General features: G+C 44.2%; 2 protein-coding genes and 1 non-coding gene across 3 annotated transcripts; 1 reads left to right on the top strand and 2 right to left on the bottom strand.

Moving 5' to 3' along the window:
• Window positions 1-34,731: 34,731 nt before the first annotated feature.
• CSKMT (citrate synthase lysine methyltransferase) lies at window positions 34,732-50,057 on the bottom strand. The gene is made up of 4 exons (XM_073605294.1): window positions 50,036-50,057; window positions 46,469-46,618; window positions 40,721-40,830; window positions 34,732-35,411 (listed from the first exon to the last, which is right to left on the bottom strand). The coding sequence occupies exons 3-4, from the start codon at window positions 40,806-40,808 to the stop codon at window positions 34,759-34,761; spliced, it is 741 nt and encodes a 246-aa protein (XP_073461395.1). The 5' UTR covers window positions 40,809-40,830; window positions 46,469-46,618; window positions 50,036-50,057; the 3' UTR covers window positions 34,732-34,758.
• Window positions 49,872-50,005, bottom strand: LOC141113101 (small nucleolar RNA SNORA57). The gene has a single exon (XR_012236728.1). It is a non-coding gene; the product is annotated as a small nucleolar RNA SNORA57 (small nucleolar RNA).
• Window positions 50,058-50,079: 22 nt separating the features above from the next.
• LG11H11orf98 (linkage group 11 C11orf98 homolog) lies at window positions 50,080-66,344 on the top strand. Its single transcript, XM_073605296.1, has 4 exons — window positions 50,080-50,220; window positions 55,146-55,270; window positions 59,997-60,094; window positions 65,162-66,344. Exons 1-4 carry the CDS (start codon window positions 50,185-50,187, stop codon window positions 65,308-65,310), a joined length of 408 nt encoding a protein of 135 aa, XP_073461397.1. The 5' UTR covers window positions 50,080-50,184; the 3' UTR covers window positions 65,311-66,344.
• The last annotated feature ends 5,745 nt before the right edge of the window (window positions 66,345-72,089 follow it).

Here is a 72,089-nt window from a genome sequence, read left to right as displayed (position 1 = left end):
GGACAGGAGCCACTGTCTTCTGTCCATTCACCTTCAATGCTAAGAAAGGGACTGGGGAATCTGTGTCCTCAGCTTCTTTCTCTGTCTTAAAGAGGAGATGTCAGGGTTCTATTTAGACCCCTGATATCTTACCAAAGCCCCCCCCCCCCCCCCCAAACAGGATTGATTAAAAATATATATATATCAAAAAATGAAACTGTAAACAAAAATTATAAAAAATGTAATTAGAAAAAAAATGATAAAATAAAAAACTACTGACACCACCCCCCTGCCTTACCAACACTGTCCACTGCCCCAACCCCCTCCCCCTAAAAAGCATTTTAAAAAAATTTAATTGTAAAAAAAAAAATGTAAAAATAAAAACTACTGCCACCATCCACTGCCCTACTGACACCATCACCGCCACATACTCTCCACCCTTTCCCCAGAAGCACTGTGAAAAAAACATTTAAAAAAAATGATTTAAAGAAAATAATAAAAAATTTTAAAAAATTAATTAAATAAAAATTAATAATAAAAAAAAACAAAAAAAAAACAAACAAAATTGTAAAAAATAATAGACAAAATAATAACAACAAAAACTAGTGACACACTGCTCTACTGACACTGTCTACTACCCCCACCCCCAATCATTGTGAAAAACAAAAAACAAAAAAATGAATTGTAATAATTACAAAAATATAATTGTAAAAAAATAATGATAAAAATAAAGAACTACTGACACCGCCCCCTGCACATACTACTCACCGCTGTACACTCCACACTCCTCACATGCACATTATATCCACCTACATATACTCCGCACTCCTCTCCTGCACATACTATCCACTGCCATACACCCCGCACTGTACATTCCCCATTTAACATTACTACATTCCGCCCTATGTAAGTCATCTCAGACTATAAAACCACACCCCATTTAAGCTACGCGCAATATGTAACACGGTTTAGGCCACGCCCACCTCCCTGAAATGAGTTTTTGCAGGTTGGGATGTCTGTAGACGTTATCTCTACTCTCACTGGAATCGAAAAGACTCCACGAGGAGAGATGACATCACTTCCTCCTGTCTGTGTTTACACAGACAGGGAAAGGACTCCATTCATTAGGACCGATCAGCAGGTTCAGGCCAGAAAACATTGGCCGGGACCTGAGGACTGATCGGTCCCCTAACGGATGTGACCGCTGCGGGCACGGGGGAGGGAGGGACGTACAGGTATGCCCAACCGTGCCATTCTGCCGACGTAAATCGGCGTGCATTGGTCATCAACTGGTTAAGGTTGTTCCCAGTGCTGTGCAGTCTTTTTTTTTTTCTCCCCGTGATGTGGGTTATCTTTAGGTCTCCCCCCTAATCCTCACGTTCTTGGATGGCTATAAGGTTCTTTAATTCCCCTTCTATCCATCCACCCCCTTCCCTACTTTTTTATATATATATATATATATATAATGTGCAAAGTGATTTATATATGTATTTATGTTTTACACAAACACAGATGCCGAGTGAGTTAAGGAAAAAGCAAGCCCTGAAGAAGCGGATATAAATCGCAAAACATGTTAGCTATCCTATTGTAACATCATTGTTTGATATGTTGTATATACATTCTTGTTTTTACTTATAGGGGGCGGATACATCACCCCCCCATCTCCCGGTACTGACCCTAGAGAATACAGAACCAACTAACACTTCCTAATGCTAAGTTATTTGTGTGTATCCATAGGTGTGCGCAGGGGGTGTGCCAGGTGTGCCTGGGTACACCCTAATCACTGTGTGGTGCTGATCCCCCCTATTGCCTGGGCTTCCCCTGTGTTGCTCCCTCTTGCAGTGCTGCTGGCTTCCCTCCTCTCTTTTCCCCTGAGCTCCTGCGAGGGATGTTTCAGAATGGAGTGCTAGTAAATTTGTAAGTTACTATCCCCTTCCTTTTCTAAATGAACACACTAACGGCATTCGTTTATAACTGTAGCATAGTAAACTGTGTTTACTATGCTTCAGTGTGTGAATGAACACAACAAACTAAATGTCATGTTTTGGGGGTTTGTAATAATCATAAGGCCTAAAATGTGCATTTTAACATGAGCAGCGGGATAGTCATCCAGCTGTTGAAATGAGCACAGGACCCCTTCTGTACTCTTATAGCCCCTGGGACTTAACGAGCACAGAGATCCCAGCCTACCTTCTGTGCATACATACAGCACCATCCAACCATCAGACTGGACAAACGGACTTGCACACAATATTATCCTCCTTTTCTCTCTCTCTCTCTCACCCCCCCCCCCATCTTTCTCACCTCCCTCTCTATCCCCTCCATTTTTGATTTTTCTCTCACCCCCCTATCCCTCTCTCTCTCTTATACCCTTATGTTTATCTCTCACCCCACTCTCCCTCCCCTCCCCCCTTTTTTTTTTTTTATATTTTTTTCTTACTTGCAATATTTTTTTCTTACTTGCAAAGTAAAGGCATAATGTGCTAGCATGCGTCATATACTAGCACATTATGTGAAACTTACCTGCAAACAAAGCCCTTGTTGTCCCCGCTCAAGGCCGTATCCATCTTTGCCTGTCTCTCATCACCCCCCACCCCACTCTTTCTTTTTCACCCCCCATCTCGCTTATCCCTCTCTATATATCTCACTCCCCTCTCTCTCACCCCTAAGTCTCTCTCACACACCCTCTCTCTTTCACCCCCTTCTATATACTTCTATATATCTCACTCCCTCTCTTTAAACCCCCCCCCCGTGTCTCACACACCCTCTCCCTTTCACTCCCTTCTATATATCTCACTCCCTCTCTTTAACCCCCCCCCCCCGTCTCTCACACACCCTCTCTCTTTCCCCCCCTCTATATATCTCACTCCCTCTACCCCCCCTGTCTCTCACACCCCCTCTCTCTTTCACCCCCCCTCTATATATCTCACTCCCTCTCTCTCATCCCCCCGTTTCTCTCACACCCCCTCTCTCTTCCCCCCCTCTATATATCTCACTCCCTCTCTCACCCCCCCGTCTCTCTCACACACCCTCTCTCTTTCACCCCCTCTATATATCTCACTTCCTCTCCCCCCCTCGTCTCTCACCCCCTCTCTCTTTTTTTCACCCCCCTCTATATATCTCACTCCCTCTCCCCCCCCCCCTGTCTCTTACACCCCCTCTCTCTCTTTCACCCCCCTCTATATATCTCACTTCCTCCCCCCCGTCTCTCACACCCCCTCTCTTTCTTTCACCCCCCTCTATATATCTCACTCCCTCTCCCCCACCTGTCTCTCACACCCCCTCTCTCTCTCTTTCACCCCCCTCTATATATCTCACTCCCCCCCACCTGTCTCTCACACCCCCTCTCTCTCTCTTTCACCCCCCTCTATATATCCCCCCCCCCATCTCTCACACCCCCTCTCTCTTTCACCCCCCTCTATATATCTCACTCCCCCCCCCCCCCCTGTCTCTCACACCCCCGCTCAAGGCCGCATCCATCTTCGCCTGTCTCTCATCACCCCCCACTCTTTCCTTTTCACCCCCCCATCTCGCTTATCCCTCTCTATATATCTCACTCCCCTCTCTCTCACCCCTAAGTCTCTCTCACACACCCTCTCTCTTTCACCCCCTTCTATATACTTCTATATATCTCACTCCCTCTCTTTAACCCCCCCCCCCGTCTCTCACACATCTCTCTCTTTCACTCCCTTCTATATATCTCACTCCCTCTCCCCCCCCCCGTTTCTCTCACACCCCCTCTCTCCCCCCCTCTATATATCTTCCTCCCTCTCTCACCCCCCGTCTCTCTCACACACCCTCTCTCTTTCACCTCCTCTATATATCTCACTCCCTCTCTCACCCCCCCGTCTCTCTCACACATCCCCTCTATATATCTCACTTACTCTCCCCCCCTGTCTCTCACACCCCCTCTCTCTCTCTTTAACCCCCCTCTATATATCTCACTCCCTCTCCCCCCGTCTCTCGCACCCCCTCTCTCTCTCTCTTTCACCCCCCTCTATATATCTCACTCCCCCCCCCCCCGTCTCTCACACCCCCTCTCTCTTTCACCCCCTATATATATCTCTTCCCCCCCCCCGGTCTCTCACACCCCCTCTCTCTCTCTTTCATCCCCCTCTATATATCTCACTCCCCCCCCCCCCTGTCTCTCACACCCCCTCTCCCTTTCACCCTACTCTCTCACCCTGTTGTTTTCGGTTCCTTACTCCTCACCCCAGTGTTGCTATCCCCTGCTCCTCACCCTCATCCGAAGCTGCTGTCTTCAGCTCCTCACCTCCCCTCACATCTAACACTGCTTAAAGAGGAAGTAAACTCTTCTTTTTTTTTTTTTTTTTAATCTTTTTTTTCTTACCTGCAAAGTTAAGGCATAATGTGCTAGTATGCATCATATACTAGCACATTATGTGAAACTTGCCTGCAAACAAAGCCCTCGTCTTCCCCGCTCAAGGCCGCATCCATCTTCGCCTGTCTCTCATCACCCCCCACTCTTTCCTTTTCACCCCCCCATCTCGCTTATCCCTCTCTATATATCTCACTCCCCTCTCTCTCACCCCTAAGTCTCTCTCACACACCCTCTCTCTTTCACCCCCTTCTATATTCTTCTATATATCTCACTCCCTCTCTTTAACCCCCCCACCCCCCGTCTCTCACACACCCTCTCTCTTCCCCCCTCTATATATCTCACTCCCTCTCCCCCCCCCCCCCTCGTCTCTCACCCCCTCTCTCTTTTTTTCACCCCCCTCTATATATCTCCCTCCCTCTCCCCCGCCTGTCTCTCACACCCCCTCTCTCTCTTTCACCCCCCTCTATATATCTCACTCCCCCCCCCCCCCCCTGTCTCTCACACCCCCTCTCTCTCTCTTTCACCCCCCTGTCTCTCACACCCCCTCTCTCTCTCTCTTTCACCCCATCTATATATCTCCCCCCCCCCCGTCTCTCACACCCCCTCTCTCACTTTCTTTCACCCCCTCTATATATCTCACTTCCTCCCCCCCCGTCTCTCCCCCTCTCTCCCTTTCTTTCACCCCCCCTCTATATATCTCACTTCCTACCCCCTCTCTCTTTCTTTCACCCCCCTCTATATATCTCACTCCCTCCCCCCTCCCCATCTCTCACACCCCCCCTCTCTCTCTCTCTCTCTTTTACCCCCTCTATATATCTCACTTCCCCCCCCCGTCTCTCACACCCCCTCTCTCTTTCACCCCCTCTATATATCTCACTCCCTCTCCCCCCCCCCCCCCCCGTTTCTCACACCCCCTCTCTCTTTCACCCTACTCTCTCACCCTGTTGTTTTCGGTTCCTTACTCCTCACCCCAGTGCTGCTATCCCCTGCTCCTCACCCTCATCCGAAGCTGCTGTCTTCGGCTCCTCACCTCCTCAAAGAGGAAGTAAACTCTTCTTTTTTTTTTTTTTTTTTAATCTTTTTTTTCTTACCTGCAAAGTTAAGGCATAATGTGCTAGTATGCATCATATACTAGCACATTATGTGAAACTTGCCTGCAAACAAAGCCCTCGTCTTCCCCGCTCAAGGCCGCATCCATCTTCGCCTGTCTCTCATCACCCCCCACCCCACTCTTTCTTCTTCACCCCCCCATCTCGCTTATCCCTCTCTATATATCTCACTCCTCTCTCTCTCACCCCTAAGTCTCTCTCACACACCCTCTCTCTTTCCCCCCCTCTATATATCTCACTCCCTCTCCCCCCCCTGTCTCTCACCCCCCCCTCTCTTTCACCCCTCCTCTATATATCTCACTCACTCCCTCTCTCTCATCCCCACCGTTTCTCTCACACCCCCTCTATATATCTCACTCCCTCTCTCACCCCCCCGTCTCTCTCACACACCCCCTCTATATATCTCACTTACTCTCCCCCCCGTCTCTCACACCCCCTCTCTCTTTCTTTCACCCCCTCTATATATCTCACTCCCCCCCCCCCCGTCTCTCACACCCCCTCTCTCTTTCTTTCACCCCCCTCTATATATCTCGCTCCCTCTCTCCCCCCCCCGTCTCTCACACCCCCTCTCTCTCTCTTTCACCCCCCTCTATATCTCTCACACCCCCTCTCTTTCTTTCACCCCCCTCTATATATCTCACTCCCCCCCGTCTCTCACACCCCCTCTCTCTCTTTCACCCCCCTCTATATAACTCCCCCCCCCCCGTCTCTCACACCCCCTCTCTTTCTTTCACCCCCCTCTATATATCTCACTCCCTCTCTCCCCCCCCCGTCTCTCACACCCCCTCTCTCTTTCACCCTACTCTCTCACCCTGTTGTTTTCGGTTCCTTACTCCTCACCCCAGTGCTGATATCCCCTGCTCCTCACCCTCATCCGAAGCTGCTGTCTTCGGCTCCTGACATCTAACGCTGCTTAAAGAGGAAGTAAACTCTTCTTTTTTTTTTTAATCTTTTTTTTTCTTACCAGCAAAGTTAAGGCATAATGTGCTAGTATGCATCATATACTAGCACATTATGTGAAACTTGCCTGCAAACAAAGCCCTCGTCGTCCCCGCTCGAGGCCGCATCCATCTTCACCCACCTTCCTTCCGGGTCCGCGGACTCCGGCTGTGTGACTGGCCGGAGCCACGTGACGTCACTCCTGCGCATGCGTGCGAGAGCCGTCATTCACAGAGCCCTGAAGAAACGGCACGGGCGACCATTCCTTCAGAGCGCATGCGCCGATGACATCATCAGCGCAATATACAGTAAATATCGCCTCAACTATGCAAGTTTAGAAGATATTTACAGCATCTATAGGTAAGCGTTATTATAGGCTTACCTATAGGTACAAAGTTTACATCCTCTTTAAGGATTTTGGGTTGCATTGGTGGAATGTACATAGTAAAGGTCAGCCCATTCGGGGCAGACAAAGCCAATGGCCTCAAATTCTAATTGTTCTTCACTTGAAAGAGGAGTCTTCTTTTCTTCATGACGAGATAGCTTTACCTTTTCTTTCAAATCTGCATCAATGAAGGGTCTATGTTTTACAGGGGAACACACTCTGCCAGCTTTCAGTTTTTGCCAATTAATATTGCAAAAAAATGCGTCTCTCCTTATCCCATTGGTAAACCTTGCTCTATCCTTTGGTTTTTTTACCAACAGTTTCCTCACAAAGGTGCTTCCTTTTATATTAAGAACATAAAACGCTGGATCCCTGTGAACAATCATCCCATGTATTTCTGCTATTGTCCTTCCATTGAAGGGGAGTTCTCTGGCCATCATCTCGAAGACAGTTACTCCGAGTGAAAACCAATCAGCACTCACATTGTAGGGCTTGTCTAGTATAACTTCGGGGGCTGTATATTGTGGTGTCCCAGCAGTTCCATATTTTTTATTTTTCCAACCAGGATTTTTTAAGGCAAGGCCAAAATCTGTGAGTTTTACATGTCCATCGCTTGTGAATAAGACATTGTCAGGCTTTATGTCTCTATGGATAATGTATTTGCGATGTAAAAACTGAATGGCACACACTAGTTCTGCAGTGATAAATCTCACCACTGTAAATCTCAGTTTTCTTCTGTGCTGATATATCAGGTCATGAAGGGTCCCTCCTTTTGCCAGTTCCATAACATAAAATACATAGTTATCATTGTGGAATGCCGCATACCCAGCAATTAAAAATTGGCATTTGTGTGTTAGTTGCAAGACTTTGTGCTCCCCAATGAAACCTTTGCAACGTAGCAGTCTCCTCTTTTTCAATCTTTTTACAGCTACATGTTTTCCTTTCTCATTATCGGTAGCCAGCAAGACACGCCCAAAGTGTCCTGCCCCAAGTAGCTTGTGGAAGGTGAATTTTGCAGCCGAGAAGGCGACAAGGCCTGTCTGGAGGCTGGTGCAGGACTGCCCTGGTTTTTCATCTTTTCCAGCAATCAAGGGTACAGGTTCGGGGTCTATAGCTGCTGGTTTATCTGAAGTGCCTTCCACAGACAAGGGTACAGGTTCGGGGTCTATAGCTGCTGGTTTATCTGAAGTGCCTTCCACAGACAAGGGTACAGGTTCGGGGTCTATAGCTGCTGGTTTTTCTGAAGTGTCTTGTTCTTGGTTACTTGATGCTTGTCCTGAAACTAAGCCTCCCTCTGACTTAGAATTCATCTTTCCCCCCATCTCCTCACCTGATTCACAAGAGTAGTATGTATCACTGCTTGTGTGCTCATCGGATGCTGAGCTACTTCTTTGCTCTGAGCCAGTGATGACATCTGGTGTTTCCTGATGTTGGAATTCTTCTTGCTGTGATTCCTTTGGAAAATGCTCTGTGGAGCTCCTTCTCTCATTCTCTGGAGAACCTTGAGGCTTTTCCAGGGTCTCAAGAACTGCTGGCTTTTCTGTAATCTCAAGAACTGCTGGCTTTTCTGTAATCTCAAGAACTGCTGGCTTTTCTGTAATCTCAAGAACTGCTGCCTTTTCTGGGGTCTCAAGAACTGCTGGCTTTTCTGTAATCTCAAGAACTGCTGGCTTTTCTGTAATCTCAAGAAATGCTGGCTTTTCTGGGGTCTCAAGAACTACTGCCTTTTCTGGGGTCTCCAGAACTGCTGCCTTTTCTGGGGTCTCCAGAACTGCTGCCTTTTCTGGGGTCTCCAGAACTGCTGCCTTTTCTGGGGTCTCCAGAACTGCTGCCTTTTCTGGGGTCCCCAGAACTGCTGCCTTTTCTGGGGTCTCCAGAACTGCTGCCTTTTCTGGGGTCTCCAGAACTGCTGCCTTTTCTGTAGGGCTCTTTTTAGGCTTTAGGAAAGCTCGAACTCTCTCTCTAAAGCCTCGTTTGGCCTTCTTTGTTGGAGTCTTTTTCTCATCTTTCTCTTTAGGACTCTCATCCTTTGTCAGTCTAAGCGAAGCAAATAGTCTTACCCAGAATTTTTTCTGGGTCACCTTTTCATCATGCTTCCTTTGGTCTGGCTTTTCTGTTGGTGCCTGGGTGTTCTGTCCAACATACTTACCTTGTTTTGTTTCCTCTTCTGGTGACTGGGGGTCCTTCCTTCTCAGAAAATCGAAAATGTTATTTTTAAATATCCTGCATTTCTTTGCAGGGACTTTTGTCTTTGTGAAATACATTAATAGATGTTGTTAAACTGAATACAATTTAAAAAAAAATCAAGATAATTCGCAATAGCAATCGCTGAAAGTCACAAATTCACAGGAGTAATGCAAGCTGCTTCCTCTCAGTTTGAAGGTTGAGATGAACATTTGATTTTTTTCAACCTAACCTGTCTGTATTCTGTTGTTACAATATGACTTCTGTGTTTGGCTTATGTGGTGCTTGCTGTAAAGAGGAGTTTGTGGATTATTTTGTATTTAACTTTTAATGGAGATTTTTTTCTTTACCGTATCCATTGGTATAATGTGATTTCTATGTACATGATTACTTGTAAAGCTGTAACAATTGGAAATATAAGTAGGTGACATCTGTATACAGGGCTTACTACGGTATATACATAAGCGGAGTTTCACCCAAAAGGGGAAGCTCCGCTTATTTGTCCCCCCCCTACGGTGCCACACATGTCACATTTCAGGGGGGAGGAGGGGGGCGGGTACCTGTTTCTTTGACCAGTTAGAGAAGAAATTTGATGGTTGCAGTATGATGGTGGCAATTTGATGGGGCAATTTTGATGGGGCAGTTTTGATGGTGGCAGTATGATTGGGGCAGTATGATGGAGGCAATTTGATAGAGCAGTTTTGATGGGGACGATTTTGATAGGGCAATTTTTAGGGGGCAATTTGGATGGTGGCAGTATGATGGGGCAATTTTATGTGGCAGTTTTGATGTGGCAGTTTTGATGGGGGCAGTTTTGATGGTGGCAGTATGATTGGGGCAATTTGATGGGGACGATTTTAATGGGGCAGTATGATGGGGGCAGTTTTGATGGGGGCAGTATGATTGGGGCAGTTTTGATGGTGGCAGTATGATGGGGCAGTTTTGATGGTGGCAGTATGATGGGGCAGTTTTGATGGTGGCAGTATGATGGGGCAGTTTTGATGGTGGCAGTATGGTGGGGCAATTGTGATGGGGCAGTATGATGGGGCAATTGTGATGGCAGTTTTGATGGGGCTATTTTGATGGTGGCAGTATGATGGGGCAGTTTTGATGGTGACAGTGTGATTGGGGCAATATGATGGGGACAGTTTTGATGAGGCAGTATGATGGGGCAATTTGATTGGACAATTTTCATGGTGGCAGTATGATGGGGCAGTATGATGGGGCAGTTATGATGGTGGCAGTTTTTGATGGTGGCAATTTTGATGGTGGCAGTATGAAGGGGCAATTTTAATGGTGGCAGTATGATGGGGGTAGTTTTGATGGGGGTAGTTTTGATGGGGGCACTTTTGATGGGGGCACTTTTGATGGGGGCAGTTTTGATGTGGGCAGTTATGATGGGGAAATTTTGATGGGGGCATTTTTGATGGTTTAGAAATGATAGAAGGGTTTGGCGCTGTTCCTATTTAGTTTCCTACCTCCATATAGGTTACTAGATTAAAATAAATTCTTAGGTGCACCGTGCATATATCAAATATTAAATACAAATTAACAATATGGATTCCCAAGTATACCGTGCATGAGTCAATTAAATATTCTGCTGCAATATTGTGCAATCATAGGTGATACATAGACATAACTTAAATGCTTACATATGTAATATTGCTAAGGAGGGAAGAAAGGCGGGGGGGGGGAGGGAGAAGGGAGTGAGATAGGGAGGTGGGGAGGGGGTGTAGGAAGTCTGTTCCTAAGGAAAATTACAATAACAAGATAAAGTGCAAATGTGCTGGTGCAATCCAAAAGGCAACAGTGACAAGATAAAGTGCAAACGTGCTTCAAAATTCTTTAGTAAGTCTCTTGTGCCATATTCTTGTGCTGTGGTGATAATCCTTCACTTATAATATCTTTTGCTCTGAAAGTGCAGCCCCTCACCAGATCACTTCACCCCTGCGGGGGTAGTAGGCAGTTACAGTTTTATCGCCACTGTACAGCGATCGCTGGCGGGCTCAGGATCGTGGTATATCATATATAAAGAGAGAGGGAGTGCCCATAGCGTAAAATTGCTTTAAAAAAGTTTTATTACACAAAATGAAAGGGTACTCACACTTTTACAGTAAAAATCAAGCGAAATGGTAAAAACGTCAGAACCGTCATAAATATCCTTCAGCGCTGGTACAGGAGGTGATGTTTGGGAAGCACAGATTAGGCCAGTATGGTGGCAGTATGATGGGGCAGTTTTGATGGGGGCATTATGATGGGGCAATTTTGATGGGGGCAGATTTGATGGGGCAATTTTGATGGTGGCAGTAGGATGGGGCAATTTTGATGGTGGCAGTAGGATGGGGGTAGTCTTGATGGGGCAATTTTGATGGTGGCAGTATGATTGTGGAAATTTGATGGGGCAATTTTGATGGTGGCAATATGATTAGGCAATTTCATGGGGGCAATTTTGATGGGGCGGTATGATGGGGGCAGTTTGATGGGGGAGCTTTTTATATTTCTAGATTTATAATCTTTGTAAATGTAGATACATTTCCTGGTTCCTGGGGGGGGGGGGGAGGTTTCCATAGCTAAGGGGCGGCAACTTCCTCTGACACTGCTGTTGCTATAGAACCTGACCTACAACCTATTACACTGCTCGTGCTGCTCTGAGCATGTGCGACATCTGGAGGTGCATGCTGGGTAACCAGCATGCATGGAATACAGGAAGAGATACAGTCTGGCTTCAGATGCCCACACATGAGATGGCCGCGGCCTGCTGGGATTTACAAAAGTAAGAAATGCATAGTTGCCAACAGTCCCGATTTTCCTGGGACAATCCCGATTTTGGGACCCTCGTCCCGATAGGAGGCCGTCCCGAAACAGGATTTTGAGTTTTGTCCATGGAAAACCAGGAACGTTTGGCTCTGGAGCAGTTTTCTGGCTCCAACAAAATGGCCGACGGCGCCCCTGTGAGAGCTTTGCTCTTGTGTTTCAGCTACATCACCTCTTGTTCCTCATGTTTGGTGGAGAGGGGAGGGGCCGATCCGTGCAGCCAATGAATCGGCTTCTCTCTTCACAATTCTCCAGCCTGTGTTAGCTGCACGGATCGGCCCCTCCTCTCTGCACTGAACAGGAGGAACAAAATATCTCCCTGGATGGATTTAACTTCATCCCCTTATAGGAAAGCAATGGTAAAGAAGTTGGTGAACTGAGACTGATTTTAGATACAAGAAGGATGGATTCATGATTTTAAAATGATGTGAAATGACTAACATTCCTATGTGATTATTTATATTATTCAGCTCACTAAAATGTCTAAACATAATAATATACTGTATAATATTCATGCTGTGCACATGGGGGGGATAGGAACATATTGTCTTAGCCTTGCAGTTGCATTATGGCTCCTCTGATTTCTGTCACATGTGGAGATGTTGGATAAGGAGGTTTTTGCAGAGCTTGAATTTTCACTTGTGTGCAGAACTGCAGAGCTTTCCCTTCATGCACTGTGACACATGACAGACTGCGGAATTATGCAGAGCTCAGCATTCAATACACCTTCAGATAACATGCTAGTGTCCTAAATGGGAATTCAGCACCAACAACAAGTATTCTATGTGCTGAGGTATCTGTGGGAACAGAGCAGCAAACCATAACCTTCCAACATGTCATGTGTGACAGGCATGACAAATAACTTCAACCGCATATCTGTAAATACTGCTAGTGCTATGAGCAATATCAGTTTTTCTTCCTTCTCCCTCTCTGATTGGTTGTTTTAGTAGTGAGTGAGCAGTAGTGGCCATATCTATACCCGAGAGGCCCTAAATTCCAGCAATACTATGAAAAGTGATTTAATGCCAGCTCTTCTTCCCACCCCCCTCCACAAACTTCTATTCAAAATGTTGTTTTCTGAGACCAGGAAGGACTGCAAGGCCCCTTTCACCCCGGAGGTGGTTTGCAGGCGCTATTGCGCTAATAATAGCGCCTGCAAACCGACCCGAAACAGCCGCTGCTTTGTCGGGCTTTCACACTGGAGCGGTGCGCTAGCAGGACAGGATAGCAGCATCTTCGGAGCGGTGCTAGCAGGATCTCTGCAGAGGAGCTTTGTGGTGGTTTTTAACTTTCTCGGCCGCTAGAGGGGGGGGGGTAAAACTGTCCTGCTAGCGGCCAAATACCACCACTAAAACGACGGTAAAGCCCTGCTAATAATAGCAGCGCTTTACCGCCGACGCACCTCCCGCCCCAGTGTGAAAGGGGCCTAATGTAAGCAAATAACTGCTAAAATGTAGGGACTCCTCATTGCTTCATTCTGCTTGGTTGTTTATGGATGAGCAGTAGAGGCCACATCTATTCCTGAGAGGCTTCAGGTTCCAGCAAGACAGTGCAAAATGATTTGATGCCGGCCCCTCCTCCCTTTCTCCACAAACCCTACTCAAATGCTGTTATCTGAAGCCAAGGACTGCAATGTCAGTAGGGAACTGCTGTAATTTAGGGTCTCTGGGTTGTTTTAGTGGTGAGTTAACAGTAGTGGCCATACAAAATAATGTAATGCCAGCCACTTTTTGTGTCTCTCCACAGCTCCGCTGCTGGGGGACACCAGATGTAAAGGAGGTCTCCGCTGCTGGGGGACACCAGATGTAAAGGAGGTCTCCGCTGGGGGACACCAGATGTAAAGGAGGTCTCCGCTGCTGGGGACACCAGATGTAAAGGAGGTCTCCGCTGCCGGGGACACCAGATGTAAAGGAGGTCTCCGCTGCCGGGGACACCAGATGTAAAGGAGGGCTCCACTGCTCCACTGGGAGCTCCTGATGGCATCTGGTGGCAGGCGACGTGGCAGGTGACATGCTCAGGGGTCCCACTGATTCTGGATTATGGCGAGTTGAATGATTACATTCTATATTACGAGGTAATAATAGTAATAATGCGCTTCAATCACCCTGACACCATAACAACCATGGTGCCGGGATGATTGAAGCGCTAACACCAGGTGTTTGGAGTGTCTTTATCTGCTGATTTGTTAAACTCTGAAATACACATTTCTCCATCCCTCTTTCCTTTCCTTGTTCTTTCCTTCTTTCTCTCTCCCTCCCTCTTTTCCCCTTTCTTTCTCCATCTCTTATTCATCTCAGACTCTAACCACACCCCCATTCGAACCACGCCCATGTAAGCCACACCCACTAATGTAAACCACGCCCATTTTTTGGTGCTGCGCCCCACATTTTTACTTTTCCCATGGAACGCCTACAAACGCATGCCCCGCCCCCTAATTATAATAAGACTCCACCTACAGCCAAAAAAGTGTCCCTAAAAACTTTTTTACGATGTTGGCAATTATGCAAATGAATGGTGCAGAAATACAAAACGGACCTTAGTTTACAGCATACCTTTACTAGAATACATTAAGCATGAGGATTATAGGGGATTTTTATCTAAAAAGTAAAATTTCAGCCGGAACACCGCTTTAAATCCTTTGGGATAAATATTCATTTATATTGACAGTGGCTGACAGCACTTGTTTTATGTAGCAGGGCAGAGGACAGGGCAAGCTGTATTTTGAATTCTACCCCACCTTGTCGGCTCAGCATGGTATACGATAGCTGTCACATCCCGCCTATCTCCTTCCATTGAGGCAGTCATCTTTCTCTCCCTATCACTGTGCCCTCTGCTGGACCACATTGGTAATGCTACATATTCTGTTTTGTATGATATGTTGGATATTTTCACTCAAAACTCTGTTCTGCGTGAGTATAATAAATCAGACTAATTTGGCTTTTTACCCTTGTTTTGTAATCTTTGTAATAATGGTTTTGTTTATCGAAATCATTGTTTCTATATTATGGGGCGCAAGATGCTTCCTACTCATCTGGAAGTATAAATCCTAATTAGATATTTGTTAGTTTCAATTAAAGATGTGTTAATAATTTGCTACATTGTGTAATAATAATAGTATGCATGTATATGTGTAAATTGGAAAAAAGTATTTGTTACCGGCCAGCGGGTTCAGAGATTCAAATTGATTCCTGTGTAGCGCTACCCCTGCAGGAGCCACTGAATTGATGCCCAGGGTTCTTTTAATTTATTTTATTTATTACAGATGCTTTATTTAGCACCCTCAATTTACGCAGCACTTTACATATATATTGTACATTCACATCAATCCTTGCTCACAATCTAGGTCCCTAATGCATACACATAGTACGGCCAATTTAGACAGGATCCAATTAACCTACCAGCATGTCTTTAGAGTGTGGGAGGAAACCAGAGTACCCGAAGGAAACCCACACAGGCACAGGGAGAACATGCAAACTCCAGGCAGGTAGGGTCGTGATTGGGATCCGAACCGGCGACCCTAGTGCTTCCAGTAATTGCCCCACAGCCAGGCACACAGATCCAGTCACTCTTCAGACTCATTAACCAGTCTAGGGAGTATGCTTTTTGATGCTTTAATGAAAACTCGAACTTGGATAAGTAGAGGGTAATTGTAGGATACTCCAGTAACATCTAGCAGCAAACATGAAGAATGTGAGATGAGTCCTTGTTTACAGCAAATATTGGACTGAACTTTTGAGAAACACTGGAATGGTGCGTTCCCTTTAGGTAGAACTCACTCTATTACACGAGATTTAACAGCAGCAGTATTGTGAGCAAATGTCCTTGTTCAAGTAGTTACTGGACTGAACTCTTCAGGACACCACAGACAATGTCTCCTTTGAAAAACGCTGACTCTAGCATAACAGGAATGTCAGCAGCACACAGTCTCAAGAATCTCTCACTCCAGCCTGTACTCACTACTGTCCTTGGATAATTGGTTGCCTCCTTCCAATATCTTCCAGACACTTTGCATGGGTACCAGACCAAATGTGATCTCCTCCACAGGGATATGACACTTCTGCTCTAAGTCTCAGAGTATTTATACATACTCCCAGCCACCATCTGGGCACCTCTCCCCAGGAATTGGCTAAGGCTGCATAAATATTCAGCTGCTAATTAAACTCTCCCAGCCCACTATCTTCCAGAACATTTCCAGGCAGGGGGAAGCAGTCAACCCTGCAGCCAGTGAAATACAGAACAGACCAAAACAATCACATGCAGCTACACTGATTACAGTGAGCCACAACTAAATCTACCCAACCTAGCACCTATCTTGGAGGGTGCTACACTTGTAAGCAATCAACACGTTTATTTCTTAACCTGTTGGTGCTGAGCACATGCAAATATGCAGCCTCTCGGCGGCTGGGCCTTGGCACCGAGCAGCCGCATATTAGCATGCAATAACGTGCGCTCTTGGCAAAGTTAGCAGCGGCTAACAGAAACCTCCTGATCCCACTGATCATGTGACTGCCGTGACAGTCAGTCACAGCGGTAACATGGCCATAAACCCAGCCCCGCCTTTAAAGCCCTTAAAGGGCCGGCGGGAGCCACCGCCGAGGGGTTAACATCCATAATTTTTCCAAAACAATGAAACCAATGAGGACTACTGAAGCATTTCAACCTGACTTCAAATGCAAGCTGAATGAACCTGATGCATTATGCCATCTATACATTCTCTATTTTTTGTGATATTTGAAGAATTCCACGTATGGATATTTTATACATAGTTACAGAGGTCCAACTGGGACCATTGTAACTATGTATATACCGTACTGGGCTGATGCTGCTGAAAGCTGGAACCCCTACTCTAATGATCTCCATTTGCTTCCAGGTCCCGTGCAGATCAGCTGGCCAGCTACATTCTGAACACAGGAGATCGGCCACTGGGCAGGGGCACCATTCAGAGAATGCTTTGCATTTTTTTGAAAGAATGCAAAGCTTTCTATGATTGGATGAAGTGAAGATCACTGCCCCACCTCTCTATCTCATCCAGGGGCGGATCCAAGGGGGGGCAACAGGGCAATTGCCACCCCCGAAAAATCTGTTGCGGGTCGGGCGGGTGAGCTCCGCAGGCGGCTCTGAGAGTGGGTGGATAAGAGAGCGGGCGGCTCCGTTTGAGGGCGGGCAGGTGGGTAAAAGAGTGGATTGGCCGGGCTGCTGGGTGGCTCCGCGTGTGGATGGGCGGATGAGACGTGAGACTGAGCAGACTAGGTGTGTGTGGGCGGCTGGCCAATCAGCGAGCCGACGGGCAGGGGATAAGAGAGATGACATCATTTCTCACCACCCCCGCATCTCTGCAGTAACTTCCACCCTGTGCAGGTAGCATGGGCAGCAGGGAGATTACATTATCTCTCTGCTGCCTAACTCTGGGACAAAGAAGCAAGAGACAAGCAAAACACCACCTTACCTGGCACGTGACAATCCTCATCTGGTGGCAGGTGACATGGCAAGGGACAATCCGCAATGTGTGGCAGATGACGTGGCAAGTGACAATCCATATCTAGTGGCAGATGATGTGGCAAGTGACAATCTGCATCTAGTGGCAGATGACGTGACAAGTGACAATCCGCATCTAGTGGCAGATGACGTGACAAGTGACAATCCGCATCTAGTGGCAGATGATGTGGCACGTGACAATCAGCATCTAGTGTCAGATGACGTGGCACATGACAATCAGCATCTAGTGTCAGATGACGTGGCACGTGACAATCAGCATCTAGTGTCAGATGACGTGGCACGTGACAATCCACATCTAGTGGCAGGTGACGTGGCAAGTGTCAATCCGCATCTAGTGGCAGGTGACGTGGCAAGTGACAATCCGCATCTAGTGACAGGTGACGTGGCAAGTGACAATCCACAAAGTGTGGCAGGTTACGTGGCAAGTGACAATCCGCATCTAGTGGCAGGTGACGTGGCAAGTGACAATCCGCAATGTGTGGCAGATGACGTGGCAAGTGACAATCCGCATCTAGTGACAGGTGACGTGGCAAGTGACAATCCACAAAGTGTGGCAGGTTACGTGGCAAGTGACAATCTGCATCTAGTGGCAGCTGACGTGGCAAGTGACAATCCGCAACCAATGGCGTCCCTAGGGGGGGCCAGAGGGGGCCCTGACCCCCCAACATTATGCTGTGCCCCACCATGTGCCCCCCCCCCCCCCCCCCCCGTTTAAAAAAAAAAATTATTATTTTTTTCTTTTTTACAAAAAGCCAATATCTAAGAGGGAGAGCATCCCCAGTCAGCTCCTGCGGGTGATTCCTCCCCCCTCCCCCTGCTCGCTGACACTGCATAATGTGAGCGCTCACACAACCACGGCTGCTCGATCTGTTCCTTCCCCTGCATCCTCATTGGCAGGGAGAAGAGCGAGTTGCAGGAAGGACTCCACCAGGACTCTCAGTTACTGAAAAAACAGACTGATTTCTCCCATCCTTAGGACAGGAGAACCAGCCTGTAAATTCCAAGAGATGGCAGACCAGCGCTGTCAATAGTAGGAGCAGGACAGCAAGAAGAGGCTGGGGAACCCCACAGTGACAGAACACCAGGGCCCGGTGGCAAGACAACCTTTGCAACCCTGATAGTTCTCCCACTGCTTTGGACCCTTATATTTTCTTGGTATGCTGGTGACATATATCTCTTGTTTTCTGCCACCCTGGGGGGGGATCCATTACAGTAGGAAGGGAGCTCACTACAGAACATGTGAAAGGGCCATTGTGGGATTGTAGTAAAGGGTCCCAGTATATATATATAATTGCATTTTATAGTTGCCCCCCCTAAATATGAAAGCTGGAGATGCCACTGTCCGCAACATGTGGCAGGTAACAATCTGCATCTGGTGGCAGGCAAGTAACATTCCACAACATGTGGCAGGCGATGGTGGCGAGTGACACGCTCGGGGTTCCCACTGATTCTGCATTATTGTGAGTTGAATGATTTCATTTTATATTACAATGTACTAATAGAAATAATGCACTTCAATCATCCTGACACCATAGCAACCATGGTGTCGGGATGATTAAAGCACCAACAACAGCCATTTCCCCGATAAATTGCCCGCAAAAAAAATGTATTTTCTGGCAGTGCCCCTTCCGAGACAAGACTCTGGATCCGCCCCTGATCTCATCCAGTCAAAAAATGCTTTGCATTTATTGAGAAAATACAAAACCTTCTAGGAATGGCGCCTGTGCTGATCTGTCAAGCTCCTGTGTTCAGAATGCAGCAGGTCATCTGCTTCGCATGGGATCCAGAAGCAAGTGGAGATCACTGGAGTAGTGGTATCTACGTCGGTGATTACCAGCTTCTAGGGCACAGCTCCTAACTGTCCCTGATTTCGAGGGACCGTCCCTGATTTGGAACAAAGTCCCTCTGTCCCTCTTTCCTCCTCATTTGTCCCTCATTTTGGTCTGATCTATATAGTTGTTTATAAAGTAAAATAAAACAAAAAAACTGCGCTTGGAATAAATAAACAAGCTGCGGTTACAAGTGAGGCACACCAATACAATATCAAAACAAAAAAACGCGCTATAAAGTGATATAAACAATGATGCGAATATGAAATCCCATATACAATTTGTGTAGTCCCATGTGAACATCCAAAACAGAAGTAGGTAAGTCTATCTTAGGTGAATAGCGTGAACTTCATCCAAAAGTACATCAGTGATGAGAAACACATTTAACTGGAACACACCGATAAATATTGCGCTTACCAGAAGTAAGCCAAAATGGGGCAAGTGGCTTAAACCCAGCCTGGGCCTTTGGATGAACGATCCAGGTAAGGCAGGATGAACGCACTCGTCCCGTGTATCCAGTCCACAGAAATGTATCCAAAAATATATGACAAAACCATAGCGTAATACTGATAACTTAAAACGTTCCAAACCCAAATAATAAGTGCAACACTCAACTTAAACTAAAATCATATGTGGTCATATAACATCCTGTGTCAATAACCAGGGTGGTTAAGTGAGTGTCATGCAATCATGCAAAGATATATAGTGTGGTAAATATTTAAAGAAGTGAACGATACCCAGAATCTGCTTACCAGATGTAGGTAGAGAATAAGCATGTACCGATCACCCAGATAGAGGTATGAAAAAAGGTCCCTTTAGGTGCAGCAAACCATATGTGCAAACTGCTTACCAGATGGCAAACTGTTGTGAGCAGACTCAATACAGCCAAAGACCGATCACCATGTATATGAACACAGAATATAAACTGCAGCGAACCTTAGGGAAATCCTGCTTACCAGATATGCAAATAAGGTGGGCAGATGTGATAGAGCACAAGCCGGACTCCTGACAGGAACGGCGTGGATACGTCCTGACCGCTCAGACCCGAGCTCAGCAGTGCATATATGTTAAAAAAAGCAGCCAATAGTGTAATACTGCATAAATCCCATTTTATTAAATAAGAGTAACACTTACACTTAAATGGAGATTAAAAGATGAAGGAATAAAGGAATAAAAACGAAGCCGGCCGGCCTCCGGACACACTCCCGTCCTCAACAGAACAACGTGGTGACGTCAGCACGCCGGTTTTTTGTTTTGATGTTTATAAAATGCACTTTTATCTTTCAAAAAGTGTTTCCCAATGCTAAACCTTTCATCCAATTTCAAAATTGCTGCATTTGTAAATTCCAAAAGTCAGTATAACGGAATAGTAGTGGTAAAAAAGCACTTGTAGGTTTAACCAATCATTTTTTTTTTGTACAATTTTGCTTTAAGAGGGTGTGGCAGGGGGTGTGTCCTATGCCTACATATGTTTGCTAATAGGTGTCCCTCATTCCCATCTCAGAAAGGTGGGAGGTATGTTCTGGGGGAAATGGCCAATTATGGTATATGCATAGTTACATTGGTCCAAGCTGGGCCTCTGTAACTGTGTATAAAATATCCATTCCTGAGAACATGGGTCCCCTTGAAGGCTGAACACCAGGATCTTTTTTTGCTACAAACCTCACTCTACCATGTGGGGTCGTTTTCACTCCTGAGTCCAGGAAATTTAAGTTGTATTGCCTATGTGACATCACAACATTCCTTATAGGATTCCAGCAGCTAGGAGAAGGGATCTGTGGGGCTCTATGTCACATTCCGCAGATGTAGGTGTTTCTCATAGAACTACACTGCACTCCTTGCATAGCCTGCCAATCAATGGCTGTAGATAGGCTGGAGTGATCCGCAGACTGGATCTTCCTACTACAGGCCAAGCGGCACTGCCCTACCAATACTAAAGTTGATTGGCTCCAGGTGAGGGTGCTGCTGTGGCCATCAGTTTTAACCACTTCAGCCCCGGAAGGATTTACCCCCTGACCAGAGCACTTTTTACAATTTGGCACTGCGTCGCTTTAACTGCTAATTGCGCGGTCATGCAATGCTGTACCCAAATGAAATGTGCGTCCTTTTCTTTCCACAAATAGAGCTTTCTTTTTATGGTATTTGATCACCTCTGTGGTTTTTATTTTTTGCGCTATAAACGGAAAAAGACCGAAAACTTTGAAAAAAAATGACATTTTCTACTTTTTGTTATAAAAAAAAAAATCCAATAAACTCAATTTTAGTCATACATTTAGGCCAAAATGTATTCGGCCACATGTTTTTGGTAAAAAAAAAATGTCAATAAGCGTATATTTATTGGTTTGCGCAAAAGTTATAGCGTCTACAAACTAGGGTACATTTTCTGTAATTTACACAGCTTTTAGTTTATGACTGCCTATGTCATTTCTTGAGGTGCTAAAATGGCAGGGCAGTACAAAACCCCCCCAAATGACCCCATTTTGGAAAGTAGACACCCCAAGGAAATTGCTGAGAGGCATGTTGAACCCATTGAATATTATTTTTTTTTGTCCCAAGTGATTGAATAATGACAAAAAAAAAAATTACAAAAAGTTGTCACTAAATGATATATTGCTCACACAGGCAATGGGCATATGTGGAATTGCACCCCAAAATACATTCAGCTGCTTCTCCTGAGTACAGGGATACCACATGTGTGGGACTTTTTGGGAGCCTAGCTGCGTACAGGACCCCGAAAACCAATCACCACCTTCAGGATTTCTAAGGGCGTAAATTTTTGATTTCACTCCTCACTACCTATCACAGTTTTGGAGGCCATAAAATGCCCAGATGGCACGAAACCCCCCCAAATGACCCCATTTTGGAAAGTGGACACCCCAAGCTATTTGCTGAGAGGCATGTTGAGTCCATGGAATATTTTATATTTTGACACAAATTGCAGGAAAGTGACAATTTTTTTTTTTGTGTTTTTTGCACAAAGTTGTCACTAAATGATATATTGCTCACACAGGCCATGGGCATATGTGGAATTGCACCCCAAAATACATTTAGCTGCTTCTCCTGATACCACATGTGTGGGACTTTTTGGGAGCCTAGCCTCGTACGGGCTCCAAAAACCAATCACCACCTTCAGGATTTCTAAGGGTGTTAATTTTTGATTTCACTCTTCGCTGCCTATCACAGTTACGGAGTCCATGGAATACCTAAGTGGCACAAACCCCCCCCCCCCCAAAATGACCCCATTTTGTAAAGTAGACACCCCAAGCTATTTGCTGAGAGGCATGGTGAGTATTTTGCAACTCCCATTTGTTTTTGAAAATGAAGAAAGACAAGAAGAATTTTTTTTTTTCAATTTTCAAAACTTTGTGAGAAAAAGTGAGGTCTGCAAAATACTCACTATACCTCTCAGCAAATAGCTTGGGGTGTCTACTTTCAAAAATTGGGTCATTTGGGGGGGTTTTGTGCCACCTGGGTATTCCATGGCCTCCGAAACTGTGATAGGCAGTGAAGAGTGAAATCAAAAATTTACGCCCTTAGAAATCCTGAAGGCGGTGCTTGGTTTTCGGGGTCCCGTACGCGGCTAGGCTCCCAAAAAGTCTCACACATGTGGTATTCCCGTACTCTGGAGAAGCAACAGAATGTATTTTGGGGTGTAATTTCACATATTCCCATGGCATGTTTGAGCAATATATCATTTAGTGACAACTTTGTGCAAAAAAAAAAAAAAGTGTCTTTTTCCCGCAACTTGTGTCACAATATAAAATATTCCATGGACTCAAAATGCCTCTCAGCAAATAGCTTGGGGTGTCTACTTTCCAAAATGGGGTCATTTGGGGGGGTTTTGAACTGTCCTGGCATTTCATGCACAACATTTAGAAGCTTATGTCACAAATCACCCACTCTTCTAACCACTTGAAGACAAAGCCCTTTCTGACACTTTTTGTTTACATGAAAAAATTATTTTTTTTTTTGCAAGAAAATTACTTTGAACCCCCAAACATTAAACATTATATTTTTTTAAAGCAAATGCCCTACAGATTAAAATGGTGGGTGTTTCATTTTTTTTTTTCACACAGTATTTGCGCAGCGATTATTCAAACGCATTTTTTGGGGAAAAAACACACTTTTTAAAATTTTAATGCACTAAAACACACTATATTGCCCAAATGTTTTATGAAATAAAAAAGATGATCTTAGGCCGAGTACATGGATACCAAACATGACACGCTTTAAAATTGCGCACAAACGTGCAGTAGCAACAAAATAAATACATTTTTAAAAGCCTTTACAGGTTACCACTTTAGATTTACAGAGGAGGTCTACTGCTAAAATTACTACCCTCGATCTGACCTTCGCGGTGATACCTCACATGCATGGTGCAATTGCTGTTTACATTTGACGCCAGACCGACGCTTGCATTTGCGAGAGCAGGGGGGTACGGGTGCTTTTTTTTCCCCCTTTATTATTTTTTTGCTTTTTTATCTTATTTTTAAACTGTTCCTTTCATTTTTTTTTTTTTTTTAATCATTTTTATTGTTATCTCAGGGAATGTAAATATCCCCTATGATAGCAATAGGTAGTGACAGGTACTCTTTTTTGAAAAAGTTGGGGTCTATTAGACCCTAGATCTCTCCTCTGCCCTCAAAGCATCTGACCACACCAAGATCGGTGTGATAAAATGCTTTCCCAATTTCCCAATGGCGCTGTTTACATCCGGCGAAATCTAAGTCATGAAATGCTCGTAGCTTCCAGTTTCTTAGGCCATAGAGATGTTTGGAGCCACTCTGGTCTCTGATCAGCTCTATGTTCAGCTGGCTGAATCACCGGCTGCATTCTCAGGTTCCCTGCTGAGACAGGAGAGCCAGAGAAAAACACGGAAGACGGTGGGGGGGGCATTCCCTCCCACGGCTTGTAAAAGCAGTCTAGAGGCTAATTAGCCGCTAGGATTGCTTTTACATGAAAGCCGACCGCTGGCTGAAAAGAATGATACCAAGATGATACCTAAACCTGCAGGCATCATTCTGGTATAACCACTCAAAGTCGTGAATGGCGTACCTGAAGACAAAAAAATGGTTAACAATAAAACACAGTAAACGGTATAGTATAAAAAATTGCATACCTGAAAAGCAAACATGATAAAACATAATAACAATAAAACATTGCAGAATAGAATACAGTAAAAAAGAGCAGAACAATAGAGAGAACAATAAAACGACAACTATTTTTTAAAATTTTATATATATATATATATATATATATATATATATATATATATATACCGTATTTATCGGCGTATAACACGCACTTTTTTCCCCTTAAAATCAGGGGAAAATCGCGGGTGCGTGTTATACGCCGATCCCCTGCGATCCTGACCTGTCAGAACTAAAAAATCGCTGACCGCGATTTGAAAATGGCGCCGCCGGCGCCGAAATACACAGTGCCGGTCCTCGGCTCTTCTCGGCGGCTTTCGGTTTCACTCGAGCGCCGCCCGAACCTAGCCGAGTATACTCGGCTAGTTTCGGATAGCTCCGCTCACCGTCCGAGTGGAACCGAAAGTAAACGAGAGCCGCCGAGAAGAGCCGAGGACCGGCTCTGTGTATTTCGGCGCCGGCGGCGCCATTTTCAAATCGCGGTCGGCGATTTTGAAGCTCAGAGGCTTCAGCAAGACTGCACTGGGGCAAGGCTGGACTGGGGCAAGGCTGGACTGGACACTGGGGAAGGCTGCACTGACATGGCTGCACTGACATGGCTGCACTAGCAAGGCTGCACTAGCAAGGCTGCACTGACATGGCTGCACTGACATGGCTGCACTAGCAAGGCTGCACTGACATGGCTGCACTGGCAAGGCTGCACTGACATGGCTGCACTGGGGCAAGGCTGCACTGAGAAGGCTGCAATGATGGGCATTTAAATGTGAGTTTTTTTCCCTTCAACTTCCCTCCTAAAAGTTTTTTTTCCTTAAAATTCCCTCCTAAATTGAGGTGCGTGTTATACGCCGGTGCGTGTTATACGCCGATAAATACGGTATATATATATATATATTTTTTTTTTTTACACTTTTTTTTGTAACTAACTTTTATAACTGAAACCGGTTCCAGGTTCGGGTCTCTCAAAATGCGATGGCATCTTGGGAGACCCTGTGAAAGTGTGCCTAGTCTGTGCAATGCTGTACCCTACGCTAATACTCAACTAGTGAATGGTAGCGTTCAAAACATTCACCAATGCAAAGACCAGGATTGTCAGGACAGGAGGGAAAATAATAGCAGGTGTCACGCCTATATTCGCGCTTGCTGCAGACACAACATCTTTTTTTGGGGGGTTCGTTGGGTAGGGGTACTCGGGAGGACATAAAGAAAATGCCTCTCATGCAGCCGACTGCATTTGGTTGGGGATGTGAATGGGGGAAGTACGGGTACTGCAGAAGTGGTGGGTTCCCAATTAGGATTGGCAAATGCAGCAGGAATGGCATTATGGGCACGACAGGCCTGTTTGTCTTCTTCTTGGTGGCAGCGGGACACTACTAGTGCTTGCCACCTCACCAGCTTGAACTGCACTTATGGGACTCGCCACGTCACCAAGTGTTACTGCAGTGCTGGTTTGACTACGACCGGGGTGTACTAGGCCGCTGGTGCTTGCCAGTTCACCAAAACGCTACCAAAAAAACTGTTAGCGATCGCAGGCATCAGGCCTGACTCTGCGAACTCTGCAGTTATGCGTTTAGTGTTTTGTAAGTGACAGTGATCGATCGATACTGCACTTGGGTGGGCTGGGCCGGGCGGAGGGGCAAAACGCAGGTGCTAGCAGATATCTGGGCTGATCCCACTAACACTGCGTTTTTGGGAACCCTAAACTGCTGGGGACGCTAGTATAGATCTGATCGGATCAGATACTATACCACTAAGGGAGGTGTACGGTGCGTATGTGGGTGTTAGCAGTACTGGTGCATATCACCGCCGGGCGATCAGGGGGCTAAACCTTTATTCGGTAATAAACGGCGGGTGCCCTGACACTATAAAAAATAAACGAACTAACCAGCGTCACCCATAACGGTTATACGGTGATCAGTGGTGAAAGGGTTAACTAGGGGGCAATCAAGGGGTTAAAACATTTATTAGATAGTATATGGGGGTCCCTGTCGCTATAAAACGCTGACGGCGAACCTAAATATTTACGTCCCTAACTAGCGTCACCAGTGACACTAATACAGCGATCAGAAAAATGATCGCTTAGTGACACTGGCGACAGGGGGTGATCAAGGGGTTAAAACTTTATTAGGGGGTACCCTAGACCTAAAGGGGGCTAACCCTAACTGCCCTAACACACTAACTGTCACAAACTGACACCATGCAGTAATCAAAAAAACAAAAACAAAAAACTGCTTGGTGTCAGTGTGACGAGGGGGGGGGGGGTGATCGGGGGGTGTAATGTGTGCCTGGCATGTTCTACTGTGTGTGTTTGGTGCACTCACATTACAGTCCTCTCTCCTCGGCACCGGAACGGAAACTGCCGAGCCGAGGAGAGGTGACATCACTTCCTCCGCTTCTGTTTACATTACAGAAGCCGGGGAAGTCTGTCATTGGCCAAGAGCGATCGCGAGGGGGGAGCCACGAATGAGTGGCCTCCCTCTCACCTTTGATCGCCCCTGACCTGATCCGACCGCCGCTGGCACCAGGGGGGGGGGGGGGGGGTCCGATCGGACCCCCCACCCGCGGGAAGGCAAGAACGTACATGTAAGCCCTTTTGCCTGCCCGTGCCACTCTGCCGACGTACATCGTCGTGCGGCGGTCGTCAAGTGGTTAACCACTTCAGCCCCGGAAGATTTGGCTGCTCAATGACGCAGCCATTTTTTGCGATACGGCACTGTGTTGCTTTAACTGACAATTGCGCGGTCGTGCGATGTTGTACCCAAACAAAATTGACGTCCTTTTTTCCCATAAATAGAGCATTCTTTTGGTGGTATTTGATCATCTCTGTGACAATTTTGAAAAAAAACACAATATTTTGTCCTTTTTGCTATAATAAATACCTCAATTTTTTTTTAAAAAAAGCTAATTTTTCCTCAGTTTAGGCCGATATGTATTCTTCTAAATATTTTTGGTAATAAAAATCGCAATAAGTGTATATTGATTGGTTTGCGCAAAAGTTATAGCATCTACAAAATAGGGGAAAGATTTATGGCATTTTTATTATTTTTATTTTTTTTTACTAGTAATGGCGGTGATCAGCGATTTTTATTGGGACTGCGACATTATGGCGGACAGATCGAACACTTTTGTAATGAACAGGGTCCTCTGATCCCTCCTGTGTTGAATTGTATTGTAACTGTACTATCTGCCCTCACGTTGTAAAGTGCTGTGCAAACTGTTGGTGCTATATAAATCCTGTATAATAATAATAATATTGCAGATTACAATTATTAGATGTGGTGGCTGCATCAGTTTTCCTTTCTTTGGTTTTTTCCCTCTGTTTTCACTTGGTAATCTGGCCAGTAACCCACCACCTTTGTTAGTGAGACACAACTCTGGAGGAACAGCAGTATTGTTAGTCTGGGGGGAGGATAGTGTTTTTTTTTTATTAGAAACAAAAAGTTTATTGAGTTTTTCTTTTTCTTTTGGTACAAAAAATTATGCAGAGAAGTTGTACAGTGTAACATACATAGTATACATAATCGTGCTGCTCAATAAACTTTATATAAGAATAAGGCCCCTTTCACACGGTCGGACCGTTCAGGTCCGCCTGTCAGTTTTTACGGCGGACCTGAACGGGCGCTCCATGCTAGTCTATGGAGCGACGGATGTCATCGGTGACATGTCCGCTGACATCCGACCCCGTCCGATCAAGCAGACGGATGCCTCTACGTTCAGATCCGTCGCTATCGGATCGGGTGAGATCTGATGAAACGGACATGCTGTCTCCCGCTGAGCCGGCGGACCGAGGCGGACTCCGTGGAAGCAGATCCGCCTCGTGAGAATGAGGCCTAAAGAAAAAAAATTATTAAACAAATACAATGAATTCAACCGGTATTGTTGGTGTCAGTTATTTCCATATACATTAAAGACGATATATATTGTACATTTACAGATTGACAGTACCTAGTTCAGAGAGTAAGCTGCACAGGCAGGGAATGTGTCAAGTTGAGCCACCTGAGCCACCCCCATCAAATCATTCTTTGCAGCTATTACCTTTTGTACCACCACCCCCTCCCTTTAGAATGTAAGCTCTACGAGCAGGGCCCTCCTGTACCTTTTGTATTGAACTGTACTGTAATTGTGTTGTCCCCCTTATACATTGTAAAGCGCTGCGTAAACTGTTGGCGCTATATAAATCTCGTATAATAATAAAAGTGATCTTACGAGGTGCAAGTTGTGGAGGATTTCAGCCATGTCCCAAATTTTATTATAATTGGCCGGGCACCCTCTATTTCTGTAAACAACTTTTTTATACGGTAGTGAGTTATTGATCTCTGCAAGCCAAGCCGACTTTTATGGGTCAGATGGTAGACGCACCAACTAGAAATAAAACATTACTGGATCTACTGATTACCAACAATACAGACCTGATCACGGACGTGGAAATACGGAGCAATTTAGCAAACAGCGATCACAGGTCAAATAGTTTCAGTATAAATCACACAAATAGGAAACACAAAGGGAATACAAAGACACTGGATTTAAAAAGAACCAACTTCCCTAAACTACAAACCTTGCTAAAAGGCATAAATTGGAATAAAATATTAGGAACAAAGAATAAGGAGGAGAGATGGGTTTGCTTTAAGAGCATATTAAATAAGGGCATTAGCCAATGTATCCCATTGGGTAATAAATTTAAAAGAGCGAACAAAAGTCCTGGATGGCTTAACTCCAATGTAAAAATGCATATAAAAGCAAAGGAGAAGGTCTTCAAAAAATACAAGGTTGATGGATCATCCTCAGCATTTAGACTTTATAAAGAATGCAACAGAAAATGTAAGGGTGCAATTAGGACAGCTAAGATAGAACATGAAAGACACATAGCGGAGGAGAGCAAAAAAAATCCCAAGAAATTCTTTAAGTATGTAAACAGTAAAAAAGGGAGGACAGACCATATTGGCCCCATAAAGAATTAGGAAGGACATCTGGTTACAAAGGATGGGGAGATGGCGAAGGTATTGAATTTATTCTTCTCCTCAGTCTTCACGTGTGAATCGGGGGGCTTCAGTAACCAAAACTGCAGTGTTTATCCTCATGACACAACACAGGAAGCACCTCCATGGTTAACAGAGGACGGAATTAAAATTAGACTTGAGAAACTTAACATTAATAAATCACCGGGACCGTTGTTCCTAATTTTTACAGATAGTCTACTGACTGGAATGGTACCAGCTGATTGGAGAAAAGCCAATGTAGCACCAATATTTAAAAAGGGCCCAAAATACATCCCTGGGAATTATAGACCAGTTAGCCTAACATCAATAGTATGTAAACTCTTGGAGGGAATGATAAGGGACTATATACAAGATTTTAGTAATAAGAATGGTATCATTAGCAGTAATCAGCATGGATTCATGAAGAATCGTTCTTGCCAAACCAATCTATTAACCTTCTATGAGGAGGTGAGTTGCCATCTAGATAAAGGAAGGCCCGTAGACGTGGTGTATCTGGATTTTGCAAAAGCATTTGACACAGTTCCCCATAAACGTTTACTGTACAAGATAAGGTCTGTTGGCATGGACCATAGGGTGAGTACATGGATTGAAAACTGGCTACAAGGGCAAGTTCAGAGGGTGGTGATAAATGGGGAGTACTCGGAATGGTCAGGGGTGGGTAGTGGGGTTCCCCAGGGTTCTGTGCTGGGACCAATCCTATTTAATTTGTTCATAAACGATCTGGAGGATGGGATAAACAGTTCAATCTCTGTATTTGCAGATGATACTAAGCTAAGCAGGGCAATAACTCCGCAGGACGTGGAAACCTTGCAAAAAGACCTGAACAAATTAATGTGGTGGGCGACTACATGGCAAATGAGGTTCAATGTAGAAAAATGTAAAATAATGCATTTGGGTGGCAAAAATATGAATGCAATCTATACACTGGGGGGAGAACCTCTGGGGGAATCTAGGATGGAAAAGGACCTGGGGGTCCTAGTAGATGATAGGCTCAGCAATGGCAGGCAATGCCAAGCTGCTGCTAACAAAGCAAACAGAATATTGGCATGCATTAAAAGGGGGATCAACTCCAGAGATAAAACGATAATTCTCCCGCTCTACAAGACTCTGGTCCGGCCGCACCTAGAGTATGCGGTCCAGTTCTGGGCACCAGTCCTCAGGAAGGATGTACTGGAAATGGAGCGAGTACAAAGAAGGGCAACAAAGCTAATAAAGGGTCTGGAGGCTCTTAGTTATGAGGAAAGGTTGCGAGCACTGAACTTATTCTCTCTGGAGAAGAGACGCTTGAGAGGGGATATGATTTCAATTTACAAATACCGGACTGGTGACCCCACAATAGGGATAAAACTTTTTCGCAGAAGAGAGTTTAACAAGACTCGTGGCCACTCATTAAAATTAGAAGAAAAGAGGTTTAACCTTAAACTACATAGAGGGTTCTTTACTGTAAGAGCAGCAAGGATGTGGAATTCCCTTCCACAGGCGGTGGTCTCAGCGGGGAGCATTGATAGCTTCAAGAAACTATTAGATAAGCACCTGAATGACCACAACATACAGGGATATACAATGCAATACTGACACATAATCACACACATAGGTTGGACTTGATGGACTTGTGTCTTTTTTCAACCTCACCTACTATGTAACTATGTAGCGTAGGGGCTGCTGCCTGGATCCAGTTGCGAGCTATTACTTTCCTTGCTATAAACAATGTTTCATGCAGGAAATGACGTGTAAATTTATCTATTGCATCTTCAGGGAATAAACCCAACCTACATTTTTGGGATCCAGGGATACTAGTGAACCCATTTGATTGTGTAAAAATTGGACTATTTGACACCAGTACCCCTGAATCCGAGGGCACTGCCAAAGGATGTGATCAAAGGTGCCAACAGAGATCAGGCACCTGGGGCACTTATCGCTGCGGGTTGGACAAAATTTTGCCAGGCGCTGTGGCGTCAGGTAAGCCCTGTGGGTAATATAAGTTTGTATAAGTCTATCAGACAGTTTGGGAGATACTAATTTGGGGGTCTCTAGTATTTCACCCCATTCTTCATCTTCTATTTCATCTGCCCCATCTGTCCACCTCTGTTTAATGGAGTATGCTAATTTGGTTGTAGAGGGCATGGTGAGCATATTGTAAAAAAGGGATATAAGTTGACGTGGTTCTTCGCAAAGAATCACTTCAAGTATGTCTAGGGAGGTTAAAGTGAGATATGCAGCTGTAAACTGAGTATGGAGAGCATGACGTACCTGAAAGCAGCGAAATAGCATGTGATTGGGGAGATCAAATTCCGTTTTTAACTGATCAAAAGTTTTGATTTCTCCATCGCAGGGGACATGTGATAATAGATATATTACCCGAGATATCCAAATGGAGGGGTCAGGTACCTTGAGAAGCTCTAGAAGGAGTTTATTGTACCAAAGAGGGGTGTTGCCATGGAATACTGGATAGTCCATCCTGGAGGTCACCAGATTCCAAATCCTCTTGTGCTGAAATGAGAGTTCGGAGCGATGAGGAAATATCATCGTGCTCTTTATCCCTCTCAGTATATCACAAAATGGGTGTGGGAACCGCGAGTCCATTGAACCTGATACTATGTCTATCTGACTTATCTATATGAAAGAAATGTGAGAGTTGTGCGGCTAAGTAATTGGCCTGGGAGGATAGTGTTAAATATACAGTATTAGCAGATTTAGATACACTAACAAATTGATGTAAAACTTCAGCTCACACTTTATAATCAGTTACAGCAAACAGTTTTTTGCTTTTGGGATAAAGGGTTTGCATGAATATATAAAAGCTGATCATTTTAATCACCCCTGCCAGTGTTAAGTGGTTTGTCTCATCCATGTAAACTGATGGATTCTGCTGGAGAGCTTGACCTTGTGAAAAACAACAGACTTGCTGGCTGGAACATCAAATAAAAAAAGGAAACTAATACAGCCATCACATCTAAGAATTGGTAAGCTGCCATATAATAAGTTTTCTTTTGGGTTTAAAACTGCTTTAGCTTCTTCTCGCCAATGTTGTGCATATTCTGTATGTGGCCTCTCGGCCGGTGGGCTTTACCGCAGAGAGGACACATACAGTCAGGTCCATAAATATTGGGACATCGACACAATTCTAATCTTTTTAGCTCTATACACCACCACAATGGATATGAAATTAACAAGATGTGCTTTAACTGCAGACTTTCAGCTTTAATTTGAGGGTATTTACATCCAAATCAGGTGACTGGTGTAGGAATTACAACAGTTTGTATATGTGCCTCCCACTTTTTAAGGGACCAAAAGTAATGGGACAATTGGCTGCTCAGCTGTTCCATGGCCAGGTGTGTGCTATTCTCTCATTATCCCATTTACAAGGAGCAGATAAAAGGTCCAGAGTTCATTTCAAGTGTGGTATTTGCATTTGGAATCTGTTGCTGTCAACTCTCAATATGAGATCCAAAGAGCTGTCACTATCAGTGAAGCAAGCCATCATTAGACCGAAAAAAACAAACAAACCCATCAGAGAGATAGCAAAAACATTAGGTGTGGCCAAATCAACTGTTTGGAACATCCGTAAAAGAAAGAACGCACCGGTGAGCTCAGCAACACCAAAAGACCCGGAAGACCACGGAAAACAACTGTGGTGAATGACCGAAGAATTCTTTCCCTGGTGAAGAGAATACCCTTCACAACAGTTGGCCAGATCAAGAACACTCTCCAGGAGGTAGGTGTATGTGTGTCAAAGTCAACAATCAAGAGAAGACTTCACCAGAGTGAATACAGAGGGTTCACCACAAGATGTAAACCATTGGTGAGCCTCAAAAACAGGAAGGCCAGATTAGAGTTTGCCAAACAACATCTAAAAAAGCCTTCACAGTTCTGGAACAACAACCTATGGACAGATGAGACCAAGATCAACTTGTACTAGAGTGATGGGAAGAGAAGAGTATGGAGAAGGAAAGGAACTACTCATGATCCAAAGCATACCACCTCATCAGTGAAGCATGGTGGTGGTAGTGTCATGGCGTGGGCATGTATGGCTTCCAATGGAACTGGTTCTCTTGTATTTATTGATGATGTGACTGCTGACAAAAGCAGCAGGATGAATTCTGAAGTGTTTCGGGCAATATTATCTGCTCATATTCAGCAAAATGCTTCAGAACTCATTGGACGGTGCTTCACAGTGCAGATGGACAATGACCCGAAGCATACTGCAAAAGCAACCAAAGAGTTTTTTAAGGGAAAGAAGTGGAATGTTATGCAATGGCCAAGTCAATCACCTGACCTGAATTTGATTGAGCATGCATTTCACTTGCTGAAGACAAACCTGAAGGGAAAATGCCCCAAGAACAAGCAGGAACTGAAGACAGTTGCAGTAAAGGCCTGGCAGAGCATCACCAGGGATGAAACCCAGCGTCTGGTGATGTCTATGTGTTCCAGACTTCAGGCTGTAATTGACTGAAAGGATTTGCAACCAAGTATTAAAAAGTGAAAGTTTGATGGATGATTGTTAATCTGTCCCATTACTTTTGGTCCCTTAAAAAGTGTAAGGCACATATACAAACTGTTATAATTCCTACACCGTTCACCTGATTTGGATGTAAATATCCTCAAATTAAAGCGGAAAGTCTGCAGTTAAAGCACTTCTTGTTTGTTTCATTTCAAATCCATTGTGGTGGTGTATAGAGCCAAAAAGATTAGAATTGTGTTTGATGTCCCAATATTTATGGACCTGATTGTATATGTGGCTGTATGTAAACATTTTTCTGTCCTGATAGAGCGCGCCTTGTGTGCTCCCAGCAGTCACCAGTGAGGACGAGAAAGCTCCTGATGCATACTTGCAATTGGGAGCTTTCTGATCATGTAACTGCTGTAACAGCCAATCACAGTGGTTTGACCACCTCGCCTTCCAGCATTTAGGCTCTATTTACACACCGGCGCTTTTAAATTGTGGGCAGAATCGCGATATTTGCGATTCTGCCCGCAATGTTAAAGCGCCGGTGTGTGAATGACAAATCACGGGACTCAGATTTGAGATGCCATTCTTTTGATTGACACCTAAAATCGCGGTGCTGCAATCACGGCAATCCACATCGCATGAAGCATGTCGCTCAAAAAAAGTTCAGGAGCACATGCTTCACGCGATGCGGGTTACCGTGATTGCAGCGTGATTTATCGCGCGACAATCGCAGCAGACCTGCACTGCGATTTTAGTTGTCATTCAAAAGAATGGCGTCTCAAATGTGACTCCCACGATTTTAAATTCACACATCGCTGCTTTCAAATCGCGGGCAGAATCGTGGCAAATCTACCCGTGATTCAAAACGCTGAAGTTTGAATGCAGCTCTAGAACCTCTTAAAGGGCCAGAAAGCAGCAGCAGGAAGGGGTTGTTTAGAATGTCAGCCAAGCAACTAGCATTTTCAGACTGAGGCCAACAATGCCAGTCTGTGTATTTATCTCTGTAAAGATTTCCTTTAATGTAAGTTTGCATACCAACTCATTATTTTTGTAATAAATATAAACAAAACAACTGATTTATTGATGCCTATGAGACTCGGGTCACAACATATGCATAGTACGTCACTCCGTCATCAAGCGCTAAGTCATGAAATGTCACATTTGGTTGGGCTCCAAGTTTTTCTAAAAAAGGAAGTCTGGCATCTGGATCTTCATCGGTGAACTGAACCAATTTTCCCCCTTTCTTCAGAACCCGTAGGGCTGCCAAAACCATTTTTTGAGCCGGTTCCCTTCCTGATCGCAGGAGAGAATCAGAGGTCCCTTTGTCCAAAACAAGTGATACACTACCAGACAGAAAACCACGAAGCTCAGTAACATCACTTTCTAAATACTCCAGTTGGGAATCTTGATGTGCAGGCACAATGGGTGTTTCTGTTAGAAGGCTTTTTCTCATAGCGTGAATTGCAGGAGCAGAGTTATCCACACAGGATATTAGAAGTGGAAGCTGAGAGTCACGAAATAAACCAACTCCAACATCAGAAGTGCCACAACCCAAATCTAACACACGTATTGGTGACCCAGTGTGCTCATCCAGAGCAATTTCATTAATAAGGGAGAGAAGACGACCTTTCAGTTGTTCATAACCGAAAAACCAGTCGAAATGTGAAAATCCATCGTGGGAACTTTTGGAGTAGATATTATCCCAAGTTATTCTTTCACCCATACTGTTTCGAAGACTTTCTAATAAAAAAAAAAGTTGAGAGACAAAAGAGCGAGTTTATCAGTTTGTTAACTTAAAGGGGTTGTAAAGGTAATTTTATTTTTTTTTAAAAATAACTAACATGTCATACTTACCTTCACTGTGCAGCTCGTTCTGCACAGAGTGGCCCCGAACCTGCTCTTCTGGGGTCCCTCGGCGGCTGTTTCAGCTCCTCCCCGCAAGAAATAACCACCTTAATGCGAGCTCCCTCGCATGGTGGTTAGTTGTTGCGGGCGCGCTCCCGTGATACAGCCGGCGGCCATAGCCGCTCGCTGTATCACTCGGCCCCGCCCCCCGGTGCGCCGCGTCATCGGATGTGATTGACAGCAGCGCGAGCCAATGGCCGCGCTGCTTTCAATCCATCCACTGCAGCCAATCAGCGACCAGGCTGAGCTGCAATAGAGATGACGAGAACGAGCAGCGGAGATTCGAGGTGTCAGGTAAGTAAAACAGGGGGGCTGGGGGCGGTGGTATTGTCAAAAGTTTTTTCACCTTAATGCATATAATGCATTAAGGTGAAAAAATTTTTACCTTTACAACCCCTTTAACACTATACAATATGCTAAAGTGGGTCTGAACTCACAAAGTGAACATTTGCAATGTTAAAATGGTTCTAAAGCCAAGACATTATTTACCTTAATACATTCCATTCCTAGATATTCCCTATAACCGAGCAAGAATGTCTCAGTAGAAGTATAACCCCCTCCATCCTCCTACATACCAACCTGAGTCCTCACTCGATGCCTGTCTGTAGCGGCTCTCTCCCTGCATTTGCAGGAGAGAGAGGCAGCAGCGGGAGCTATTGACTTCTGCTGCTGTCAATCAAATCCTGTGAGCAGGGGGGCAGGGCCAAACCACGCTGTGTGTGTATGTATGGACGTACAGAGCCCAGCTCAAGAGCGAGCCAGCACATCTGCCCCCATAGCAACACTGAACAGAAGGAGCTGAGAGCAGCGGCAGGGGACCCCAGAAGAGGAGGTTCAGGGCTGCTTTGTGCAATATAACATGCCTATTATTTTAGGGGGAAAAGCTTTTATAACCGTTTTAAAGCAACACCTAGAAATGTTCTTTGTGCATAAGCAGTACCCTAAAAAATACCTACCTCCTTAAAAAATAGCAGTATTTTTCCTTGTATGCGACTGTGCCTAGGCACTCTTGTGCATACAGCCTCAAAGCTCTATATCTGCAATATGAATCCAAAGCTCGCATAGCAGATGGAGGAATTCCATTACCTATAGGAATGGGCATCCTTTATTTTCAGTGGTCTAGCAGTATAACGTCATATAGCTTACATTACAAATCCAAGGCATGCCTTACAAGAAAAGGATCTCAGCTAATTGTAAAGCCTTTTTGTTAACCTCTGTGCCCTTAAGTTGGAAGTTGTGCTAAAAAAAAGGCAAGCAGAAGGCAAAGGACTAGTCATCACTATTGCCTATAGGTTCCCTGCAGCTGATCTATACTGACTCACCATACCTTGCTCTGTTCTGTGTTGACGTGGCCATCTTGGTAGAGGCAGGGCTTTGCTTCTCCAGCAAAGAGAATAGTGAGCAGCACAGTATTGCCATTACCAAACCTTACTCCATCTCTCCTGAGACTAGCAGTCACAAGCACTTGTGCTTTGGATTCAGACTATAGACATACTGAAGCTTTAGGTACAGAGGTGCCTAGGCACCCTCACTTACCAGGAAGTGCACTGCTATGTTACAGGTGGGATTAAAGACAAACTTTAAGTTTCAAGTGTATAATACCTATGGTCAAAATATCCAATACCTACTGACAGCTTGACAACATTAACTTCTCTCTTCACCCATTCTCCCTTCTTTCCGGGAATATTCTGTATTTTAAGCAATCTAAAAAAATTCTGTAATTTATGTACAATAATGTAAAAACATTTAACTACTCAAGGACCGGAAGATTTTCCCCCCTTAATGACCAGGCCATTTTTTGCAATACGCCATTGCATCCTTTTAAATGACAATTGCTTGGTCGTGCGAAGTTGTACCCAAACAAAATTGACTTCCTTTTTTCCCCACAAATAGAGCTTTTATTTGGGGATATTTGATCACCTCTGTGATTTTCATTTTTTGCGTTCTAAACAAAAAAAAAAAGCGCCAATTTTGAAAAAAAAAATAAAAACATTTTTACTTTGTGCTATAATAAATATCCCCCCCCCCCCCCAAAAAAAAAAAAAAAATTAGTTTAGGCCAATATGTATTCTTCTACATATTTCTGGTAAAAAAAAAACAATAGCAATAAGTGTATATTGATTGGTTTGCACGAAAGTTATAGCGTCTACAAAATAGGAGATATATTTATGGCATTTTTATTTATTTATTTTTTTTACTTGTAATCAGCGATTTTTAGCGGGACTGCGACATTGCGGTAGACAGATCGGAAATTTTTGACACTTTTTTGGGACCATTGACATTTACTGTATAAATGTCACTGGCAGGGAAGGGTCAACACTAGGGGACGATCAGGGGGTTAAGTGCGTCCTAGGGAGGTGTTTCTAACTGTGGGGGCAGTATACTGACTGGGAGTAGAGAGAGATCACTGTTCCTGATCACTAGGAACAGCAGATTTCACTCTACTTCCCTGTCAGAACGTTCTGGCTCTCTGAGTAGCGATCGCGGGTGGCCGGCGGACATTGCAAGTAGATGCCCCCTAGAACACCTGATGGTGCTCCCTGCATATTGGGCCTGGCTGTGTAAAAATCTCACACATGTGGTATCACCATACTCTGGAGGAGTGGCAGAATATGTTTTGGGGTGTCATTTTTGCTATGTACATGCTTTGTGTTAGAAATATCTTTTATAAATTGACAACTTTGTGTCATTTTCACATTTTCCAAAAACATGTGGAAAAAAATTACATGTTTAACCACTTCATTACCCAGCCATAGTCATATGACGGCCTGAGATGGGATCTCCCATCCTGGGTGGCCGTCATATGACATCCTGGGCTTCCCGACCGTCTCGGGGTCGCGCGCGCCCACCGCGTTGCTCGGGACCCGGCGGCCGCGATGTCCGCCGGCACCCGCGATTGCCCGTTAACCGGGCAGGACCGTGGATCTGTGTGTGTAAACACACAGATCCACGTCCTGTCAGTTGAGAGGAGACCGATCTGTGTTCCCAGTACAGAGGAACACCGATCGGTCTCCTCCCCTTGTATGTCCCCTCCCCCTACAGTTAGAATCATTCCCTAGGAAACATAATTAACCCCTTGTCTCCCCCTAGTGGTTAACCCCTTCCCTGCCTGTCACATTTACACAGTAATCAATGCAATTTTATAGCATTGATCGCTGTATAAATGTGAATGGTCCCAAAAATGTGTCCGATGTGTCCGCCATAATGTCGCAGTCACAAAAAAAAAAAAAAATCGCAGATAGCGGCCATTACTAGTAAAAAAAAATAAATAAAAAGTTTTTAAAAATGCCATAAATCTATCCCGTATTTTGTAGACGCTATAACTTTTGCGCAAACCAATCAATATACGGTTATTGCGATTTTTTTTACCAAACATATGTAGAAGAATACGTATCGGCCGAAACTGAGGAAAAAATTTGTTTAAAAAAAAAAAAAATTGGGATATTTATTATAGCAAAAAGTATAAAATATTGTGTTTTTTTTTCAAAATTGTCGCTCTTCTTTTGTTTATAGCGCAAAAAATAAAAACCGCAGAGGTGATCAAATACCACCAAAAGAAAGCTCTATCTGTGGGGAAAAAAGGACGTCAACTTTGTTTGGGTACAGCGTCGCACGACCGCGCAAATGTCGTTTAAAGTGTGACAGCGCTGAAAACTAAAAATTGGTCTGGGAAGGAAGGGGGTGAAAATTCCCTGTATTGAACCGGTTAAAAGACTCATTGCACCTCATCGAATATAGGCTGGGGTGTTTACTTTCCAAAATGGGGTCATTTTTTGGGCGTTTCCATTGTCCTGGTGCTCCAGGGCCTTCAAAAGTGTAATGCCCCGTACATACGGTCAGATTTCCCGACGGAAAATGTGTGATAGGACCTTGTTGTCAGAAATTCCGACCGTGTGTAAGCTCCATCACACATTTTCTATCAGATTTTCCGACACACAAAGTTTGAGAGCAGGCTATAAAATTTTCCGACAACAAAATCCGTTGTCGGAAATTCCGATCGTGTGTACACAAATACGAAGCACAAAGTGCCACGCATGCTCAGAATAAATAAAGAGATGAAAGCTATTGGCTACTGCCCCGTTTATAGTCCCGACGTACGTGTTTTACGTCACCGCGTTCAGAATGATCGGATTTTTCAACAACTTTGTGTGACCGTGTGTATGCAAGACAAGTTTGAGCCAACATCCGTCGGAAAAAATCCTAGGATTTTGTTGTCGGAATGTCCGATTAATGTCCGACCGTGTGTACGGGGCATTAGAGGTCTAGAAATTTATGTCCCTAGAACGCCTGATTGTGCTCCTTGCATGTTGGACCTCTGTATGTGGCTAGGCTGGGAAAAAGTCTCACACATGTGTTATTGCCATACTCGGGAGGAGTAGCAGAATGTATTTTGGGGTGTAATTTGTGGAATGCATATGCTGTGTAAGAGAAATAACTTGGTAATATGACAATTTTGTGTAAAAAATAAAATCTTAATTTTGCAAAAAATTGTGGGAAGAAATCACAACTTCAAAAACTCACCAGGCCTCTTACTAAATACCTTGGTCTGTCTACTTTCCAAAAAGGGGTGATTTGGGGGGTATTTGTACTGTCCTGGCTTGTTAGGGTCTCAAGAAATTAGATAGGCCATCAGTAGATCAGGTGTGATCAATTTTCAATGATTGGCACCATAGCTTGTAGACTCTAACTTTCGCAAAGACCAAATAATTTACACTGATTTGGGTTATTTTTTTACCAAAGATATTTAGCAGTATAAATTTTGGCCATAACATGAAGAAAAAATGCTAATTTGCAAAACTTTATAACAGAAACAAAAATTTTTTTTTTTTTAACAAAGATTTTCAGTCTTTTTTCATATATTTAATTAATTAATTTTTTTTTTTAATGAAAAATGAAAATAAACAGGTGATCAAATACCACCAAAAGAAAGCTCTATTTGTGTGGGAAAAAAGAATGAAAGAGAAAAAATGCCATATAAGTTCAGTGTTGCATGATTGAGTAATTGTCATTCAAAATGTGAGAGCACTGAAAGCTGAAAATTGGCCTGGTTAGGAATGGGGTTTAAGTGCCCAGTAGGCAAGTGGTTAAATAATATGCACCATACAAAATGTTAGATTTCCAGCCAATACTAAACTTATACCAACCTCCTTTCCCTCTGGTACCAGCATCTGTCCCAAAATATTGTGTTCTAGGCTGGCGAAGAGATAACCACAGTCGGTGAAGTCTGAACATCTTCAATAGAGCAGAGACTGATCTGTTGTGAAAGGGTACATATATTAGGATGTTTGTACATGGATTTTAACTTTGCAACCTGAAATAAAATTCATGATGTTTATGTTGTCGACTTAGTATTGCAGTCACAAACGCAATATGGCATTTGTGCCTTAAAGTGTAACTCCAGTCAAAGTGGTTAGCACTTCTGCCTGGCAGCACTAGGGTTGTCGGTTTGAATTCCGTCCATGGCATTACCTGTCTGGAGTTTGTATGTGCTCCCTATGCTTGCATGGGTTTCCTCCCACAATCCAAAGACATTCTGGTGGGTTACTTGGCTCCTGTCTAAATCGGCCCTAGTACTGCCAGTGACAGTGGCCCCTCCAAGTACATCACGCTCCTGATTCTTAGAAAAGAAGCCACTCACCGGAATAAAAGCCCAAGTGTAAGTTTAGTACAACTATGCCCAGTGGTACTTCCAAACACTAACATGTTTCACTCCCACACAGAGCTTGTTCTTAAAGTCACTCCACGAATAAGCTCAGTGTAGGAGTGAAATACATTATATTATCAAAAGTATTGGGACGCACATGAACTTTAATGGCATCCCCGTCTTAGGCCATAGGGTTCAATATTGAGTTGGCCTACCCTTTGCAGCTATAACAGCTTCAACTCTAATGGGAAGGCTGTCCACAAGGTTTAGGTGTGCGTCTATGGGAATGTTTGACCATTCTTCCAGAAGTGCATTTGTGAAATCAGGCAGATAGAGAAAGCCTGGCTTGCAATCTGCAGGCTAATTCATCCCAAAGGTGTTCTATCGGATTGAGGTCAGGACTCTGTGCAGGCCAGTCAAGTTCCTCCACCCCAAACACGCTCATCAATGTCTTTATGGATCTTGCTTTGTGCGCTGTCATGTTGAAACAGGAGGTACCATCCCCAAACTGTTCGCACAAAGTTGGGAACATGAAACTGTCTTGATATGCTGACACCTTAAGAGTTCCCTTCACTGGAACTAAGGAGCCAAGCACAAGCCCTGAAAAACAGCCCCACACCATAATCCCCCCTCCACTAAATGATTTGGACCAGTGCACAAAGCAAGGTGTGTGATGCACCAAGAGGGGTGGGTTTGGTGTGTTAAACTGACCCCAGTATTTCACATTCTATGGTGGTTTCAGAGGTGACAACTGCCTATAGTGAAGTTACTACACTTCTCTTTCATTGCCATTCACATTGTTCTGATTCTGGCAGAACCGTGCCACCTTTTCTCTTCTACACACACTACTTTCTTGAGCAGATAGCAAGGTGGTGGTATATTACTTTGGGTGCGGATTTATTATATCTAAACCCAAAAATGGAATATTGCAGCTTACTGGTCCTTGGTGTGGTGGCTGCAGGTTTTCTTTTTCCAAGCTTTGTATGTCCCCGTTTTCCGTTTCAGGGCTGAATTTTTGCCTGAATCTGAACCAAAGACACACAGCATTGCTGTGCAAGCCGCTCCGCAGCAGAGATGTGAACCAGCTCCATAGAGTGACAGTCACATTCTCCTGTCATGCGACTTGGATGCAGTGAAAGCCACATAGGCTGGGTTCACACCTACTGGTTCTAGAGAATGAGAGATGTTCTGGAGACAAGTATGGGAACAGCTGACGAGGCAGAAAGTCTTGAAAGGAGGAGGTTTTGGGTGATATTTTGAAATAAAGGGTTGGTAATATAGATGGCTGTTATAAAATTCAAAATATGTTGGGCTAACAGAAGCCAACACATGGATTAGCAGAGAAGGGTGGCAGCACCTGAAAGGTTAAAGTGGATGAGTCTTAACCACAGAATTCATTATAGACTAGAGGGTTGATATGTATATGTAGGCCAACATAAAAAGTTGCAGTAGGTGAGACCAAGCCAGAAAATGAGTAGCTTGTTTGTGTCATTTGTTGACAAGGGGCAACTATTAGAGACATTATAGAAGTTAAGGTGAAAAAACACAAGGGTTTACAACCCCTTTAATTGATCCTATGCATTAAGGTGAAAAACTTGTCACTGAGCAGCCCCCGTTTTACTCACCTGAACAGGTCCAAAAAGGCACACCTACCACCCTGACATTGGTGGGGAAAAAAAAAAAAAAACCAAAGGGAAGAGCATGTGATCAATTGTATTAAGGTAGCAGAATAGTCCAAGATAATGAGTGAAAAAAAAAACTAAGGCTATTGGTTTTAGCAGTAATTGAGGCATGTGAATTTTAGAACAGTTTCAGTGCAGTAGCCAGAGTGTTGCTACAGAAGCTATTAGGGGTTAACAAGGGTGTTGGTAGGGTAGCAGCTCAGAAGGTTGTAGATAAAGCTTCCCATTTACCTCCAAAGTTCTTGAAGCAAGATGAGCTTTGAGTTCAAATCTGTGGGGGGGGGGGCGCAATGCATGTTTTAGCGTGGTAGGGAAGATGCAAGTTAGAGAACATAAAATAGTGTAAGAGGGTGACCATAGTAAGTTGTGGGAGAACTAGGGTCCATGTGGGCCTCTTGTTTTTAGCACCCTCCTGTGGTAATAGGGTCAAAAACCAGAGCACTGAATATATGTTAGCAGACAAGGGATGTTGTGTTATACTTAAACATCTATTTTAATTAGCAAAAGAACCTTTGAGAACATGTCTATCCAGAAGGAAAAAAAAAAAAAAAAAATGAACAATTGCTATTTTTGCACTGTAACATATGCCATGTGCCATTTTAGCTGCTACTGTACAGGAAATTGACATGCCAGTTATAGAGGAAGTAAACCCTGGTGTTTCTACTTCCTTTTGTTCCCTGCAAAATAAAAGCATAATGGGCTAGTATACATCACATACTAGCCCATTATGTGGTCCTTATTTTCAAATGAAGCCTGTGCTGTCCCTGCAGCCATCTTTGCCCCCCTTTCTTCTGGGGCTGTGGACTCCAGTTCTGACTGGCGTGGCAATCGCTCCCACACCAGAACCGCCGGTCACAGCACTCGCTAGAGGAGAAACTGCAGGGAGGGCAGTTTCTTCACAGTGCATGAGCGGATGAAATCAGCACAGTAAATATCTCCTAAACTGCACACATTTAGGAGATTTTCCAATTTGTACAGTAAATGTCTCCTAAATGTGTGCAGTTTAGGAGATATTTACTCTACCTAGGAGGTACAAATTGGAAATGGAGGTTTACAACCACCTCAAGTCCAGGCTTTTTTTTTTTTTTTTTTTTTTTTAAGCTTCAAGCACCCCTTTTATTAAAAGTATAACCACACAAACACATAACAGTGTAGTTCAGGCTTTGAACCATATCCCAACTCATCAGCTGTGAGAACGTAGTGGACAGAGCTGTATGGATGGTGCACTTGCCAGCCAGGAACAAGCCTCACTGACTGGGCAACTCCAAGCACAGGATCCACCACTGGCAGGCAGAGTGTGCCATCCACACAGCACATGCACTAGGATCCAATGCAAAACTGGTGACACTTGTAAGTCCAGGCACCCAATGCAAGAGCTCCACAAGGATAATGCATTTCAGAAGCATGGTCCCTCTGTCAGAGCGAATCAGCTTCCCTTCTTATTTAAAGAGCAAACATACCAATCTTTATAAACCCTTCTAGTGCCTACAGAGAGTAGACAAACGTTACACAAAGCTTCAAGGGACATGTAGTTCCACAAAAGCTGGAGGGCCAGTTTGGAGATCCCTGATCTAAGGGCACTATGCTTTTGCATAACCATTACTTAAAAGATGCATCTCTCTACTCTTTGAGCCAAAATTGCTCAATTGTAAGACAGGATTCAATATAAAATTCATACTAGTACACACCTAATGGGAATGCAAGGGGACAATAATCCCATGAATATTGATACAGATGACAGCAATTTTATCTATTAAGGGATAACATTTGGAAAATACAATTCAAGCCCGTGTGTGCTTCAGCTATGACTCAAACTGGTACACATAAGCAAGAAGGGATTTTAATCCATATACAAACTGCATTCCACAACTTATATGTTTAATGTGAAACATGCTCATTCCCTACCTGCAAAATCTGCCACAGGTAATTCAGCAAACATCCCTACACTTCTACTGCATGTTTAATATCCACGGCACTGGATTTGTACGCCAGGGTCCAGCTCATTAAAACTAACATTTGTTAGAAAGACTTCTACATTACCCGTTATTAAAAAACAAAAAAAAAAAAAACAAAAAAAAAAAAAAAGTCTTGCTTAAGGTCACAGCTATAGTAGGGTGCTGGTTCCTTCCACAGAACAGTGGTCATAAACATTTTAAATCTGCTGCATTAGTACTCAATGGCAGATGACAGCTGTACATATTCATTTACCATTACAAAAAAGGGGTACGCAAGTAAGGGGTGTCTAGAGATAAAGTTGAACGCCCTTGTTATAGGCCAGGCATATGCCATTAGTGGACCTCCAGCTGTTGCAAAACTACAAGTCCCATCATGCCTTTGGGTGTCATGCTTGTGGCTGTCAGTCTTACTATGCATCATGGGACTTTTAGTTCTGCAACAGCTGAAGGTCCACTAACTGCATATCTCTGCTATAGGCCATTTATATGACCTCCTGAAGCCTGACTGGAATACTCCCAGGACATGCCTAAAGCAAGGCTTAGTCATTACCGCTCAGTTCCATCATATGAGTAATCTTTTCTCTGATACAAACCCTCTTGCATACCCCTTCCCCCCGATGCAGTAGCTCGAAGTGGAGTGCTCTCTTGTGGAGTTGCTCAAGTGAGGCTGTCATTACTGCTAAATATCCTGGTAGAATTCCAGGCAGGCTTCAGGAGGTACTTTAACTTCCTACACCTATAGCAAGGGCATTATCCAAACTTTAGTTAGAGCTGCATGGTTTTATCACCCCTTATCTGCATGGGCAGTTTTGGCAATGGTAAACTAACCCTTTAAAAAAAATGTTTTAGTTTACAAAAGGAATAAGTCTTCCAACACTTCATATTATGTGCCTGCTGTACCATGTACTTGTACAGTTTTTTGTATTGCTTCCTTTATGTGAAATACCTGGTGTTCTGCTTGCCTATTAAAACCTGACAATACCAAGCAGGAAAGCACAGCATGGGCAGTTCTCTAGCTACCCTGTTTCCCTGAAAATAAGACCTAGCGTGATTGTCAGTGATGGCTGCAATATAAGCCCTGCCCCCCAAATAAGCCCTAGTTAAAGTCCTTGTAGGTCTTATTTTCAGGGTAGGGCTTATATTGCAGCCATCACCGACAATCACGCTAGGTCTTATTTTTGGGGAAACAGGGTATGCTGGGAACTCAGCCTGCTCTCCCAATGAGAGGACTTTTCCCTGACACCAATTCACTGGGACAATCAGTGTGCTGCAGTATCTCCTCCCCAGCTCTTACGCAGCTGAGAACAGAATGTGAAAGCACATAAAAAAAAAAAAAAAATTATATCTACACAAAGGTTTTGCCTTTCATTTATATTTTACAAGGTGGGGGTTTACCATCACAGCATGTTCACACAACTGCTTTGGCAATTAAGTTACTATCACACTAGTTGCAGTCCCTAAACAACCATAATCAGTCACATGTGCACCTTACTTTCAACAGATCAATTTCAGAAATAACTTTGTAACAGAACTTTTAAATATACAAAAGACAGAGTGAACCACAGTTTTGACAAGAGGTTTATTTGTAAAGACAGTTACATAAGATATTACCATTTTATACAGCTATACAAAGACATGCACACAGCACCTCCATCAGTTTGCTTTAGAGAAAAGTATTGAAGGGTTACACACTTCAGAACTAGTTGCAATTGTCACATTAGCCAGCAGCTTTCATTTGGTGGTTTCTCACCTCAAATAGCCCTGAAAGAGAATACAATGTTTTGAGAAAGTTAGCCATCCGTCTCACCATAAAACTCAATATTTTAAGTAGCAAAGGTCATCTTTACAAAAATACTGTGCAGTCATGGGGCCCCAGAAGTACAAAAACCTTTCAGCCTAGAAAAGTGGAGCTTCTTGAGAGCTCTTAGGCCCGGTTCACACTGATTCGTTGTGATTTTGTTCCTTTTTTTGAGGTGCGATTTTACTGTGAATTTCAGGAGTTGGATATAGCTGTGATTGATAGTCTAGCAAATGGAATCATAATGTAAAAAAAAAACTTCCTGTGTACTTCCTGGTTTTCGTAGAGTAGCGTGGTGGAATTCGCACATATGTGAACCATCAATGTGATTCAAGAACGATTTACATTGATGTCTATGGAGACTAAATTCGCAACACAGTAAACTCACACAAGACCCTTTTTTAATCGCATCCGTAGAGGAATCGCAACGCACGTATGTGAACGACCGTCATTGAAAAAATGACTTTAGGGATGACATGCGAATTTAAAGTGTTTGACGCATCGCATTCGTCGTGAACTCGCATCAGTGTGAACCGGGCCTTATTCAGCCTGCATAATGAAGGGGAAAGTGTATGGCAAACTTTAGCTTACATCATGTAAATGTTGGGTAATTTCTGCATCCCTGCATAACCAGATGCTACCATCCTGACAGACCTTCCATCCCAGAATATAAACTAGGATCCTCTGACTATTGTGAACGCCTAACATAGGATGAGCAAGAGAAGGTTACCAGCACACCAAGGATCTCCAGAACAAGTCAAAAAACTTTATCTGCTATAATGTGATCTCTGAATAAAGCTTTGGACTCATTGTGGAGATCTTTGGTGTGCTGGCGACATTCTTACGCTGACTAGACACTGTTCCAGCCAGGGGTTGCTTCTGCACCCACTTATATGCACAGCCATTGCTACAGGAATGTGTGTGTTGGGACCCAGCATAAGATGAGCATTCCAAAAAATGCCCCTAAAAACTCAGCTGCCTAGAAACTAAACAACCCTGTGTAGATGTACTGATAAGATGGAGTCCAGGGGCAGTTGAGAAAAAAAAAAAAAAAAAAAAAAAAAAAAACTCCCAACTGCTCCTAAGCGTCCATTTACCAGCAGCAGTGTACATGAGGCCTTACATAGTCTAAGGCCTCATTCACACAAGACGCTGTTAAACTCGTGTTCAGAGGCAGTTGGACACTTTTCAACTGCCCCTGAACCCATTCAATGTTATCCTATGTGTCCATGTACACAGTCTCATTTTCTGGCGTTTAGGCAGTTGCGTTTAACCTTGTTTTTCCAGAAGCAAAAGTTTTCCACGTTTCAGACGCGGCTAAACGCCAGTACTGCGTTTACAAGTTTTTTTACAACCCGACTTTGGGGCCCCATCTCAGGGCCACTTAGTGCTAGGAACCCCAAATTTGGTATGCAAACAGTGGAACTAGCACTACAACATATCCAAATTTGGGGTTCATAGCACCCAGGGGCCCCAAAGTCGGGTCACAAAATGTCATTCTCTGCTGCAGAAAAGTGCTTGATATTTTGCAACCTGACTTTGGGGCCCCATATCTCGGGGCCACTTGGTGCTAGGAACCCCAAATTTGGTGTTGCCAACACAGTTGGACTAACACTAACATATCCAAATTTGGGGTTCCTAGCACCAAGTGGCCCCGAGGTATGGGGCCCCAAAGTCGGTTCACAAAATGTCATTCTCTGCTGCAGAAGTGCTTGACATTTTGTGACCCAACTTTGGGGCCCCAGATCTCAGGGCCACTTAGTGGCATAATCCAAATTTGGATATGTTGTGGTACTAGGTCCACTGTTGGTGCTAGGAACCCCAAATTTGGTGTGCTAACAGTGGACCTAGTACCACAACATATCCAAATTTGGATTATGCCACTAAGTGGCCCCGAGATACAGGGCCCCAAAGTTGGGTCGCAAAATGTCATTCTCTGCTTTGCAGACGCTTCTGGACGCAAACGCAGCTAAACGCGGCACGCAAACAGCAAAACGGGTGTTTCTAAACGCCAGTTTCAGCTTTTAAAAGCATGTGTTCAGCAGATTTTGAACCGGCGTCTCGTGTGCATGAGGCCTTACTGCCAGATTTCGAAACAAATTAGGTGATGTTACAGCTAAATATAGCAAGTCTGTTTTACCCAAAGTCTGAGGCTCAACCAGAGCCCAGCATACTGGATATACACCAGACTAGAGAAGGCTCCTGCAATGAATAACACAGCTGGTCATACCCCAAAATGTAGGCATTTATGCCACGTCATTACAAGTCTGGGGCACATTTGTATCAATGCATGTTGATACAGGTCATGTGTGTTTGCAATCCATTTCATATCACCCCTCACTTTATTTTGGATCACTTCAGGTGTCTGCATTGCAATAGGGTCATATGAGGGACAAGATTACCTACCGCAATACTGTGCAAATTCTGACACTTCTCATAAATGTAAAAATCTTTATCATTAGAAGTTTACTTAGAACGCCCAAACATGAAATATTTAACCACTTGCTGACTGCCCGCCGTTATTATACGTCAGCACTATAAAGAGGAATATTGTTATGGCAGCAACTAGCTACAATAACCCCCAGTATCCTCTTCAGCAGGCGGTCAGCTTTCAGATAAAGGTGGTCTCTGCGGCAGATTCACCGCAAGATCACTTTCATCTGTGGCAGGAGAAGGCGCCCCCTCCCGCCACACTCCGGTGCCCTATACTGCTTACCGAAGCAGTCGGTAGTGGCAGAGGCAATCTGACCCTTCTTCCTGTTAGGTATGGAGCAGAGTGATGGGAAGATGCCCCCCACCCGGATCCATACCACTGCCTGGCAGAAGTGAGGTCAAAACCTCACTTTAACCCATAGCCCCAAAAAAAAAAAAACCCCCACACCAAAAACCCCACCAACATCTAGCATTTTACACATCAATATTTACCACCAAAATTAGATGCACATAAATTTTAGCAGCAGAAAATGGTGTTTTTTTTTGGCTTTCCCTCAATAAAAGAAAAAAAAAGTGCCAAAGATTCAGTAAAACCACATTTTACCAGGTAAATAGCCCTAAGCCTCCTATTACAGGGTGTCCCCAGTTAGAAAAGACGCCCAACTTCCTGCTCTCAGTGACACCAGAGGTTTCAGCACTCAGCAGACACAGCGGGGAGACGCTCCGGGTCACATGACACCCCCAGGTGTGAGGGAGCAGCGCTGCTCTCCCTGCATGGCTGCCGCTTGTCCCAGTGATTGAGGATAGAACCAGCTCATTACAAAAGCTGGCACCGAAGACATAGCACCGGGAATTCTCTTCCTCCGTACATTACACAGTGGGGTACGGACAACACCCAGCGTGCCAAGAAATGGAGGCCCAACACACCCCAAATCACCCTCACTCACCTTCCAGCACGAACAGAGGACGAATAGGACGCGACCAAGGCTTTTATAGTACAGGCTAGTCCCGCCCATTCCTGTCGCAACACGAGAACGAGGCTTGGAACTCAAGGAGACGGAAGTGGATCTTCTGAGGGAGTACATGAGAGAACAGCATGGCTCCAGGAGGAAAAATCAACCGACCAAAGACGGTACTGGGGATCTCAGGTCCTTTATATAGGGTGGGAGGTGTCATTTTTTAAACTAAGGGCAGTAATGCACATGTCCTCTACATTGCTTAGTAACAACCTCAGAGGTTCTGGGGGTCTGCAAAGTCTTCTTATTTCCTCCATCAGGATCACTCATCACACACACAGCACAATCTCCTTTGGATCTACAAACAGCAAGTAGTGTAAGGATCTGCCTGATTGGATAGGTTAGGTAGATCCTCGTTACATAGTTCTTGTAAATCTAAAGTTAATTGTACAAAGATTGTGTGGTCAGGTTGTAAGGTGTATGGTGGTGACCTAAAGCAGACCTTACTCTTAAATGCAGGATCCGCGTAAAGTTTAAATTTTACTCAAATTGTGAACAAGCCGGTGTTCTAACGAGAAATGCCTCCTGTCGAATAATGCCCCCGATGGGTCAGCGCATGTGCAGTAACAAATGTCACTCCAGCTGATATGTTGATCAGTTGGCGTGACGTCAACACAGCGCATGCGCAGATCGTCTGAGGCATTATCCGACACTATGCAAACAGCGGAGGAACGTAGTTGTCAGATTCTGCCTCGGTGTTGTGGAGCGGGTTGTGTATGTGTTAAATTGCGGGTTTTGTGTGTGTTGCAAACCACCCTTACACACAGGCAAAACCCAACGTTCAACATACCAAACCTGTCCTGCAACACAGACAAAAAAAACACACCCTTCAGCACACGGAAAATCAACAGCGAGGCACAATCTGACAAGTACGGTCTCCCTCCGCTGTTGGCATAGCTTTGAATACTGCCCGTCAAAAAATGCCTTTGACGAGCTGCGCATGCACTGTGTTTACATCATGCCAGCTGACCAACATATCATCTGGAGTGACGTTTGTTACTGCGCATGCGTAGACCCATCAGAGGCACTTTTTGACAGGAGGCATTTCTCAATAGAACACCGGCTTTTTAACACAGAAGAGACATGCTGTGTCCCCCATACAGTACTGTGTTCTTACCTGCCTGTTGCATGCGCAGCTCAGTGTCTAATTTCAGCATCTGCCCAGGTGAATGAATGCCTGCACATGCCTGGGAGTGATGTCACCTAGGCCCAGCCTTGAAGAAGACCGGCCAAAGATGCCAACAGAGAGTGCCTGGACAAAGCATCGCTGGAGTGGAGGTGAGTAGAGTTTAATACATACCCTTCCCCCCTTCAAACTCACACACTCATCTTAAAGCGGTATAAAAACCCCAAATTTATATACTGCAGCTTACCAATCATTCAACGTGGTGTCTGCATTCGTTTTTCCTTTTTAGGCCTTTTCCCCTCTGTTTTCACCTGGTGATCTGGCCAAAAACACACCTCCTGTATTGGAGCACCCCCACTCTGGATGAAGGAGCACATGGTACTTTTGAACAGCAGCATTGTCGTTTTTGGAGTAGGGAAATGTTAGATGTACCAGCAGATTTAGATACACTAACAAATTGAGGCTGAACTCCAGCTCATGCTTTGTACGCAATTACAGCAAACAGCTTTTTCCTTTTGGGATAAAGGTGTTACATAAAATCTGATTGTTGTAAGCACCTCAGTTAGTGGTATATGGTTTGTCTCAATCCTCTAACTGCTTCATCTCTAGGAGCAGCTTGGTCTGTTAATAATTCGTGGACCGCATGGGATGTAGTGACGTCAGGGGGCGGTAACGTGTTTCCTCAGGAGCTTCATCAGGAGATCTACTGCGCATGCTCCGAAACGTGTTACCACCTCCTTGACCTCACTACGCCCCATGCGGACCACTAATGAGGTGGCCTCAGACCACAGGACCTCCCTGGGTCAGCTTACCACATACACCCCCCCCCTCCTCCCCTTTCGCTGCCGGTTGACTAAAGGAGACGAAGGGACAGGAACGAAACCCTATGTGATCTGAAATGCCTGGTTTACACTGTGATCCTGTAAGTTTTGGTTGTCAATAAATGTTTTTAATACTGCACTTAGAGGCGCCTTCTCCTCTTCTTATCCTGCTAGATTTGCTTCTACACTTTAAAAGAGCTGCCCCGGTGTCAGTATAGCACCCCCTATATCTCCTTAGATGACACTACTTCTCTACATTTGAGGATTGATCTCCTGAACAGAAGCACCCTATGTTCCTTGTACATTCTGTAAAAAATATTCCTTCATTACCCCTTACAGTGTGGTAAACACCGATCGTCCATTGCGAAAACTCCCAATTCCAGCTTGAGTACAGCTTTGATAGAGACATGCAATGTCTCTTCTGCAGTAAAATAAACCTACCTGCCTGCTCACAGTCTTCTGTAGAATATACACTGAGCTGCACATACACAGCTCAGTTTACTTTCCCGGCACGGTGCCTTTGAGTGGGGATGACTGCACACATAGATATACATGGGAGTGGCGTCATCCTGTGCTGGCTATTCGAGATGGCTGAATATCCTGGAAGAAGCTGGGGAGAAGATGCCGGCACCAGCGAAGAACCTCGCAACTTTGGGACTGTTAAACCAAAGGTAAGTATTGCTGAGTTTAGTTCCACATTAAGGTGACCACAAATGTATCAATGTGATCATTCCATGAGCCTAAAATTATTGAATAGAATAAGAAATGTAAATCGCATACCCTCCGTTTGATCAATATAGTCAGCTTTTGATGCTGTCAAGTCAATTAGCCATGGTGGAATTTTATGATTTCTGATCGATTGCACGAAATTCTGCATGTGTGTCAGACAGCAATCATAATAAAGATCAATTAAATGATGACTTCCAGTAGATCGTTTCTAATAAATTATATTTTCAATCCATACCACGCATTGCATTGTTAGATATTTTGATGGACAGCTTGTTTGCGGTTGCTCATGACTAGATCGATCACAAATCAATACCTGTATGGCCACCTTTAAAGCAGAATTGAGCTCCTTGGGTTTTTTTAAAATATTGTCTCCCAATGGGTGTTAGCCATAATGTACTAGTATGCACCACATATTAGAACATTATGGTAGACTTGCCTGCCTAACGATCTTCCCAGCGTTCCCGCTGGTCATGCATGCTTCCACCTTCTCCTGATCTTCCTTCCAGGTTCAGACTTTTCAGAAGCCTTAATGGTCTTGCCACAATGATGTCATTCTCATGCCAGCACACAGGTGTTACATCATCACAGCACACAGAGGTGCCATAAATGTACACTGAGCTGTGCATGTATGACTTGGTGTACAATTCTGACAGACATAGAGAAGTGTTTATGACAAATGAGACCAATAGGTCACCAGTTCTCTGCTCACTGAGAACTGAGAAATCAGTGGTGTTTGCTCGGTTTTCAATCTTAGAGCCAGCAGAGGACCGATTCTGCATCCACCTAGGTAGAAGTATGATTTCTAAAACAAAACTGAACCCAAACTTCTCTTTTAAAGCAGGCTTAAAGTATAGATGTTAGTTAAATCGGAGTTACACCCAAAAATGGAACTTCTGCTGATCAGATCCCCCCCCCCCCCCCCTCCGGTGTCACATTTGGCACCTTTCGGGGGGGGGCATATTCCTGTATAATCCAGGTATTTGCTCCCACTTCCATGTCCATGTCCCCCCCTCCCCCCAACTGTCTTCTGGGAGAGCCACAGGTCCCAGAAGACAGCAGGGACCAGTGAGGATGCGCATCGCGACTCGCGCGTGTGCAGTAGGGAACCAGGCTGTGAAGCTGCAAGGCTTCACTTTCTGATTCCCTTACCGAAGATGGAGACGCCACCACCTGAGAGCCAAGGGACAGATCGGCTTTGGGTAAGGACATCGCGGGCGCCCTGGACAAGTAAGTGTCCATATTTTAAAAGTCAGCAGCTGCAGTATTTGTAGCTGCTGACTTTAAAAAAAAAAAAAAAAAAAAAGGCGGAACTCCACTTTAAGATTTCTTGGTCTCCTTTACTGCAGCCATACCAAAAGAAACGGCTTTAACCTGGCAATAATTGCTGGTTTTCTGAAGTGGTCACCTTCCTGGTCTCAGGGGCCACTGTGTCACTATCTCGCCTTCTTTGCTGGAGCGCCAATACAATAGACAATAAGTTCCTCTGTCTCACATAGAATCATCCCCCAGCCACTGTGAATATGCAGAAATGAGTGAGTAGCTGATGATTGTAAGACCTGGAGGTGGTCCCCTTCAGTAGGTATTAAAGATGAATTCCAGGTATGGATAGTATATACATTCGTTTCATTAGTTCAGTGTAGACCAATGTAACTATATACTGTATATACCATATTTGTGAGATCCCTCTAGAAGCTGGAAATTACTGTAGCAGGCACCGCTACTCCAGTGATCTCCACTTGTTTCTGGGTCCTGTGCTGAGTGGCCGGCCTAATGCACTTTGAACACAGGGGGTCAGAGAATTCTTTGCATTGGAATGAAAAGCATTCTCTAAATGAGTGAGATGGAGAGAGTGACATCACTGCACCAGTTGGAGAATGCTTTGCATTCATTCAGAAAATGCAAAGCATTCTCTGAATGCCACCTGTGCTAAGTGGTTAACCTCCTGTGTCCAGTAAGCAGGAGTGCAGCCTCTCAGCATTGGGCCTGGAAGCAAGTAAAGATCACTGGAACAGCAGGGTTTACTTTAGTGATTTCCAGCTTCCAGAGGCATTGGCCATATATGGTATATATATAGTTACAATGGTCCAAGCTAGACTTATTTATCTATATATAATATAGCCATGCCTGGAACTATTCTTTAAATGTTTTGAGCTTTGATCATCAATTTTTATTTTTTTGCTGCTGCCCTGCTGTGGGCTGACAACAGGCAAAATTAACAGTTTTTTTTTTTTTTTGCAATTATTGTACAGAAACAACAAAATGCTTCCAATAGTAAATGTAACTGACCAAAAAGGAAGCAAATAAGAGAGGAAGGTCATTAGATTTTACATTCACTTTAATTTTCTCCTTTGGTGTGTTTCTGCAGGACTTGCAAAAAAATCTCCTAAAACGTCGACGCTTGATTACCCGTGAGAAGCGGAGGAAGCACAAGATAATTGGAGCTATAGTCGACAAAGAACTAATAACTGTTCATCACCTCAGGAAGAGAAGGTACAGTTTTAAATTGCTATACTAAAATCAGAAAGGCGCTATTGCTGGGGGATCTTTTTTTTTTCGTACACACATTGAATAGCACAATCCCAGAAATGCTTCTCACAAGAGGTATGTTTACCAGATGTATAAAATGTCAGTTGCTCTTTGCTCAAGGTAAAAGGAATATAACATGTTTTTATTAATCTTTAATATACTTTATAATGTTCATAAATTAGAAAAATGGTCGATGTAAAACATTGCATCTATTAAACAGATTTTATTTTAGAGGCTTCTTTGTAAGGTTTGCAAAGCAACATTGTTCTGCACAAGGAACACAGAGGACAGCTCAATGCATACATATTTTCATTCCAGTATACCGGCAGGGAAAAGGCCAGGGGATCAGCTTTCAGTCAATAGTGGGGCACATACGTTCTCTCCAGCTGGACCATATGGGATTACATTTGCGCATAACATTACGTTCGAAGTAGGTGTGTTTTCTCAAATAATATGCATTTGGAAGTAAGAAGGGGTTAGGCAAGAACGATTATCCTGTCAACGATTCGATTTGATTCCGTGATGCATCATGATTACTGCCCATGGTTTTCATCAAAAAAATGTAAGCAGTCAGAAGAACTCTTTTTATTTTATCTATTTAAAAAAAAAAAAACTGACAACACTCTCTGCATGTGGCAAAGTCTAAACACAGCAGACATCAATTTAAAGAGGAGCGCCAGGCTCCCCCCAAAATACTACAGGAAATGGTCTGAGACTGCAGACATACTATGAGAGATAGTCAGAGGCTGTGGACATGATACAAGAGAGGGTCAGAGACTGCAGACATGATACAAGAGACTGTCAGAGGCTGCAGACATGATACAAGAGAGGGTCAGAGGCTGCGGACAAGATACAAGAGAGAGGGTCAGAGGCTGCGGACATGATACAAGAGAGGGTCAGAGGCTGCAGACATGATACAAGAGACGGTCAGAGACTGCAGACATGATACAGGAGATGGTCAGAGGCTGCAGACATACTACAGGAGACAGCAGGTAGGTATGATGTCTTTTATTTTAAATAAAAAAATTATACCCTTTGGTACCACTGATCACTGAGTCTTTTGGCAGCAACTTGGAAAAAATACAGGTCAACATCACTGCAAAAAAAAAAGTAAGGTATTCCAATCAGCAGGAAGTAAACTGCTTGCAGATAAGTGGATGTTTCCAGGGGGGAAAGATTATAGGGAAATCTCAGGAAGAAACTAGACAGAAAAAGAGAGTACACACAGACTGGATAGGTGCAGCAGAGGTGGAGGATGTGTCACTTCTATACACTCACCCCTCACATACATTAAGGATGACAAGCTGGTCTCTCACCTTCGGAGCACTCCTACCATCCCCCTTCCCTCCTTGCAGCACATTGTCTGAAGCAGACTCTGTGCCTTATCCTACGGATGTGACGACTGCTGCAGGAATGTGTGTCACAACTCTGTGCGGCTCTGCGCCCGCCCATCTGGGGGGTAACAGGTGTCCAGAGCTACAGATGCAGAGGAGGGGGGAGAATGTGGGTGGGGGCAGCACGCTGATGCGCTGCAGTGCCGCCTCCTGAGGCTACATCATCCAGTTGGGGGTACTGGCGCCGGGCGCAGCCAGCAGCCTCCAACTGCCATTTCGACCATCACACTTCTGTGGGAGGGAGGGGGGGAGCCGGGATTTCGTCATGCACAATCGCAATTAAGCTGGATTCTGCATCGATGCAGAATCGGTAAAGTGTTACTAAACCCAGTAGTATGAAAATAGTTAATCTGTCCCCCCTACAGTGCCCACAGCTTATAAATCTTTTTACATTAAAATATTGCCACTATATACCTTTTTGGCTGATCTGTATACCACAGTCAGTGGTGAACTGCACAGTTTCTCCAGTGCTGAGAGTTCAGGTAGGAGGATATTTCCACTACAGCCTGTACTACAGTGTCTTGTGCATGTCACTGGCTGCATGTAGAGTAAATACGTGCACCGTTTAGGAGATATTTACACTACCTATAGGTAAAAGCAAGAGATGGAAGTTTACCTCCAATAAAAATCCCCACCAGCATACTTTTTTCAGTGAACACTACTGCACTGCAGAGGTGTGAACTGGCCTGGTGGAAGAAAAAAACATTTTGCCTTGTCTTGCAGATGTATTACACTGGAATAGCTGCCCGGAGGTCAGTTTTAAAACCCAGCTCCTCCATGCCCCTACCTCCTTTAGAACAACCCCCGACACCCTTTATTTAAAAAATTACATATACACACTTTGTCTAAGTGTATTTTGTCCTGCAGAGAATTGCACCAAATAATGATGTTATATCACATCCTTCCCTGCAGCAGTTTCCTGTGAGCCCAGGGCAGTTTGATGACACTTCTCCAGGTGAGGGAAGGGTCCCCTGACAACCTGGGTTCACAGGAAGTGGGTTGAATGGGGCAGAACACTCATCCTGGAAGAGAATCAGCCCTGGATCACAGATTGTTGAGATTGTAGGGCAGGGGTGCCCAACCTTTTGAAGAGCTTGGGCCCCTTAAGCGACTTGGTAACCGGTCACGGGCCACAATGAGCGGAGCGGGTGGATAACCGTTCCGTGTGCACTCTGCATATGCAGAGCGGACACCGACACAGCCCACTCTACCTTATGGGCCCTCCAATCCGATCCGCCCAGACGGAAAGGGATGGATCCCCTTATTGTTTTTTTGGCGGTTCGCTCCATAGAGGTGAATGAAAGGTCCGATTGGGTCATACTGATTGCGTGAAAGGGGCCCAAGGCTGATTTCACGCCAATGCTTTGCAGTTTACCCTCACCGTGGGTACAGCGCAGTGCACCTGTGGCTTTCCTGCAAGTTAGCTGCACTTTGCCATAGACTTCTATTATATCCTGCAGGTGTAGTGCACTTTCAGAAAGTGCATCAAACCCGCCAGTAATAACAGCAGTCTATGGCTCAGTGCAGGTAACCTGCAGGTGCACTGCAATGCAACTGTGGATCAGTTTGAAAGCAGCCCTGTAACCACTGCAGAACGGTAATAAGCTGACCTTTAATAGCAGTCTTCTATTCGGGTATTGCCAGCTGTTGCTGTCCCAGGCAGAGTGCATTTGGTATCACTCTGGCTGTGATAGGATCCGGCGCTATACAGGAAGCATTGGCTTATGCGGCTGTGCTCTGCAGTCGTTTGCTTCCTCTATCACCAGCTTCATTCACAACACTGATGCTGTGGGATGGCGGGCCGGCAACCCGCGATCTGGGCTTGCCATCCCAGAGCAGGAGGTCGCAGGCCACATTAGAGGGCTCCACGGGCCACATGTGGCTCCTAGGCCACTGGTTTGGCACCCCTATTGTAGGGGCAATGCAAATTAGGTATTGTTGCACATACTAGAGTGAATATTTCTAGAACCATCATTCACAGTTAACTTCTATGCCCCGTACACACGATAGGATTTTCCAACAACAAAATCCATGTTTTTTTTCCCGACGGATGTTGGCTCAAACTTGTCTTGCATACACACGGTCACACAAATCTTGTCGGAAATTCCGAACGTCTACAACACGTACGACAAGCCGAGAAAAATGAAGTTCAATAGCTAGTGCGACTCCTCTGCTAGATTCTGAGCATGCGTGGAACTTTGTGCGTCGGAATTGTGTACACACGATCGGAACTTCCGACAACAAGCTCCCATCGAACATTTTCCATTGGAAAATCCTATCGTGTGTACGGGGCATAAGGCTGCTTTCAGACTGAGGCAAGCGTTGATGGTAAAACGCCGCTAGTTTTAGCGGTGATTTCTTGTCGTTTTAGCTGCGCTATTTGGCCACTAGCAGGGCGCTTTTAACCCCGTCAGCAGCCGAATAAAGGGTTAAATGAGCCCGTGTAGCGCCGCTGCTGAAGCGATTTGCAGTCACTTCGGCAACGGTGCCCATTCATTTCAATGGGAAGGAGCGGTGTATACACCGCTCCTCCACCGCCCCAAAGATGCTGCGTGCAGGCCTTTTTTTTAACATCCTGCCAGCACATTGACCCCAGTGTGAAAGTTTTCACACTGGGACTGCAGGGGAGGCGTTTTTCAGGCTCTTTACAGGCGCTATTTTTAGCCCAAAAGTGCCTGAAAAACTCCTCAGTGTGAAAGGGGTCTTAATGATGACCTGTAAAGACTTTTAAAGCTATGGACAGTTTTGGGTACTGTAGTTTTTCACTGTTTTGCAGGTGCCCAAAGTTTTGAGACTTGATGTATTTGGTATCCAATTATAGTGTGAAAAATTGCAACTACCACCATTTGATTCTAAAGGATCTCTGTGTTCAGAATATACTAATGTTTTAAGTGTACTTTCATGTAAAAAAAAAAAATGACCGTGAAGGAGTTAAGGAATCCTCTCATTAGAGAAGCATAGCGACCGCTACTGTTGACTCTCCTCCTGAAAATGCTAGTTGCCTGGCTGTCACGCTGATCCCTTTCAATACATGTATGCGCATGTTGGTAAACACCAGTCTAGTGTATAACCTGATTCGTTTTGATGAAATGTATGACACACACATACAATTCTATGCTGGTTTCCCTGCAATACAAGGTTAGCCTGTATATAAAAATGGTCTTTGGACTACGTTAGTGTTATGTGCTAGTTTAACAAAATTCTTCTAATATTATAAAGTATGGCTCACTCTGTGTGTGCTTTTATTCTGTTTTATTTATTTTTAATAACAATTTTTTATTTTAATTTAATACTAGTTCCAGTGCAAGAGCAAATATCACACTATCCGGAAAGAAGAAGAGAAAATTGATAAAGCAGCTACAGCATGTTCAAAAGAAAAAAGAGCAAATGGATGGTACTGTTAAGGATTTTAGTCCACACAAAGATATTTCTGTTTAATGGGAGAGTATAGGGGATTTGTAATTAGTGCATATTTTTAATTTTTTTATACAGTCTTTATGTCAACCCTTTCAGCCCACCATCTGTAAATAACCCATCATCACAATGCCCATGCTGAGGGAACATCAATGCATAACTCCAGGCAGTGTAAAATATTTAAAATTGACCCTTTTTTTTGGGGGGGGGGGTTATGTGCTAATACACCATATATCAATACTTGCCTTATGCCGCGTACACACGATCGGAAATTCGGCCAGCAAAAGACCGATGAGAGCTTTTGGTCGGATAATGCGGCCGTGTGTATGCTCCATCAGACTTTTGCTGGCAGAATTCCCGCCAGCAAAAGTTTGAGAGCAGGTTCTCAATTTTTCGGTCGGAAAAAGTTCCTATCCGAAAATGCGATCGTCTGTACAAATTCCGAAACAATTCGACGCATGCTCGGAAGCATTGAACTTCATTTTATTGGCTCGTCGTAGTGTTGTACGTCACCGTGTTCTTGACAGTCAAAAGTTCAGAGAACTTTTGTGTGATCATGTGTATGCAAGGCAAGCTTGAGCGGAATTCCATCGGAAAAACCATCCAAGTTTCTTCGGACGGAAAATCCGCTCGTGTGTACGCGGCATTACTCTTTGCCTTGTCCTTTTACTGCTGGCGGCCTAGTCCTCTTATATGCAGCAAAGCAGAGAATAAGACCGTGGAACTGTGGATTATTAAACGAAGGCTAACCATACAGACCTTGATTACTCTTGTTCAGCCTTGTACAATGTAGATGGAGGAATCTCCCTTTTGGCTGTTTTATTTAGAAAGCCACAGCACCTAAGGCTGTCAGAATACCCAAACAGTAACTGCATTTGATTGGATGCAGTCACTGATCGGCTGACTATTTTCCACCAGGCTTATTTGATTTTCAATTCAAAGTTTGTCCAGCCTGGTGGTGCCAGCAGGGCCACCCATCACATGAATTTCAGGCTGATTCAGCAGCGGTCGTCAGAAATTCGAGCAGTGTATTATTCTGTTGGCCCAGACCTTAGACAAAATGAGCATTATATTGTTCATCAGCTGGGAGGGAAGGGCAGCAATTTTACCTGTTTTATCACTGCTTGGATTTAGACTTTACATTGTGGGACTAGGAGCCTGCACTGGCAGCACTGGTCTCACATGAATGCTTGGAAACCATTTTCACTGATTCTGGATCACTGTGACAGCTAATTACCTGGGTTTGTTAGGGGCCTCTACTGCAGTCACACAAGCCTTTAAGGCAAAGTCCGCCCAATTCCTTGCAAATAGTGACAACAGAGGCTCTAAGTGCTTCCATGCCTACCCCTGCAGAGTCAATGTCTGATCTTCATGTGGCTAAAGAGGAGGCTGAGTCACTGGTTGGAGGGACCATCTCTAACTCAGTCTCCTTCTGATGAGATTGTTTTTGAGGCAGTCTCCTGCCATTCCTTCAGACATACCAGAGACCTTTTTGGCCCTTTTTGATGCAGTACGAACTACTCTGCATCTCGAGGTTCAGCCTTCTGTGTCCAGCCTTGGGTCTTTCAGAGCCCCTATGGTTAAAAACAAGGCTTGACAAATTTGCTTTGAATCTAGGGGAACGCTAAAAAAGTTAGGAGCCAGGTTTTTTTAACCAACAAAGCTTACAGGTAGAACATGTAACATGTTCACGAAGGTGAACGTTAACCATTTCGCTGCCACAGCTGTTTTTGCGGCTTTTTTTTTAACACAGGTTGAACAATCATTTTAGGCCTGAAGATTACATAAAACCCCCAAAATATTATATAATTTCTGAAAGCAGACACGCTATACAATAAAATAGTGGTAGTTTTAATTTTTTATGTCATACCATATTACTGCAATGTGGTACAACAAGACTCACCCTAGCTCTACCGCATGGTGAAAGGTAATTAGCTGAATATCAGTGCACAGGCTGCTATATCCCAAAACATCAAAATAGCAAAGAATGCCAGCAACACAAATGCTTCTTCATGTAAACCTTTTATTTGAGCACAACAAGCAGTGCTATATCTGAAATGCTAAAGTTAATCGTAGGGGGCACATAAACACAATAAATTACCCAATTTTTTTTTGGTAAAATGAATTTCAGTAAAAGCAGGGTAAATAGATACCCAACATGTCAAACCCTATATTTGTGTGCACCTGTAAAATGGCAGTAAACTTCAGTACCCTGTATTTTCCAGAGGCGACATTTTAAAAGCCCCTTATAGGTCATCAGTTTAGCGTTACGAAGGACGTCTGATGCTAGAATTATTGATCTCATTCCAGCATGCATGGCGATATGTAACAAGTATTGCAATCACTGTTTTCAGGCGTAGGCCCCCTGACGCGTGCGTTTACATTTGTATGTGTGTGTATATGTAGTGATAGGGGGGTATCAATGTCTTTTTTGGGGGGGGGGGGTTATGTGCTTGGGTGTCATTTTAAATTTTCTTACATTTAAAAAAATATATATTTTTTTACTTAACTTTTTTTTTTTTTTCATCACATAGGGGTCAAAAAGTGATGATTTTTTTTGGTGCCAGGTTCTTTTTAATGAGACATCCAGGAAAATCACCAGGGCAGTAGAGAGCATGCTTACCTTTTTAAGGTTCTACTGACCAATTGGAATCCCTCCTTAGCAACCAGTTTTCACTGATGGGCGCTACCCTTTGTCCTATTATGGCTGCAGTACTATTATTAGCTCATACTGTGCCAGAATAGTTTAAATTCATCGAGATTTCTCCACCTGTGTGCTAGACCCCTTCCTGTTAGTGGGCCTAGAGCAGATATCAGTTGTGATAGCTCATTAAAAGCACCTAAACTTGTATCTCATATGGGACTGTTGTCTATTAAGCTGCTCCAAGCACTCTGGTTACAGTGCTAAGAAGTAGATGCTTTATCCAGGGAGCATATGGGTCTTTGAGGGGTGCCGCTATTTTTAAGCTAACCTTGATAATGTCATCAAGGACATCGTGAGAGGCCAAAGCATTCACATGCCTCAGCATAAGAAGCCCAAAGAAAAGTTGATGTAGTACCATCCTCTTTCATCTACTTCTAGAGCAGTTGTATCAAATCCCATTCTCTGACAAGCCACAAGGCTGAAAGCAACAAAGCTGCTAAAACCTTGGAGAAGCCTTCAACATGAAAGGTGTGCCCCCACTTTGCCAAGCAAGTGGATGGTTATTAATCCTTCCTGATCATTGGATTTTATGCCCTACAGATATTTAGGTGTAGATAGTTCCCCTTTTAGGTTCTCAGGCTAATCCCTTGCCTCTGACAGTCGGTTCAGCTATTCGCCCTCCTACTTCCTGTACCACCACAGAGATTAACTGGTCTCCTCACCCTAGAGGCTCTGTCTCTAGTTCGTGTGTCATTTTGGCCTCTAGAGTGGTGTCCCATCCTCTACCTCCCGAGGAACTTTTTTAATTTGGGGCATGTAAGATAATCCAGAGGACCCCCTAACCTTCCTGGTAAAATTGGGGCCAAATTCAGCTGTCCTTTGCCCTAACCTGTTACTTCCCAGTGTTGGCTCCTAGGTCTATCCTAGTGCCTTTTCTTGGCATCCTCATTGTAGGAAGACATAAGATCTCCTGTGAAGAGAGCAGGTAGAGAACTTTTCAAGGGACTATACACTGGCAAGATTCGACCTGGTCTTACTTCATCAGGTTTAGGCCCTAGGAGTTGGCCATCACTTTAGGTGGTGTTAACAAGCATAGCTCTGTGGTGTAGGGGTCCCCAGCACTGTTGCGCTCAGACCCCTCAGGGAATTCCCCATCTTCCATCTTTTGTAGAGGAATCTGGTCTTTTCGGGTTTGCACCTCCCTTTTTTCTCATGGTCCACTTCTGCCCCATATTCTGCTGTTACGGGTAAAGTTCCTCAGCAGACCTGTGTGCCTGTCTGTAAGTATCATGTAGTTCCTGGGCTGATCCCTCAGCTTCCCCACACCTGACATTTTCTCCCTATCGTCAAGGCGTTCCTCTCATTGGAGAATTAATATCTCCAAAGATGCATTCTGGATTTCAAGAACAGGTGGTTCGTTCTTGTGGGATTTCTCTCAGGTTCTCCTCGTTTGGACACTGTTGGACACCATCTATAATCTCTACGGGTGTTCTTCCTGCATCAAAAGAAGAAGTAGCCTGGTTCCATATCCACACCGATTGCCCTAAGGGCTATTCTCTAGAAATCAATTCTTCTCAGCTAGAAGCTTCTGGACATGGAGGTGAGGCACACACCAAAATGTGTCTCCAGACCGTGCTGCAGACAGAACTGTCTGTGGGTGGAACATGCTAGTCTCTTGCTGTAGGTGTCCTCCATCAGGATCAGCCTCAGGGAATGTCTTAAATACTCTGTGGGACCTGTCGCCCCAAAGTTAGGATTCTCTCCCTTCTCTGATCCACAGATTTCTAAAGAAGGTCTTTATGGCAGTGCTCCCTGTTTTTAGATTCACTCAGTTGAATATTTTTCACTGTCCTTTGGTTTGGCTGAAAAACGAAGACTAAACCCTGGCATAAACAGATTGCGGATAGCCAGTCTTGAGTAGCTTGTGTCACTGATGACACGATAATATATCTAAATGACCCCAAAGAATCTTTTGCTAAAACTTTTCTGCTAATTAATGAATTGGCAGCTCACTCAAGTCCAAGTCAATTAGAGCAAGTCCAGTATATTTCACAATGATGTTTTGAACGTTCTAAACATCAGGTTATCATGCCTAGTAGCTGTATCCACCAACTTCAAGTATCTGGGAATAGAAGTGCAGCTGCCCCTGACCTTTCATACTAAATTGACCATAGATATACAAGCCTTGAAAAACGGAATAGCAAACCATCCCCTTAACCTTGCTAGGTAGAGTAAATCTATTTAAGAGGGTTTTTCTTATCTTTCTTCCTCTTTTTTTTTTCTCTTTTCCTTTCTTTCTCCCACATACATTTATACTCCATATTAATGTAAGGGGTGGTTTAGAATTTACCACCTATTGTGTTGATCAGACCTGCTGCTAACAAGTTGTTCTTTCTTCCTTAGTTGAACCTCAATCAAGACCTAAAAAGGCCAGTCTTGACATGGACATTGAAAGCAGCACCACAAAAAAGAAATCCAAGAAACCTCAGCGGGATGTGGAAATGGGAGATGTGACTCCGGAGACCAGTAACATAGACAACACCCTTGTTTAGCAATTAAACAAGGAACTTTAGGAACTTAATCTGGACTTATGCATATTGGTTTCATGCCATACTTCGGGGGACATTGGTATCACCACAGGAAAAAAATAGTTATATTGGAAGCAGAACATTAAACAGAAACTTGTCATGAAGAATAACTGGATACTGCCAATGTTGACCTCTCCTTTTGCAAATGCTAGTTTTCTGGCTGTTATATTATTTTGCTTATGGGACCATTCACACAGACTCGTCCGTGTACAGCTCCACTTTGCTCAGCGGGGGATCGCTCCGTCGATCCCCCCTGAGCAGGCAGATGACAGGTCGGTCTCTGCACACTGTGCAGGGTCCGACCTGTCAGAGCGCCGCTCTTCTCTATGGGGGATCGGATGAAGACGGACCGTAGAGTCCGTTTCCATCCCGGCCAGACGGATGAAAAAACAGGGTTTCCATCCATCACACTTTAGCGGATCGGAGCGGGTTGGATGTCAGCGGACATGTCACCTCTGACATTCGTCGCCCCATAGACCTGTATGAAGCTTCCGTCCAGGTCAGCCTAAAAAACTGACAGGCGGACCTGAACAGTCCGCCCGTGTGAAAGGGGCCTTAGTGTTTTGAATCACTTACCTGTAACAAGTATGCAAATAAGGACTTGTTCTGAGTCAGTGACTCCTAAAATATTGACATCAACAAGTCAGTTGAACATCTGGGTGGCTAGCATTTCCAGAATTTACAGATTGATATATATTCTCACCTGTAGGTCTCCCATCTTCAGTTCATGTGTCAACAAACCGCTCTTTCTCCTATAAGTTAAGGAAGTATAGAATATACACACTAAAATGGACCCAGTGTTATAAATGATCCTGTACTTATAGACAGAATATGTACTATTTGTCAATAGGTATATTGATTTATCTAACCGGTTTCTGGTGATTATACTAGCTGCAGATGCTGTACCTTTGTTCAAGTGTTTGTTCTTATATTTTTCCATAATGATGTGTCTTTAGTTTATTTTATAAAATAAACTTTCATATTGCTTATATTTGTAATATCTGTGTGTATTGTAGTTGCTTCTTCTGGATAAAGCTGAGGGGCAGATGTAGAGTTTTAAGTCCACTTTAATAAACCACGTTAAACATTTTTAAAAGGTATGCAGAACGCGATTGGGGCAAATTCTTTTTCAAAATGGCTTATTTTTTTAGTATTTATAAATGTATAAGTGCATACTTTTTAATATGGGGTAAATAATTCACAGAATTCATATTTATTAAAGTACAGTAACATCCTGGCATTATTGTGGCTATTCAAAGCAATGGTAATGGGAAAATTACATTTTACAATCCATCACAGTGAAGACAAAAAGGTAACAGTATACAAGTTTAAAAAAAAAAAAAAAAAAAGTTTGCACTTGAACTTACTATTTGCCTCCACTGTGCTATCTATACCTTTTTTAATTTCTATTTGCTGATACTATTTAAAGCAGTTGTAAAGGCTAGACATGTTTTACCTTAATGTATTCCCTTCTCTCTCTCAGTGGGAGCCATTGGCTCCTGCTGCTGTCAGTTAAATCCTGTGAACAGAAAGAGGGGGCAGAGCCGCGTTGTGTGTGTCAATAGATGCACACAGCCCAACTCAGGATCAAGCCCGCAGGTGTGCCCTCATAGCAAACGGCTTGCTGTGGGGGCACACAAAGAAGAAGAGGAGCCAAGAGTGCCAGTGGAGGACCCCAGAAGAGGTGGTTTGAGAATTTATTTTATTCTGAATTAAATGGGGGGGTAATATCTCTATTGGCAGTATTCAGCATATGAATGAATTGTGTGCTAATTTATTTATAAAAGTAATAATAAACAGAGAAGTGGTAATGCCCATAATTCATTCATATCAATCATATATATCATGGCACTGTATTTTTTTTTCTTTTAAATCCTTTAACCACTTAACCTCCAGAAGATTTACATCCCTTCATGACCAGGCCATTTTTTGCTATACGGCACTGTGTTAATTTAATAGATAATAGCTCAGTCATGCAAAGATGTACATAAATGAAATTGTAATTAAAATATTTTCCATAAATAGAGCTTTATTTTGGTGATATTTGATCACCACTGTGCTATTTATTTTTTGCGCTATAAACATAAAGACCAACAATTTTGAAAAAAAAAAAAAAATAAAAATCAAATTTCCTCATAAATTTAGGCCAATATGTATTCTGCTACATATTTTTGGTAAAAAATTCCAATAAGTGTATATTGATTGTTTATACTAGTAATGACGGCGATCAGCGACTTATAGTGGGGCTGCGATTTTGCAACGGACAATCTGACACTAAGTGACACTTTGTGTGAACCAGTGACACTAATACAATGATCAGTGCTTAAAATATGCACTGTAGTAGTAAAACGGCTGTAGGGCGGTCGGCAACTGGTTAGGTATCTTTATTCTCGCAGCACTGTTGTGTGGTCACATGATCTTTCCCTGTTCTTTGGCATTGGCAATGAAAGATCTTTGGGAGGGGCTTCTAATACTCTGTTAGGGTCCTTTCACACGGGGCGGATCCGTGATGATCCGCCACGTGAACATCCGCTTGCTCAGCGGGGATCGCTCCGTGGATCCCCGCTGAGCAGGCAGATGACAGGTCCGTCGCTGCACATTGTGCAGCGACGGACCTGTCACAGTGCTGCTCTCTCCTATGGGGGATCGGATGAGGACGGACCGTAAAATTCGTCGTCACCCGATCCGAAAACGGATAGAAAAGTAGGTTTTTCCTCTGTTACACTTTTTCGGATCGGAGTGGGTCGGATGTCAGCGGACATGTCACCGCTGACATCCGACGCTCCATAGAGGTCTATGGAGGGTCCGTTCAGGTTCGCTTAAAAAACTGACAGGCGGACCTGAACGGATCGTTCATGTGAAAGAGGCCTTAATGTATGCTCTACACAGTATGAGTTTTTTTACAGCTCCATATACATCTTTATTGAACATCATCAATACATCATCAAGATGTGCCTTTTTTCAACCAGATTAACTATGTAACAAAAAAATACAAGTCCATCCAGTTCAACCAACAGAGAAGAAAAAAGAAAACTAACACACCCAACTAGAAAACCTCCATATACTGTACACTATCCAGTACCCACAGCTGATTCAGAGGGAGGCAAAAAACCCAATAAAGCATGATCCAATTTGCTCCAGAAGGGGAAAAAATTCCTTCCTGATCCACCAAGATGCAAAACAATATTCCCTGGAATAATGCATTTGAGCATTAATATGATGTAGACCAGGGGTAGGCAACCTCGGCACTTCAGCTGTGGTGAAACTACAAATCCCATCATTCTAGAGCCTCTGCCTCTAGGAGTCATGCCTGTGATTGTCAGAGTCTTGCAATGTCTCATGGGACTTGTATGCCTCGTTTCCACTGAGCAGATTGGTTCGGTTCGGTACGGTACGCTATTTTTAGTGTTTCCATTATGAAAGCGGCCCGTACAACCGAACCGAACCGTTCCATTCAGGGTCCTGCTTCAGATGTGGGGCCATAGAAAATGGAACGGTTCGGTTAGGGCGGAGCTACGATACATTACACTGATTGGTGGACGTGTGACGCCATGACGGCATTTTTTCTAAACCCACGTGTGGCCCCTGTCGGTCCGACTTGCAGTGGAAACGCTCGCCTGAATAGGCCGGACCATTCTAGGCCTTCCAAACCGATCCGACCTGAACCGATCCGCTCGGTGGAAACGAGGCAGTAGTTTCACAACAGCTGGAGGTCCAAGGTTGCCTACCCCTGGTGTAGACAGTGTCAAAGATGATTACATTAGCATTCCTTTTTTCACATGGCATATGCATCCAAGGCTCCTTCCTGCTGGTGATCCCTCTAGTGATGCAGCCTAGAATTGCGTTTCCCACTTCCTGGTCACACTGTTTGCTTTTGTTGCAGTCATCTTAAATAAGGACCATAGATTTCTTTATACAGTGGGGAAAATAATATTTGATCCCCTGCAGATTTTGTACGTTTGCCCACTTACAAAGAATCGAAGGGTCTATATTTTTATCATAGGTGTATAGTAAATGATAGAGACAGAATATCAACCAAAAATCCAGAAAAAAAACACATGGTACAAATGTTATAAATTGAGTTGCAGTTCAGTGAGTAAAATAAGTATTTGATCCCCAAGCAAAACATGACTAAGTACTTGGTGGAGAAACTCTTGTTGGCAAGCATACTGGGGCCACGGCCGCGTTAGCTATAAAGCGCTACTTGTTTTAGCGGTGCTTTTCGGCTGCTAGCGGGGTGCTTTTAACCCCAAAGAAGGAGTTAAAAACTCCTGTGTTGTGGCGCTTCCCATTCATTCTAATGGGCATGGCATTTTGGGAGCGCTAAATACAGCGCCCCCAAAGATGCTGCTTGCAGGACTTTTCGGAACGTCCCGCAAGCGCACCGCCCCGCCCCAGTGTGAAAAGTCACGCTCATGAATGGGAGGCAGTTTTCAGGCACTTAGCAGAGGCTATTTCCAGTGCTAAAGCACCTGAAAATCGCCCCAGTGTGAAAGGGGTCTTAGTGACCAGTTTGCACACATCTCAGGAGGGATTTTGGTCCACTCTTCTTTACAGATCTTCTAATCCTTAAAGTGATACTAAACCTTAAAAACGTTTTTTACTTTCAGGCTCCATTCACACCATGGCGTTCCATTTTGTGGGCAGAATCGCGGCGATCCCCATTACTTTGAATGGCAGCAAATTGTGGCATGATTCTGCCATGATTGTCGCACGACGAATCGTGGTAAAATCGCGCAAACAATCGCAGAACGCCGACGCTCAACAGAAGTACAAGAACTTCTTTCGGGCATCCCACAATTCTGATTGGCGTCAACTGTGGCAAAATTGCACCGTAATTTGGTGCTGTCTAAAATAGTGGGGATCACAAGGGCATGCCATGATTTGCGACATTTCTGAATCGCAGGCATAATCGTGGCAATTCCACCCACAAAACGGAGCGCCATGGTGTGAATGTAGCCTAATGAATTGCTTGCATTAAGGTAAAAAACATTTTCAGTTTACCTATGCAACCCCCCCTTCTTTCTCTGTGGGAAGGGGAAGAGAGGGGAGAAGAGATCTGCGCTATGCAAAATAACACCTATTCTCCCCTCTCTTGCTCTTCACACAGCATTCGAGCAGCAGCAGGAGGCATTGGCTCTTGCTGCTGTCAATCAAATGCAGTGAAGAGAACATTGGGTAAGAGTGGCTCCATAGACACACAGGTTGGGAGCGAGCACGCACCGTGTGTCCCCATTGCAAACGGCTTGCTATGGGGATACACAAAGAAGAGGAGGAGCCAAGATCGCCGCCGTGGACCCGAGAAGAGGTGGATCGGGGCTGCTCTGTGCAATACCACTGCACATAGCAGGTGAGTATAACATGTTTGTTATTTTAATTAGAAAAAAAATTCTGACTTTAGTAACACTTTAGGGTTTCTTGGCTGTCTCTTGGCAACTCGAAGTTTCAGCTCCCTCTATAAATTTTCTATACGATTAAAGGGGTTGTAAAGGTAAATTTTTTTTTTTTTTTAAATAACAAACATGTTATACTTACCTTCACTGTGCAGCTCGTTCTGCACAGAGTGGCCCCGAACCTGCTCTTCTGCGGTCCCTCGGCGGCTGTCTCAGCTCCTCCCCGCAATAACTAACCACCTTAATGCGAGCTCTCTCGCATGGTGGTTAGTTATTGCGGGTGCGCTCCCGTGATACAGCCGGCGGCTACAGCCGCTCGCTGTATCACTCGGCCCCGCCCCCGGCGCGCCGCGTCATTGGCTGTGATTGACAGCAGCGCGAGCCAGTGGCTGCGCTGCTTCCAATCCATCCACTATAGCCAATCAGCGACCAGGCTGATTGGCTGAATGGAGGTCAGGAGCGAGCGGCCGAGTTTCAAGGTGTCAGGTAAGTAAAACGGGGGGCTGGGGGCGGCGGTATTTTCAAAAGTTTTTTCACCTTAATGCATAGAATGCATTAAGGTGAAAAAATGTATACCTTTACAACCCCTTTAAGGTCTGGAGACTGACTAGGCCATTCCATGACCTTAATGCGCTTCTTCTTGAGCCACTCCTTTGTTCTCTTGGCAGTATGTTTTGGGTCATTGTCATATTAAAAGACCCATCCATGACCCATCTATAGTGTTCTGGCTGAGGGAAGAAGGTTCTCATCCAAGATTTTACAATACATGGCCCCGTCCGTTGGCCCCTCAATGGAGCGAAGTCGGCCTGTATCTTTAACAGAGAAAAAGCCCCAAAGCATCATGTTTCCACCTCCGTGCTTGACTGTAGGGATGTTGTTCTTAAGGTCATAGTCAGCATTTTTCTTCCTCCAAACACAGCGAGTCGATTTAATGCCAAAGAGCTCAATTTTGGTCTCATCTGACCCCAGCACTTTCTCCCAATCCTTCTTTGAATCATTTAGATGTTCATTGGTATGACTGTACATGTGCCTTCTTGAAGAGGTGGACTCGCTGTGTTTGGAGGAAGAAAAATGCTGACTATGACCCTAAGAACAACATTCCTACAGTCAAGCACGGAAAAGCAACTTGCTATGGGGGCACTCAAAGAAGAGGAGCCAATATTGTCGGTGGGGGACACCAGAAGAGGAGGTTTGGGGCCAAAACCATTACACAGAGCAGGTAAGTATTACATGTAAAGATTATTGAAAAAAAAATAACAATCGCATTAATTCTTCTGGATCTGTGGCTTAGAAAGCTTTGAAACCTGCAGATCAGCAAAACAGCCAGGTATCACATTTCCAGCAGGACAG

This window comes from Aquarana catesbeiana, linkage group LG11 (assembly GCF_042186555.1).
Source record: "Aquarana catesbeiana isolate 2022-GZ linkage group LG11, ASM4218655v1, whole genome shotgun sequence".
NCBI classification, from domain to species: domain Eukaryota; kingdom Metazoa; phylum Chordata; class Amphibia; order Anura; family Ranidae; genus Aquarana; species Aquarana catesbeiana.
The sequence above is the reverse complement of the archived record's forward strand: the minus strand, read 5'-3'. Positions and strand labels throughout refer to the sequence as shown.

What these genes read in the sequence shown, in the direction of transcription:
- CSKMT (XM_073605294.1), bottom strand. Translation starts at nt 40,808, where the DNA reads ATGTTCAGACTTCACCGACTGTGGTTATCTCTTCGCCAGCCTAGAACA. An exon ending in TGGTACCAGAGGGAAAGGAG is followed by an intron (nt 35,412 to 40,720) that starts GTTGGTATAAGT and finishes TTTTTTTATTAG; the next exon opens with AAAGTCTTCGAAACAGTATG.
- LG11H11orf98 (XM_073605296.1), top strand. Translation starts at nt 50,185, where the DNA reads ATGGCTCCAGGAGGAAAAATCAACCGACCAAAGACG. An exon ending in AAATCAACCGACCAAAGACG is followed by an intron (nt 50,221 to 55,145) that starts GTACTGGGGATC and finishes GTGTTTCTGCAG; the next exon opens with GACTTGCAAAAAAATCTCCT. An exon ending in GAAAAAAGAGCAAATGGATG is followed by an intron (nt 60,095 to 65,161) that starts GTACTGTTAAGG and finishes TTTCTTCCTTAG; the next exon opens with TTGAACCTCAATCAAGACCT.